This window comes from Rhipicephalus microplus, chromosome X (genome assembly GCF_043290135.1).
Source record: "Rhipicephalus microplus isolate Deutch F79 chromosome X, USDA_Rmic, whole genome shotgun sequence".
NCBI lineage: Eukaryota > Metazoa > Arthropoda > Arachnida > Ixodida > Ixodidae > Rhipicephalus > Rhipicephalus microplus.
The window spans coordinates 96,935,782-97,007,870 of NC_134710.1; positions in this window are offsets into that span (position 1 = coordinate 96,935,782).

A 72,089-nucleotide genomic window follows, 5' to 3' on the forward strand; every position below is an offset into this window, starting at 1 on the left:
AAAGCGTAACTGCTAGAGTTATTTGTCACTGCCTGTATACTTTATTAAAAAAAAAAAAACTAAAGGCACAAATCGGACAAAGAGAACACCTCGTGTTCTCTTACGGACAAAGAGAACAAATCTCGTGTTATCTTACGGACAAAGAGAACACGAGATTAAGATTTGAATGCGTGCTTAAGACCTAAGCAAGTTTTACTACTGCATGTGTAGCACTCACAGCGTCGTTGTGTACCAAGGCTGCGTTTCGCATAGTGTGCATGAGCAGGAGTTGCGCGCAGGCACTCTATGCGAAGCGCAGCGTGCTTGCGTACTCAACGCCGTTGTAGACGCTACGCAGTACTAAAACTCGCTACCGTCTTATGCAGAACAGGCCATGGACCACTATAGAGGATGCGTGCCTGAACCTCGGCCCGTCGACTGGTTGTGCCGCTGCTGGAGATACTCTGCCACGCCATAACGCCAAAGCACTTTGCTTCATCCGCGCTCGCAGGAGGTGAAGCGCGAGGTTCCCGGCGTCGACCTGGTGTACCAAAGGAACAGCTGCCAGAACGACAGGATCTTGACATCGACGCCGAACACCTCGGACGAGGAGGGTAGCCCGAGGAAGCGACCGGCCTGCCAACACAATTCAACAAACAACGGCTCACCCCTCGCGCTCAGGTCTGAATGCACAGCACTGTCTCGAGATCCCATCGTTTCACCGTTTGTGGATGGCTCTCTGGCAGCCTCCCTGCTTCCCTTGCCGACGAAAGGGCTGCGGCAGTCGACGGTTCCAGAGGTAGGTTAACAACGATTTAGCTGGTGGTCACGTGCATTAATCTGGTAACGGAGCTGATATTCGATTGCGAGTGTCGTGGCCTTGTTCCGATGTCTGTCATTAGTGATGACATTAGACTTGCTCACAGTACAAAGAACCAAGTAAAACGTATATTCAGGTGTATGAGGAGAACGAGGTAGTATGGAAAAGAGGAAGATAACAATGAAAATGTCTGAAGAGCCGACTAGGCTCCTTCTACGCCTGGAAGACGACCTTTCATCGCGACGTGGCCTTTACGTTCATCTCGTGCGTTTTAGTAGCGAGGGAGCAAGGCCTCGAGGAGGTTGTGTTGAACAGCAAAGTAAAAAAAAAGATTGCAAAGAGCGAAAAAAGCAGATTTCTGGAGCTGTACAAGCGTAGATTTATCCCCGTTGCGCAATTGCACGAACGAAGCAATGTTTTCAATTTTTTTCTTTTTCCTGAATATGTTAGGTGCTTTTGTAGAAGCACCAATTTTAACATGCACATGTCAATAATCAAAGAAAAAAAGCTTTACGTGTAAGTTGAAAAAGAAAACAAAACAAAATAATTTCACTTTACAATGCACAACTACATACAATAATACTACATTAGTGTGAGGGAATAACTTGTAGTATACTGAAAAGTTATCTCTGTTCGACAATATTCTTCAGTTGGTTTTGTAAGAATTTAGTGAGTAAGATAAATGACTGCATTTGGAAGATTATTCGAAAGAGTAAAAGCGCATCACTATTCCTATTAACTGAAACGTTTCATTCTCCCCTTCCGAATCTGCACGTCATTGCATTTCTGCTAAAAAATGTCGACGCCATCAAAATGTGCACACAACAGTGTGAAGCGAACAACCGCAAGATACAAGGCTTCCACAGAGACTCATATATGCACAGTTAAGTGAAACACTGGTATCACAGGTAGAATGCCCTAGCAAACCAACCAAATGAATTCAACAAACAGATGGGTCAAGAAAAAAATGGCAGCATATCCACGGAGTGAATGATGGAAAGTGGGGCGAAGAATTCGTCCGTCCATTCGTTCTTGCTTCCGTCCGTCCATGCATCCGTCAGCCCGTCCGTGCGTGTGTCTGTTCGTGCGTCCGTCCCTGTGTTCGTCCATGCAGCCGCCCCTGCGTCCGTTCATGCGTCCATCCATGCATCTGTCTATGTGTCCGTTCGTCCATCTATTCGACACTCCAAGTCCAGTTCCTACCTTTAACCACGTCGAGTTCATGGTATATACTAGTTCACTGTATTCATGGCACTGCGGCCGAACGCTCGCTAAACCTTTCGAAAACCAAGGAGGTTACGCCCAGCGAGTATGACGTAGGTATCTTTTTCAGTCAGATAGTGCTCAATGTACATGCCAATGACTGCTAATGAGAAATGAGAGGCGGAGAATTCGGCTTTTACTTTCTTACGGCTTGCGCTTCGTATCTACTTCCCATTTTTAACCACCTCAAGTTCATTCATGGTATATACAAGTTCATTGTATTCATGGCACTGCGGCTCAACGCTCGCTAAACCTTTCTAAAGCTAAGGAGGTTACACCCAGTGAGTATAACCTAGCGGCTCTTTCTTGTCAGATAGGGCTCAATGTACATGCCAATGGCTGCTAATGGTGATCGCAGCCTGCGCGTTAACTAAAAGCCGAATGCTCCTGTCTCTCATTCCCCATTAGCGGCCATTGACATGTACATTGAGCACTATTTTTTATTGTTCAACAACACACAGAAGAAGTCTCTCACCAGCACCACCTTGGAGGTCAAAATGTTATACTTGTTACATACTACAGGGGACGAACGGGTGCCGTTATAAGGAGTTTTGCCCCTAAAAAATAGGGGACATTATACGTTATTTTCAACTGCGGTGCAGTAAGTATGAAGTAAATTGAAAGGGGTTAAAACGGAAGTAATACCCTATCCACAGGCGGTATCTGAATCATCATCATCATCATCATCATAATCATCATCATCATCATCATCATCATCATCATCATCATCATCAGCCTGACTACGTCCAATGCAGGACAAAGGCCTCTCCCATGTTCCGCCAGTTAATCCGGTCCTGTGCTTGCTGCTGCCAATTTATACCCACAAACTACTTCATCTCATCTGCCCACCTAACCTTCTGCCGCCCCCTTACCCGCTTCCCTTCTCTGGGAATCCAGTTAGTTACCCTTAATGACCAGCGGTTATCCTGTCTACGCGCTACATGCCCGGCCCATATACATTTCCTCTTCTTTATTTCAACTACGATATCCTTAACCCCCGTTTGTCCTCTAATCCACTCTGCTCCCTTCTTGTCTCTTAAGGTTACACCTACCATTTTTCTTTCCATTGCTCGCTGCGTCGTCCTCAATTTAAGCTGAACCCTCTTTGTAAGTCTCCAGGTTTCTGCTCTGTACCAAAGTACCGGCAAGATGCAGCTGTTATATACCTTCCTCTTGAGGGATAGTGGCAATCTACCTGTCACAATTTGAGAGTGCTTGCCGAATGTGCTCCACCCCATTCTTATTCTTCTAGTTACTTCAATCTCGTGGTTAGGCTCAGTGGTTATTACCTGCCCTAAGTAGACATAGTCTTTTACAACTTCAAGTGCACTATTACCTATCTCGAAGCGCTGCTCCTTTCCGAAGTTGTTGTACATTACTTTTGTTTTCTGCAGAATAATTTTAAGACCCACCTTTCTGCTCTCCTTGTCTAACTCCATAATCATGAGTTGCAATTCGTCCCCTGAGTTACTCAGCAATGCAATGTCATCGGCGAAGCGCAGGTTACTAAGGTATACTCCATTAACTCTTATCCCTAACTGTTCCCATTCTAGGCTTCTGAAAACCTCCTGTAAGCATGCGGTAAATAGCATTGGGGAGATTGTGTCCCCCTGCCTTACACCCTTCTTGATTGGTATTCTGTTGCTTTCTTTATGAAGCACTATCGTAGCAGTTGATCCCCTGTAGATGTCTTCCAGAATGTTTATATATACTTCATCTACGCCCTGATTCCGCAGTGTCTGCATGACGGCTGATATTTCTACTGAATCAAACGCCTTATCGTAATATATGAAGGCTTTGTATAGTGGTTGGTTATACTCTGAGCATTTCTCTATTACCTGATTGATAGTATGAATATGGTCAATTGTTGAGTAGCCTGTTCGAAATCCTGCTTGTTTCTTTGGTTGACTGAATTCTAATGTTTTCTTTACTCTGTTAGCAATTACCTTTGTAAATAGCTTGTATACTACAGAGAGCAAGCTGATCGGCCTGTAATTCTTCAAGTCCTTGTCATCTCCTTTCTTATGTATTAAGATGATGTTAGCGTTCTTCCAAGACTCTGGTACCCTTCTTGTCAGGAGACACCTCGTAAACAGGGTGGCTAGTTTTTCTAACACAATCTGTCCTCCATCTTTCAGCAGATCTGATGTTACCTGATCCTCACCAGCAGCTTTGCCTCTTTGCATGCTCTCCAAAGCTTTTCTGACTTCTTCTATCATTACTGGTGGGGTGTCATCTGGATTACTGCTAGTTCTTATAGTATTAAGGTCGTGGTTGTCTCAGCTACTGTACAGATCTCTGTAAAACTTCTCCGCTATTTTAACTATCCTATCCATATTGGTAGTTATTTTGCCTTCTTTGTCCCTTAGTGCATACATCCAACTTTTGCCTATCCCAAGTTTCCTCTTGACTGCTTCGACGCTTCTTCCGTTTTTCAGAGCGTGTTCAATTCTCTCCATGTTATACCTTCTTACATCGCATACTTTACGTCTATTAATCAACTTCGAAAGCTCTGCCAGTTCTATTTTGTCTGTTGTACTTGGCACTTTCATGATTTGACGCTTCTTAATTAGGTTCTTTGATTCCTGGGAAAGCTTGCCAGTGTCCTGTCTAACTACCCTGCCTCCAACTTCCACTGCACACTCCGTAATGATACTCGTCAGATTATCATTCATTGTATCTACGCTACGGTTGGTTTCCTCACCCAGAGCCGAGTATCTGTTCTGCAGCGAGACTCTGGATTCCTGTACTTTCCCTCTCAGTGCTAACTCATTGATTGGCTTCTTGCGTATCAGTTTCTGTCGTTCCTTCTTCAAGTCTAGGCAAATTCGAGACCGCACCATTCTATGGTCACTGCATCGTACCTTGCAGACCACTTCCACATCCTGCACGATTCCTGGGTGTGCAGTCATTATAAAGTCTGTTTCGTTCTTATTTTCGCCATTAGGGCTCCTCCATGTCCACTTGCGGTTTTTCGTTTTCGGTAGAAGGTATTCAAAATCCGCAAATTATTGCGTTCTGCGAATTCTACTAGTAGCTCTCCTCTGGCTTTTCTAGTGCCGATGCCATAATCTCCTACTGCCTGGTCTCCAGCCTGCTTCTTCCCTACCTTTGCAATAAAGTCGCCCATCACTATAGTATTAATGTTATTGTATTCCTCTATGTTGCCAGCTATGTTTCTGTGAATTAGGAACCCCACTCCCAGTTCTCTTCTGTCTGCCAAGCCCCGATAGCAAAGGACGTGCCCATTCTGTAGCACAATATAGGCCTCATCTGTCCTCCTGACCTCACTGAGCCCTATTATATCCCATTTAACACCTTCTAGCTCCTCGAATAGTACGGCTAGACTTCCCTCACTAGATAAGGTTCTAGCGTTAAACGTTGCCAAGTTCAGGTTCCAATAGTGGCCTGTCCGGATCCAGAGATTCTTAGCCCCCTCTGCTGCGTTGCAGATCTGACCGCCGCCGTGGTCAGTTGCTTCGCAGCTGCTGGGGACTGAGGGCCGTGAGTTATTTGACGTATTCATGTGGGAGGTAGTGGCCAGATACTGCACCAGGGTGGCCAATCCTTCTCTGGTGAGGGAGTGCGTTCCCGGCGGTGGTTACCGGTGAGGCCGCACCCCAGGCCTCTTAATGCAGTTCCATCAACAGGCGGATTTTTTTCTTTTTTTTAAGTGCGGTTGGGAACTGCGCGGCACCGGGATTTGAACCACGGACGTCTTGCATGCGAGGCGGATGCTCTAACCACTACGCCATCGCCGCCGGTATCTGAATACCCAACCCCAGAATTGCGTCGCCGGTGCTCAACCGGTTGAGCTTTGACGGAAAGTGCTGCCTTGTTTACTTTGTGGCGTATTTGGGTGTTCGTAATCCTTTGGAGATGATGTCCTTCTTACATCGTTGCGTATTTGTTCATAATCCCTGAAACACATTGTCCCAAATACGCAACAAAGTAGTAGACAGTGGGAGACCTGTCCTGCTAGCAAGAATTAGAAAAGCCAGCTGGCTTTGCTCGACCAAGCTCAGAGAACCACAAAGGCCAGTAGTACCCTGGACTGAGGACCCCACCCACTCGCCAAGAAACCTATTATAGAATAAGAAGAAACCTTTTTATCAATTCCTGGGAGTGTTAGCGCCGCTCATGGCCAAGGTGGTGAGTGTGAAATACTCTTTTTGCATCACGTCGCAAGTGAGGTGGAAGCTGACCAAAACTCCCTGGGTTCCTTGTTTCACTCGCTTAAGACGACTCGAAGAGAAAGCCCGTCTTCTTTATATGCTTAGTTGGTGTGGGATCTTCCATTCTTCCTCGGTGCCTAACGCTGCTTTGCATGGCCTCCAAGAATGGTTGCATGGCATGACATGGTTTCTGCAGCTCACCCGACTTTGCACTACCTCCGTGATCGGCCCACATTTGACCAATCGAAGATGTCGTATGAGGATGTCTTCATTTGTCGTGTTATCTGATGTCTGAAAGAGTGACGCTATGATGACGTGACATTTTGGCGATATGTGATGTGACGGGGATGTCATACTGTGATGATGACTTTTTGCATCAGTCGAAATGACGCGGCCGATGCCGACATCGATGGTCAGATTTCACATTTGATTATTCCTTTAAAGCTGTCGCCTTAATAAACCATCGCAATATAAGGCATAACGTTGCTGGTTGTTTCTTTTCCAGCTGATATCCCCACGACAAAGCAACCATGTCGACGGGGGTAGCCACCCGTGCGAAACAACGAGCCTATCAACCACTGCGTCATCATCCAGAGTCACGGGCACTTCCAGTAACGCCGAGGCAGGAAACCGCAGCAGTTCGAGCTTCTGGTCCAGCGAGGTTGTCCATCTAATCGCGATTGACCTCACCGAAGGCGAGGCTCTCTTCTGCAAGCAGCTTACCTCCGAACTACGTGAGATGCCAAAGTACATGCAAGATCTGGCGAAGGTTCGCATTCAGAAGGTTGTTTTCGATGTCAAGTACATGGGCCAGGAGCACATTGCCGGCTCCCCCGAGGAGCTTCAGCGAACACAGCCGCCGGGTGTCGCCACAGTACCAAACCTCGGCCAGAGAGCAGCAAGCCTCCCGGCGGTCCACTCGCGAGGGTCCTCACTCTCATAACCCGGCACCCTGCGTTTGAAAGGGCAATTTCGAGCATCTAAAAGGACTAATAAAGTTAGTAGAGAATAGACGGTAATGAGCTCAAGCATATTTAGATATGTGGCATTGTTAATAATATGCGGCACCCCGTAAGGTAGAGGTGCTTGCACAAGGCAGCAGTGTCTGAAAAGAGAAAAGCTTCCTCGGTAACATAATACTCTTTCTGGTACAGGCATTCGAACAGACACCAAAGATCTTTCATATGTTGTCTCTCTGCCATTAAATCATTGGAGTGGGTCAATGGCAAGGACAAAAAAGGCAACGACACAGGCGTAAACTTACGACGCAGGCGTAGGTAAACGCCTGCGTCGTGAGTAAAAAGAAGCCAGTGGTCATGATATAAGTTCATATGTTCTCGCGGTTTCAAGAATGTTACTGGGAGGTATGTGGTGCAAGTGGCTTTTTTCTGCTCCGGACAAATTAGGTTGTAAATGCTCAGTTATCAAGAAGGGTGTTAGTAGAAATGAGCATGTAGCACCTGTGAGCAATGTTTAACGTGTTAAACAGATGTTAACTGTAAAAACAACGTTGTGTACTCTTATTTTATGTGGACTATTTTATATGGGGAAAACAGCTCTCTGCATTAACATGGGGTTTAGAGAGCGTGGGTTCTTTTTGAAGAAAAGTGTGCTTATATGCCTCTATGGTCACATGCAGTCAACACAAATTCTCCACTTTTTTAGGTCGAACTAGGAATTTCCATAATAATAACGGCTTGTGCGCAAGACTTTATGTTGATGCAGTGCTTATTGGTAGAAGAGATGTCAGGTGCATAGGCCAGCCAATTGAATCATGCTATCCCAGAAATAAACGCCATACGTTGGGAGTACACTTCACTAGCGTTTGCTTTGTAACACGTATTCGCTTCGTTCTTTCATAATAATTTCCTTGTTCTCGGGTACCTTTTACGAAAAAACCATGTTTTACCACGGTTAAAGAAAAATAACGTACGTTGGTACGTATATCAACAGTTGAAGCCTTTCGAAAAACAAGTATGTCAGGCAGCACAAGGCGGAGCCGAGTATATTATGGCAGGCACCTGCGAAAGAGCTCTGCCGCAATTTTCCTAAACACGGGCTAGCTCACGACTTGATTTGATTGATATGTGGGGTTTAACGTCCCAAAACAACCATATGATTATGAGAGACGCCGTAGTGGAGGACTCCGGAAATTTCGACCACCTGGGGTTCTCTTTAACGTGCACCCAAATATGAGCACACCGGCCTACAACATTTCCGCCTCTATCGGAAATGCAGCCGCCGCAGCCGGGATTCGATCCCGCGACCTGCGGATCAGCAGCCGAGTACTTTAGCCACTAGACCACCATGGCGGGGATAGCTCACGACTGGTTGCGCCGGTATTGCGTTGCCTTTAGCAGACATCTAACGTTCTCTTTCCCAGTCAAAATGCGAATCTCTTCAAAATGAAAAAAAAAAAAAATTGGCTGCATATCCACGGAGTGAATGATGGAGAGTGGGGCGAAGCATTCGTCCGTCCTTTCAATCTTGCTTCCGTCCGTCCATGCGTCCGTCTGTGTGACCGTCCATCTGTCCATCCGCCCGTCCGTGCGTGCGTCTGTTCGTGCGTCCGTCCCTGCGTTCGTCCCTGCATCCGCCCCTGCGTCCGTTCATGCGTCCATCCATGCATCTGTCTGTGTGTTCGTTCGTCCATTTATTCAACACTACAAGTACCACCATCTGCATCTTTTCATCCTATATTCTCCATATAGAAGCACCGCCATACAGCGGACATTCTAAGGACTAAACGAGAGGTGGCACACGCACACTTTCTTACGGCTTGCGCTTCGGGTCTACTTCCCCTTTTTAACCACCTCGTGTTCATGGTATATACTAGTTCATTGTATTCATGGCACTGCGGCCCAACGCTCGCAAAACCTTTCTAAAACCGAGGAGGTTACGCTCAGCGAGTGTAATGTAGCAACCTTTTCCTGCCAGATAGTGCTCAATGTACATGCCAATGGCTGCTAATGGGGATCGCAGCGTGCGCGTTATCTAAAAGCCGAATCCTTCTGTCTTTCATTCCCCATTAGCCGCCATTGGCAAGTATATTGAGCACTATTTTTTATTGTTTAACAACACACAGAAGAAATCTCTCACCGGCACCACCTTGGAGGACAAAATGTTATACTTATTACACACTACAACGGCTACGAGGGACGAACGTGTGCCGCTATAAAAAGCTTCGCCCTTAAAATGTGGCTGCATCAGAGCAGGGATGTTGACGTTCAAATAAGCTTTCGAAAACTAGCTCAGCCAAGTGATAAGGCGTCATTCAATCAACATTTTCTCCGCGCTGAATGCTCGCTACATCGCACGTTACCCCGCTTCGTCATCAAATTGTAGCGGTGGGTTGGTGCATTATATATAAAGCGTATGAATTCGTGGTACTGACGAGAAAAAGAGAATAAAAGTATAAAGAGAACGAAATTTTTGGTGTCATTTTCTTTTTTTTAAGTCTTGCGATTGTATTTATCGCACTGCAATTGCTTTTTGGCGACGCGGGCACTCGCATGCACTAATGCATGCTGTTGGCTCTGCAGTTTAAACAATTTCAGTTTGGTACTGCGCCTCCTTCGTCCTTTTCGTCATTACTTTAAAAAACTCAAGTCAGTTTCCTCAGGTGTCATCTACTCGTTTCTCAAAGTCCAATAACTTCCTTTTACTAAGATTAAGGACCAATAATGGCAAATTTACCGTAAAATTTTCGTCTGTATTCTTGTGCAATTCTTTACATTTGGAGATTAGAAGTAGATCTCTTGTAATGTTTCAAAAAGGCTTGCATTTTCACTCGCTAAATTCATGGTACTTTATATTATACAGGGTATGGTATTGTATTTTTAGGTTCTTTTTGTGCTTATCTGCATGTCTTGTATACATCGTGCTTATCTGTATTTTACATATCTCAATTCATTTTCCTTCCCGTCATAATACTTGGTATTATACAGAATGAATGTTATTGCATATTTGTATTAGTTTCTCGGTGCTAATCTACACATTTCGTATATCTTATATTCCCTATTTTGTACTTATTTGTACATTTATATATACCTATTTTTGTATCCCTACCACGGTTTACTATTGCACTGTATCTCTGATAAATAATTTTTTAGGAGGTCTCACTCACAGTCTTGCGACTTTGAGACCTCCTTCTGTATTTGTATTAAACACATGCAATTTGTTACTTGTATTTCAATTTCAATTAAATTTCAAATTTCATCATTGTAATAGTCTTTGTTGTAGTCTTCATCATCGTAATCGACATCATCATCCTCATGATCCCCCCGACTACACCCTCTGCAGGACAAATGCCTCTCCAAAGTTCCGCCAATCAACCCAGTCCTGGGCTTGCTGCCGTGACATTACACCCGCCAACGTCTCAATTTCATACACCCAAAACTCAGTGTCTGTTTCTTCCTCAGGCGTTCGCTTTTTATTGGAGTCCAGTCAGTTCCCTTAATGGCCAGCGGTTCTCTTGCTGTTCTCTTCCGAGGCTGTTGCACACTATTTTAGTTTTATGCTTATAATTTTCAGACCCATCATAATGCATCTCTTGTTCAGTTCAGTAATCATGAGCTGTGGTTCGTTCCCTGAGTTACACATGTTATTAAGGCACTCCACATTAACTAGTATCCTTAACTCTTCCCGATATATGACTTTGCAAACCGCCTGTAAGCACGCAGTGAATAGGATCGAGACTATCGTGTCTCCCGTCCTTACCAATATTGAGTAAACACCGCCTATTTTATTTTAATTTTTCCTCTGGCCACCCTACCAGGCCGAGACATGACGTCACCATTTCCATCACACCCACGCAATAATTGCTTTAGGTATTCATTCTTTCTTTGCATGGTAGTCGATTAGAATAAACTAATGCAGTTGTTTCAGCCCCTGACTAGTATTGTTTTGCATCGGAATTAGAAAGTACACACACCACTTTAATCATACTGCATACTACTGTACATGCTTATATAAACGTAGACCTCTAGTTTTGTTGTACCTTCTGGCAGCTGGATGTTTGTAACTGCCCTCTGCACATTGTATAACCTGTACATATAGTGTGCCCATGTACTTTCCATTCGTTCATGACTAACTTCGTGTACCACCTTGCTAAAATCACCGAATGGTGATTGTAGTACCTGCAAATCAAATAAAACAAGCCATTTTTTTATTGAGATTCTGTCATTGTCTTTGTGCAGGACTATGGTGGCTGTTAATCGGCTGTAGATTTCTGCCGGTATGTTTATATACACTTTGTCGATGTCCTGATTCTGTAGTACCTGCATATATGAGGACCCCTCGACCGAATCAAACGCTTTCTTGTAATCTATGAGGGCTTTGTATACTGATTAGTTGTATTCCGCGCATTTATCTATCATCTGATTGATAGTGTTCTTCTATTTTTTTCTTGAGTATTTCTTGTTTGCTGTTACGTGGACGGCTTACATGCGGGGCGTAGCCAGACAATTCATATCGAGGAAGGGGGGGGGGGGTATATGTTCGGGTGCATTTTTGTGCTGTGCGTGTAGTTCATGTACGTACAAAATTATAATTTTCATGAGTGAGAATTATGGTTTGACTCCTCCCCCATCCCTCACCACACTATTGGTTACATGGGTTTTGATGAACACCCTCTTCCATTGGGCGAGTCGCAAAGAAAACTAGCTGAAAAAAAAAATAAAACGGTGAATAGCTGCTCACAACGGCCTACTTTTTGTCATCGGCTCTCTGGTGTAATAAGGGCAAGTAAACAGTTCTCAGAATGCAACATTTGCACGTGGAAAATAAGCATAGTTTATTCTTTCGTATAACAAGTACCGCCCCCTTGAAGGAAAGGCGATTTTCTTGGCATGTTGGTCCTGCAATCACGTACCCTCTTTTTGTTCCAGATTAAATTTCTCATGACATTTTTGGACCGAGCGTTGTTCTTTGTGTTAAGTTTCATTCTCTGTTATTCTGTGCTTCCCTATAGATTAACTACTGATCTCTTAAGTTGCATTGATATACCTTTTCACGTTTTGTAGAATGCTGGCCACGAGGCTGTTCTTCACATGTTTGCGAAATTTGACGCTATTTGCTTTATTTCAAGTTTGCTTGTTTAAGATTTGCTTGTTTAAGATCGTCTCAACAGCTTAAGAACTTAATGTTAAGTTGTGTGAATTTATCAGATACTTCAGTCCAGCTGACATCGCTATTGCTCCCAGTATTGTCTTGTGTGGTCGGCAGCGGTCTGCAAAAGAAAAAAAAAAGGAAGCAATGAAAGATCGGTGCGCATGCGCTCACTTACACACACACACACACGCACACACACACTCACACACACACACACGCAGAGACGCACAAAAAAAATATGCGTGCGGACGCTCATTCCAGCGGCGTCTTTTTGCACCTCTATGCTCAAGACACCCAAGAGTGGGTAATTCGAGTGAAATACACCTTTAACGCACCTTCCAGCCGAATTTCCGCTCGCTTGGTCCTAGCCGGTTTCCTCTTGAAAGCTGTAAATGAACAGACAAATAACTATAGCCGCAAACTTTCCGCCAAAAAAGGTCGGAGCAATGAGTTCGGATGCTACAGATCTTGTAAACGTGTGAGTAGATCCATAATCTTTACATTCCGGCTATTCATAGCTGCATCTATACTGGTGAACTCGGTGCCCTATTTCTGCAAGAGCCAGATAAATGCCCTTACTTGTGAGCGGGTCGTCGACGATTTGCAAAGAGTCTGAAAAGCAACCGTCCTCTTTCTGCCAACTGCGAATGGCGCGAATCTACTCCGGCTTGTAGAACTCCGGAAAGCCGGTGAACCTGCAGAAGCCGACTGGAAGACAAAGACCGATATAGAAGAACAACGGCGCAACTGAGTAAGGCAAAAATGTGGTCCTACTTGTTTTTTTTTTCAACTTGTGCAACGCTAAGAAGAGAGACGCCAAGAGCTAAACACGAATATAGAACACGAAAAGACCCATTCGCCTGCAGAATGAATGTCACAATAATGAATTGCACACCTCGTGTGCACCTAATGTGTTCCTTTGTGTCGCACATTTGTACCCATCATTATTGGGGTCCCATTATATAAATTAGGTGATTGCGTGGGTCACATGCTTGATTCATTGCGTATTCTCCTGAAACGTATAATTTTAAATTAGGATAAAGTACATGAGCCGTCCATGTTTCAGTAGTTTTTGCGTTGAAATATACTGTGACTTAAGATTTCGGTACTATCCGATTATCAATTTCTTGGCCTAAAAAAAGAGGCATTCATTGAACAGAAAATCGAAGAATGTAATCTTTTAGAAAGCTGTTTAGTATTGAGATTAATTTTAATGAAAATGAACTTCAATGAAAATTGGCTGTGGTGCATGTGTGTCCCTGACATACCCTTCTCTGCTACAAGGAAATGGGAAGTTGCGATACCGAGAGTTCTGATTTCTTAAAAACAGATATGTTATTCGAGGAAAATGGCGGGGTTAAACATGCGTATGGTCGACTTCGCTGCTTTCGTTCTTTTCCACAGGAGTGAACATGTCAAGTCACATTTCGTTGCCCTTATGTTACCTAAGTCACATTTCGTGGCCCTTATGATTCCTAATTTTACGTTTTTTATACTTTATTTTTTTAGTCATTCACGCAGTGACGGGACAGTCTATCGTTTCATGTGTCTTCCCGACGTACAGTGCTGAACAACAATTACAGTTCTCACCCCACTATAGAGGGTGTTTCAATATACTTAAGAGTCCTGTTGCAGAAGTTCTGGTTGCCATCACATGCAGGATAGTCAAATGACCTGAGGAGCAACTTCACGCATGACGCAATTCACCGAGTGGCATGTTGCCGTCAACTCTTATTCTGGCAGTAGCGATGCTGGCAAAATAGTGTCAACCTCTCGGAGTAGGTTAATTGCTGGCCCTCCAGGGAAACGGGTCGTGGCTCCACTCTTATACGCTGAGGTCGAGATGACGAAGGACTACAGCTCGTAAGCAGACTCGAAATATTTCACCTTTGCATTTAGCCAGTGGAGTCTGACAAACATGAAAATATCTTTAACCGTACGCAGCTAAAACAGCTGTGTTCAATGCACTTGAGTTGCGTGTCTCATCGCAGCCGCATACAATTTGGAAAATCATAGCCGAAGTTGTGCTTTAGTTCACTGATGTATTTATGAACCAAGCCACACTTATAGTTCAGCGAAAGTTACAAAATCCGTCTGAACCCTAGGACCTCCACATTTTTGAATCCTGATGAATTCTGTGCATATTACAATGTTGTGTCCACACCATCTACGTGCTTTTGCTCAGAAGTAAACATGCTTCCAATGGCTCCAGATAAGAATTATGCGAAAAAAATGTTGTATGAGACTTTACAAGGACCCACTTTCGACAAAGCTATAATAATTTTTGTTAGACTAAACGAGCCACGCCAACATTTCCGCCTCCATCGGAAATGCAGCCGCCGCAGCCGGGATTCGATCCCACGACCTGCGGGTCAGCAGCCGAGTACCTTAGCTACTAGACCACCGTGGCGGGGCTACGTGCACAATGTTTGGCAATGAATGAAATTTAGCCAGCTTTGCGTTCTCTCGTGTGTCACACCACATTTTGGCTGATTGCTAACCACGATGTTGGATGGCGGATGCAAAAAGCCAAATATGACGGAGGAGCACTACACCATGGTGGCAGAAAACAGTCCCAACAAGTGCCTTCTAGGCAAGCCATCAGGGTACGGAGCGAAAGTGCAGGGTTTCTCAGTGGTGTATATTACCTACACTGCGATGCTAAAACCTTTCATGATTTGTTCGCAGCGGGGACTCAATATTATTTAAATTATAAACAGTTTAAACACAGCTCTCATTACCACTTTGTGGCCCACGCAATTGCAAAGGCGTACATTTTCTCCGGAAAGTAAGCGCTTACGTACGGGTATCTAGAACTTTGCTAAAGCATAAGCGTAAAAACTGTTGGGGTTATTACTAAAACAACGTTATGTTTTTGAGAGACGCCGTGTAGTTGAGAGCTCCGCAAATTTTATGCACTTGAGATTCTTTAACGTGCACGGGAATCTAATTAAGCACACGGGCCCCAAGAATATTCTCTTTCATCGGAAATGCGCCTATGACGGCCAGAATTCGGTACAGTGATTTGCGGGTCAGCAGCCGAGTGCATTAGCCCCTTGACCACCGTGCCGGGTTTTGCTAAAACACGCACTCCGGTACCACGGTAATGTTAAAAACTATACGGACAAGCTTAAATTCCCTGAATTATTGTTTAAAAAGAAAATGCCACGGACATCTAAAGTTTCGTCCAACTATATATACAGCAAGCGACGTGATTGCGTGTTAGTAGCTACTCGTAAACCCCACAATATAGTGTATACGCATAGCCTGTACGATAAAATAATGTTCCTATGCAGAGGTGCAACAAGCCCACCCATCGGCGTCGCAACAATTAGATTGCTTAAGAGAACCAGCTTACTACAGCTTTTATGATTTGAATATTGTGACGAAACCGCATGGAACGTATTAATCTGAGGAGCCCACAAACCGTGCTGTGCGTGTTTGCTGCCAAGGCGCGGATCTATGGAAAAATGTCCCGAGCCTTTTCAACTTATGACACAGCGTTGCGTTTATACTGAATGAACGCAATAATCACAGCCGGTCCGTTTTCCAACCCTTCAGTTTAACAGTGATTTCAAGTCATCACTTCAACGGAACTCTGCTTTCTGTACAAGCACCCTGGTTTCTGTACAAGCTGACGGTCGTTTTTCACCGGTGATAACCAACCCTGGAAGAAAAAGTGGCGTGGTGCCTGACTGCTTAGTCGCGCTGCTGCGTGCTTCGTTGTGCGCCTGCGTGCTGCCGTGACCTGCGCGGTGCAGCTTCATCGACGTCACCAGATTCGCCCTACAAAAAGAGCGCTCATCTCGCCGGCTGCATCACTAGGCAGTGTCAGCGGAGCTGTGGACGTCATAATAAGCACTCTGCTTTCTGTACAGGTCAGTGACCACGTATACTGAACTGCGTATAGCTTGCTTTTTTCCCCCTATAAAGTGTTCCGTCGTTTATGCTAAATTGTTTCGAAATTGCTGTAGTGCCTTTTCGCTTCTTTGTGCATTGTTGAGCTAGTGAAATATTAAATTGGTATGGCTAAATTGAAAGAGGAAGTGAAGACTGAATATCTGAAGTTAAGGGAAGAGATGCAGCTGGAACTTAAGATGTTCCGTGATTATGTGGTAAGTGATTTCAGGAATGAAAATCGAGACATGAAAACAGAATAAAGGAACATAACTAAAATCATTGACTACGCTCATGACAGTATTGAAGATTCGAAAAAAAAATTGAAAGAAGCGGTCGCTGAAAATGCTCGCTTTGAAAGTGAGAATGCTGCTCTACGCCTAGAAAACGCGTCCTTTAAAACTTCTGTGTTTGAGTTGGAACATCGATTAACCAGCTGTTAGAAGTACTTCAGGAATTTAAATATAGAAATACAAGGCGTTATGAAGAGGGAGACTGAATCGGTCCGCGACTTGCTTTGTAAACTATAGGCACGGTTATCGTAGAGCCGCTTAGCAAAGAAGACATAGAGGCGTGTCACTGCGAGCCGAGTAGAGCAGAGAGCAATAGCAACATCGTTGTTGTGTTCAAGTCTCGCGTCAAACGTGACACTGTGCTAAAGACAAAAAAAAACCAAAAATAAAAAGCGTCTCTTACAAATGCAGATTTGTGCATTGGAAACTCCACTTCTTTTTCACCGCCAGTGTATGTGAATGACCATCTCTGCCTGACGTTGGAAAAAAAAAACTGCTCGCGACGGCTGTAAAGAAGTACGAAAAGAAATGGAAATCTGTGTGTTCCTTCAACGGGAAGATATACTAAACAGATTGGAGTAACAACTGCTGTACACATACCTAGCGAGCGTGATATCGACAGGATTTTCGGAGGGCACAGTGGTTCTGCGTCTGCGTAATGTCAGTTGATGTGCTTGCTGAAGACTTTTGAATAGCATTTTCTCTCTATCCATGGATTACCTAGAGCTTACCTAGAGATTACCTCGTGGCATCTGCTTACGCAACCAAACAAATAACTCTGTTCTGCATATTTCTACGGCGTCAATTAACTATAAACGGGATGACGTCGCATTCTTTTCACAGCAATTTCAAATGAAATTTGACCTCGTTCTAATGGCTGAAACTTGGCGTACAAATGATGAACCAACTTTTACTCCGGATGGCTACAATACATTCTATCTTAATTGGACGCATAGGTGAGGAGGAGGAGGGTTGCCTTGCTCATTACGACAAAAAAGAATTGCCACGTCGTCCCTGGCCTAAGTAAGATAGCAGATGATTATGAAATAATTACAGCCCAGTTTAACGATGAACTTATCTCGGTAATTACCGACCGCCAAATGGAAGCATGCCAAGTTTTATGCAATTTTACCAGAACTTCTTGCAGTACGCTTGTTGTAATAATTTTCTCCTTATTTCTGCAGGAGATTTTAATATTGACCTACTGGAGGAAAATTGTGTCACCCGCGAGCTAAATGACCTGTTACCACCCAGTGGATTGAAAACATCAAAGTAACACGCCAGCACGAATCACATGCTTCACTGCATCAGCACTGGATCTTGTCATTACCAATATTGACTCAGTAATTTAGAGCGCAGGCGCAATAACATCAGATATTAGCGACCACTGTCCCGCGTTAATGAACTATTTTTGCAAACCTCTATAGATAGAGGGACGCGGCAGGTGCTGCCTACCATACAGCACATTTCATCTCGAAGTCTTGAAGCTTTTACTCTAGATATGTCCAATCAGTGTTCGTCATCTGTATATAAGGATCAAAATGCGGATAACGCATATGACACACTCATTCAAAATTTTCAACGCAATTAAGCAAAACATTTTTCTTCTAAAGTGTTAAAATTGGCAAGAAAGGCAAGGAAACCCTGGGTCACTCGCGAGCATTTGACAATGATAAAGTTTCAAAACATCTGCTATCACACTTTTTACGTACGCGCTCTGCTGAAACATTGAAAAAATTTAAAAAGCTTCGAAATAGATTAAACGCTGTACTTCAACGTGCCAGCAAAGCCTACTATCAGTGTATTTTTGAGCATGCCAATGGCAGCGTTCAAGTGCAACATAGAAACTAATTATTTTATTTTATTATTTACAGATACTGCAATCACCATTTGGTGATTTTAGCAGGGTGGTACATGAAGTTAGTCATGAATAAATGGCAAGTACAATGACATATAATATATACAGGTTATACAATGTGTATAGGGCAAATACAAACTCCAACTGGCAATAACATACAATAAAAAAATAGGAGACTACAATTATACAAGCATGTACAGTGGTATGTAATGCTATTTAACAATTCAACTGGTTAGTGCACTTTCTAATTCCGAGGAAAACAATGCCAATGAGGGTGCTGAAACAATTGCATTAGTTAGTTTGTTCCACTCGACTATGGTGCGAGGAAAAAATGAATACTTAAAGCAATTATTGCGTGTGGGAAAGGGGGTTATGGTGAGGTCATGTCTCTGCCTGGTAGAGTAGCCAGAAGAAAAAGAAAAAATATCGGCTATGTCTACTTGGTATTGGCCGTTAATTAGTTGGTACAGAAACTTAAGCCTTGAGTTACGGTATCTTAATGATAAAGGTGAAAGTTGAGCTCTGCTTAATAGGTCAGTAACAGAAGTCCTCGAAAAATTATTGTAGACAAAACGAAATGCTCTTTTTTGCACTTTTTCTAATTTGTTAATGTTAGTCTTAGTAAAAGGATCCCATATAATAGCGGCGTAATCTAATATTGGTAAAACAATTGATTTGTACGCTAAAAGGCGGACAGAAGGAGTGGATAGTTTGAGAGCACGACATAGAAAAAACAGTTTGTAAGTTGCATTGGCCGTTACATGTGTAATGTGTTTGTTCCAGCAGAGATCATTCAATATGTAAAGCCCCAAGTACTTATAATTAGTGACTTCAGTCAAAAAGGTGTTGTTAGCATTGTATCTGAAATGCAAAGGTTTTTTCATGTGTGTAATTCGCATAAAAACAGTTTTATCAAAGTTAATGACCATCTGCCATTCCTCGCACCAGGAGGCTACTTTTTGAAATGCCTGATTTCGCAGAAGTTGGTCGGATGTGCTATGAACCTCAGAGTACAAAACACAGTCATCTGCGTAAAGTTTCACTTTAACAGGAATTTGTTCTACAATATCATTAATGAACAAAAGAAACAGTAGAGGCCCTAGAATTGAGCCCTGGGGAACGCCAGATTCAATTAATAACATACTTAATAACATGCAGGTCAATTAATAACATACTCGGTCATAATAATTAAAATGCTTTGCCTGAGCCTAAAACCTTTAGAGGTAAATATTTAGGTGGCGCAGCACTTGGAAATTATTTTAATAACTACAGCATAATTGCGATTGCGTTATGGAATGATAACGCGCATTTTGTCGCCGGAAGCAGTAACGTGAGGCAAAGTATATTTCTTGACCGAACAAATCAAAGTGAAGTATGCATCATCTTCAAGCATCTAAATAATACGAAATCGCTTGATGCCAATGAGTAACAGATCACACCAATAAAACACGTTTTATATTTATTTGGTAATGTACAAACATATATACATATAACTTAGTCATGAACATAGTGTTTTTCCAGAAGACACGAAGAAAGCTCGAGTATCAGTCATTCTTAAGGATGGTGACCTCAACAGTGAAAGTAACTACAGGCCTATATTGGCCCTTCCTGTCCTCTCTAAGTGCTTAGGAAAAAATTTAATTTCCGCATAACGAAATTCTTTTATAAAGACAATGTGTTAACAGATGCGAAGTTTGGCTTTACAAGCGGCAAGTCCATTGAAACTGCATTGTTGACATTAAAGGAAGCTGTACTTCATAACATTGAACAAAATGAATTCCCACTCGGCATATTTTTAGATTTCAGTAAGGCATTTGACTCACTTCATCATAATATATTTTTAGACAAATTAGAGCCAAATGGTCTGTGTGAAGTTGGCAAATTTTTTATTCAATCTCATCTTAGTAATAGGTGCCAAAGTGTTTGTATTAATAAAAATAGCTCGCAATTTTTGCCCCTCCTTCGTTGTATGCTACAAGGCAGTATACTTGGTCCGCTAATGTTTAATGTTTACAATATTATTATTGTTCAGCTGCACACAACACTTAAATACGTTATATTCACGGACGATTCAGCAATAATCCCTGATGGCGATAACATAAATAATATTGTAAGCAAGACAAACAACTTACTTTCAAGAAATCCACCATGGAACAGAATGAACCAGCTTAAAATTAATCCAAATAAAATCAAAGCCATAACAGGAGTGATGTCTCATTGCCGTACGTAACATTTTGACGCAGGAGCTCAAACTTCACGTATATATATATATATATATATATATATATATATATATATATATATATATATATATATATATATATATATATATATATATATATATATATATATATATATTAAATTTTATTCACTTCTAACGTATGGCGGCTGCCTTGAAGGGGGGCCACGACAAGCATAGCAAACATAATATCATTACTCTGCAAAAAGAGATAGCCCGACATATTGGAAATATCTAGTCGTTTGGAACGACGCGTAGAGCTTTCCAGGAATTCGATACAATACGAGCTGACAACCTTTAGACATTTCGCTTATTTCACACACTTTGCTTCTCAAATTAGGAGCTCAGTAACTTCGTTAGATCCCTCTCACACCTAGAACGTCGTCTCATTACAATTCCCACAAGATATACCAATATTTGGTTCGTACCGCGTTTCTGAACTACATACAGATGCCAATCCTTGACCTACAATGTTCCCACAACACCTAACACGCGCAAAAGCTCAATAACCTACAACAAGAAACAACTTCAGTCACATTTCTGCTTTCTGTCTTCATAGTAACATGCGCAAGAACTATTCTCACTGTGTATGTAATTTTTTTCATAGTTTAGCTACTATCAACAAATTGTATCGTGTTGCATCTTCTCTTGTAATTTATTAGCGATATGAATGTACGTGTGTGTCACGGAAATGTATATATGTGTTTTTAAAGCCTACAAGCGTTAATGTATTCGATGGCCTATACATGGTGTATATTGCTGTTTGGAAAATCGTTTTTTTGAACATTTAAAGTAGGTGCAAAATTTATCAGTTGGGCAATTATTTTTGAATTAGTATGTATTGCTCATGTTTTATATTTTATTTGCATGTTATTAACTTGTCATGATTTCCGCACTACCACCACCTGTATGTACAGGTCACGAGGACCTTTTTCAAGCTTTTCTCACAGCTTTTATCCTTTGTGACCGTCTAGTTTTGTCTGCTAAATGAAAAAAAATTTGAACCTGAATTTGAATTTTTTTTCCAGAAGATTTTAATTGGCAAGCGGTAATATAAATAACCTAATTACCACGAGAGTAAAAGGTTGAAAAAAGTACCGATGCAAAATGGAAACGTGAAATTGGTTAAACACGAAAGAAAGGACGGACGAGGAGAAAAAAAAAAAAACACATTAGGGAAGATTTTCATTGTTCGTCGAGCCAAACTGCCGATATTATTACTAAACTGCCGATAGGATTTTATCGTGGGGGCTTCGTATAGCTGCGGAATATTTTTGACCGCATGAAAACAGTGTTTTCGCTAACATACTCACATTCTAATTAAAAGGTTTACAGTTTCACCGCGAGGGCAAAGCAATGAATGAGGTAGCAGCGAGTTACACTTGTTGCAAGAGTTAAAGCGTCGACCCCAAAAAACTTCCGGTAACCTAATATAACAGCTACTAATGTCGAAACTCAAAGCATATTTTCAAGTTTTTCTTCAAGGGTAAGCAAGATGTTTCTTTTGTTTTTCAAATAAAAGGAACACACATGAAGTTCAAAAAATTCCCTTCTAATTTTCACGTATCTAAAAAAAATTTTGGAATATTTTTTCCCAAAAAAAGGAAGGAAACTAGAAAATCAGTGGGCTATTTTCTAAATGTCTTCTTGCCCACTGATGCTATTAAGGCACATCGGAGGACGAAACCGGATGTCATGAAGGGGCTGTGTTAGTAAACAGTGAAAGAGTAAGCAAGGCTGGCAGCTAGCTCTTTTAGATCAGATCTCGCGTAACTGTACACAACTCTTGTGCAAGAAAATACGGCTGCTGCTAGGGAGAGAATGCTTTTTGCAGAGTCTCATCGCTTTAAGAGCAGAGCACGAAGACAGGTATATACGAGACTTTCACTATTGCCTCTCGAGACAACACACGCACCAGCGACCGCGACCACGCTCTTAGAATTAAAGTTCACAGTTGCTAGGGGAGCTGTTTGGGCTTGTTGTTTTGACAAGGTACAGGACAAAAACGCAAAATACGAAGACAGAGAAGAGGCTATACACGCACGAGCACTGCCTTGAAACTATTTCACTTGAAAACAAGCAACCTCATATATTGCCAAAAACGCTTTCTTGACATCAATCTCTTATTCTGCAACCAACGTTTATACTGGGACTTGAAGCCGCGTGCCAATAAACCTTTGCTTCAGTGTGCCTCGGCACTCTGGAAGCTGGTGAAAAGGTGTATGATGTGTGTGTGTGTTGGGGGAGGTGGTGATTATTTAAGAGAAATATTAAAAATAAACTTGAGCCCTGCAACTGTCTGCACCAGGGTGCGATACTTCAGCAGTATTGATTGATGAGGGGGTTGAACGTCCCAAAACCACCATATGATTATAAGAGACGCCACAACTCAGCAGTAGCTTCCAGGGAAGGGATAAGGAGGGATTAAAATATATAGGGAAGTGAAGTTGGAGAGAGAAGATACGGAGAAGGTGAGAGAAGTCCGTGGACAGTGGCCCGATCGGCGAGTGGTCGTCGAAGAGATGACATCGCGGACGGGACAGCTGCCAGACCCGAAATTTAGCGTGCGCCTAGGGGTACGGTATGCAAAGTTATGTCTATCCGCTGATTTGCGTATGTCTCGCGCTGAGCACATGCACGGCAGTTTCAACGATCAGGTACTTCCCCTAAGGGATTCCGGGCATCATTCGCACATACTCCTTAGCGTTGCTCAAGGCCTTTTGAGCCACATGGTACCAAAAACAACTATTTCGTCGCCTTCGAATAATGAAGTAGCAGTCATTCTATACATTCACTATTTTTAACATCATCTCGAAGGTATAGGTGAACGTCCAAGCGATAGTTTTTTTTTTGCTTTTTCAGATAAACTGCAATCTTTATGCAGATTGACTAGAACGTGTGACCACAAGAAAAGCGAGTACAATAAGAAGCATAAAAACATTTTCATTGACTGTGGATAAAATATAAATTTTTCAATCTGCCTTTTACTTATAGTAGCAAATATGTTGGACAAACTGGACGATAGCCTAATGATAGGTCCCAGGAGCATCGTTACAACGTGTCAGATATGAGATGGGAGTTTTCAGATGTATACGCTGGAGACCTTACACAGTTATGAGCAGTTGTGATCTTGTTTACAATTATTCTTCATTTGTGAGCAAAACGTAGAGATCAGTTAACCTGTGTCATCGTTGAGGTGGAGTTTACTGATAGATTACAGGACGCATGTGTTTCGAAACCGTCAATTGCTTTTTTCAAAAAATGAGCTAGGTTTCTTGCGTCTCGATAGGAATTTCGTTCAGAAAGCACGCACTTCATGTGTTGCGGGGTTTTAGGTGTATATGTGGTTGCTTGTTTCGAAATGAAATGCTGTAGTAAGTCGGCACTCGTGTGTTTCAAGACACTTGTCTGCCTTCGACTTTCGTGTATGATAGATGTTCCTCGAGCGACCCCCCCTCCGCCTTTCCCCAACGCTCCTCCATTTTTGTTCAAGTCGGGCAGGAGATCTCCTTTATGCTTGAGCAGCATTCGATGGTAGGTCTAATACGCGGTGCGATTTTATTGCATGCGCCCTCCGAGCGATAGAGGTGGGCCGGCCTGTCTGATTTCCTTTCCAGCCACGGCCGATGGCACCGCTCACGCACTTTTACCCGCGGGTGAACGCAGGATGCGTGGGGGGGATGGTATTATTTGAACTTTATAAGAGCAAGACGGTGACGGTAACACCGACGGCAAAAACTTGTCTAGAGTGTCCATATAATTGCTATTATAATAAGACAGAATAAAAAAAAAGAACATCAGGAAGTCAGAGACAATATTGTTGAATCAGCTCAGTAGCTTTCAAATTGGAACACAATAATTTAATTTTCAAGCTTGCGCTGTAGCCAACTACTCGCGTAATTTCATGTACAGCCGAGATGTATGAAGCTTTAATAGTATCCTCACAGAAAAATGCAGGCGAACAGTGCTCGAAAATAGACGCACGAGGACGAAAATGACCATCCACTGTGATAATCATCAGTTAATTATTAGCAGAAGTTATGCAGACGTACGTATTGCCGAATTTCAGATAAGTAAAAAATAAATGAAGCAAATGAAACTTGCCTTGTTCAATAAAAAGGTCTTGAAATCGTTCTGTAAAGCCCTGTTTGCTTTCTAATATCCCTGTAAATATTACTGCACGTCTGGTGGAGGAAGGTTATGATGTTCATTCCCCTATGGTCCCTGAGGAGTTCTTGTAGCCGCTGTCTACACGGGCTCTGTAAAAGAAAATAATTTTAAGGAAAACATAGAGATCTAGGAATTACCTTGTTCTTCTCTCCAAAGACAGTAGGTATCCTAAGCAATTCCTCTAACCGTCAAAGCTGGACGACTGCATCGGTCGTAACATGCTCCTACTTCGTGTGATGAACAAGTTGACTAAAGTCTGGTTTCATAAGCTAGCCAAAATCACAATATTATTATGAGACGGGCCGTGGAAAATTGCGGATTGACTCTCTGGTGACCTTTAACGGTAACGTATATACAAACACCCCGCATGTCGAAATAACTGTACAAGGTATTTTAGAAAGAAGACAGAAACTAATGAACAATTGAACAATTGTACTATTAAAACATATTGCACGCACATTAACAAAAAACCTGAGTTACCTCTTAAGATATACAGCATCACAGAAACTTATTGCAGGCTACAAAGTTAAAAGCGACGTCATAGCGTAAGAGGCGCAACAGCTCAAGCACTGTTTGACACGTTATTACAAGTTATTATTGAGCATGAGTAATCACGAGTTATAACGGTAGAGGGGCTGGCGATAGCAATCATATGATCAGCTGAGTAAGAAGACTTTCGGATCGCATAATTTGGCAGCTTATGAAGCAGAAATTTAGTTTGTTTGTAGCATGAAATTTGTAAAATATATTGACTGTCTTACGGTTAAGTTTAGGTGCTCCGCTGAGCAAGATTCATACTGCCATGCATAAAAAATGAAGTGCTACTGCATGAAGTGCACTTAATGGGCAAAAATAGCTCTCATATTTCTTGCAATTTGCTATCCTGAAATCGGTAAAGTAGCTGTATAACGTACCTTACTGAACGCACTTCGATAGTTTCAATGTAATTGCCTGCTCCTAATAATAGTTCTCTTGAAGTGCTCATGTGCGATTGCTGCACTGGAAAGTTTCGCCAAGACATATATTTGCAATACTTTTAAAGCTAGCGCACACGCACACGCACACACGCACACGCGCACACGCACACGGCGACACACACACACACACACACACACACACACAGAGGGGGGGGGGCAGACACAGAGAGAGACAAAGAGAGAGCACAGCTTGTATGCAAGGCTTGAATGACACCATCATTTCGTCATAACCTTTAAAAACCCCGATATTGATGTTTCGCCCCCTGGTCTTATGCATACACGCTTGCGCTTACGACGTAGGCGATGAGTGTGTAGAATACTTCGTGTGTTAACCAATATCCGTCTGTGTAAGGATCCGTCATGAGGTCGAAACATTGTGAGCCGATTTTGCAGTCTTCTGGCTTTCTGAAAAGAAGAGAGAGCAAAAAAAAAAAGAAATATGCATGTATTTGACATGAAGGTAAAGAAGAACTACAAACACAAACTAACTACAAAATAAACAGGAATCATTATTTCATCTGGTACAAAACTCAACTGCTCTACGATACGAAGGCAACTTGCATACGTGCTATCATCGAGCGGTGATAGCCATTATGGCCAACACCGCCTTTGCAGGGGGATCTGTATACGTAAACACCGTCATCGGTTTCCTATACCTTTCTTAGCCGAAAATATTTGTTTGGAGCCAGGCAAGGCAACGTTGATAGACGAATAGATTGAAGAGGAAGCGAATTACACACTGCTTTGTTTTTGCGCGTGATATGAGTCTCTTTGCACTTGGTAGTTTAAGCACCCACTATAGTTGTTTTTTTCTAACATTGTTGCTTTGTAGGAAACCGATATCGAGTTTCCGAAATCGTACATAGCCCCACACGTTTCGAGTACTTTTCGCAAGATTCCGTCTATAGTTTTGGCATGTTGGTAGTTTGTTTCTCTGCAGAAACCACAGCGTGCACACACGCACACGCACACACAAAACCCCGGGATGGCTTGAAATGGGACTGCTAAGAGAGAGAGAGAGAGAACAACTTTATTTAAAATAAAAAAAACCCCGGTCCGGGTCTACTAAAAAAAACCTATCCATCAGACAGGCCTAGAAGTTGCAAATGATGGAGCAGTGTCTTCATGATGTCTGGGGAGGAGTCCGCCAGCCACTCCTCCAGGGTCGCAGGTTTATAGGTATGTGCTTTAGGCTCTCGCCCAAGGCTAACTTGCAACTAATGCTTTTTTGCACATCCTGAGTACACATATTCCCACGCCTGACACAGCGAAAAAGTTGTAATAAAAAAGGGAGAAAAACGGCCAAATGTCGTTTATGCCAAAGAAGGAACTTGTACGCCAGTGGAATTGACTGCAGTAATATACTGAAACAACTTTACTGCAGTAATAAATGAGGTTTTGTCTTCACAGTAACAAGAAAGTGCTGCTACGAGTCCTATGGCTTTCAGTAGAGAACTTCGTTCCACTTCATTATGGTTTAATTAGCACAAAGTTGTCAAACATTACAAGCTCGCAGGTACATATGTCTCACCTGGAAAATCGCTTCGTTAATTCGTCAGCACTTGTACTATCTGTCCTGTATAGAGAAGGTGATGAATAGGAGGCTTGTTTGTTTGTTTGTTTGTTTGTTTGTTTACATATGCTGTGGCCATACCTTGAGCTTTAGAAGGAATGGAAACATTAAGTATTGCAAGTAGGACCAGGAACAAAATGCAACAAAATGCTACTAATGGTAAAACAAAAACACACTCAAGAGAAAAAGAATGAACATGTTGTAGTTTACAAGCTACTGAGATATTCTTCAATTGCAACCAAAAGTAAGAGAAAATGCCAAAGCTCTGGAGTACGTTGAAAAAAGTGGTGCTTAGATGTATCATAATGGGCCAAAAAAGACGTTATGTTTAAGGCATGGGAGCCAGCAAATGTGATGAGGCCACCACCAAAAAAGGTCGGAGGATGAGTTAATAACTGCACATAAAATTTTTAATGCTTCGATTGGACATCGCGAAAATTGTGATTGGATATTTACTTATTTTTGGACTAGTGAAAGCGACGTCAATGTGATGCCGATTGCGCTTACCGTGGCGTTGATACCTCCAAGATGCAAAGATCTGAGAAGTCCTCTAGAAATCCTTCGGAACCGAGCGGTATCTTCATGAAGTCCGCGTTGACACGAGATGGCGGGAAATCGAAAGCCCAGTTTCCGAGCCGAATAATGGGAAGCAGAGCTGCGATGAAAAATAGCCGCACGTAGCTGTGTCTGCAGTAAACGGAGGATTACACTTATAGCCGGTGTTGTCATCAAACTAGATTATTCAGAGCGATGGTATACTATTCACAACAGTGCAAGATATAATGAATGAGATAAACCAGGCAGACGCGCAGGCGTCTGTGTGTGTGTCTGGTTTATATTTTTGTAGCGCAGTTATCTCTTTTGTGTTAACATGTACCAACTCGTCCTGCAACAAGTCCTTTTAGACTGCTATATGGTCCCCTTCAGAAGTACTTACTTCAAGGAATGCTTGGTCAATCGCTTTCGCAGCATTCGTATACGGAAGACATTGAGTGGAGCGTATCTTATATCAGCTAAAAACGAAACATTCAGCAGATTTTCGTGAATGTTCCCGCTTCCGTATCACTGAAGCGCTGGTAGAGGGGTTGCCGTCTGGCCGTCTGGCCGTCTTGCCATTTTTGCAGTCACAGATTTTATCTTACAGCACACGCAAAGCTTCTGAAGAACATTTTGCTTTATTTTCTATTTTCCTGAAAAACCCGCGTGCTCCAGCACTGTTTATCACTGTGCCTCCCTTCCCCCTTCGTGACGAACGCCGTAACTTTCATAGTCTGCCGCCTGCACAAAACCCAGCTATAATTGCCGGTAGTGCAACTCCTAAATTATTAGCCAGCGTTCTCCAGTGACCACAAACACGTAAGACGAATGCAAAGGACACTTGTGACTTTCGTTTTGCGTACTTGTCGTCTAAAAATGTCGCGCCCGTTATATCAGGGTGGTTGCTATGCCAACTCAGTGCCTATCTTTAGTTTATGTTACCCTACGAGCTAACGTCAGCTCTAAGCGGCGTGTAATACTGCCGACTAATGTGATGTTTACCATTTGTTACCTCATCGGTTGTTTTGCACTACTGTTGACCAATGTCTTCGCAATCCCAGTGAGAGTATGGCTTCATGACAGTTTCCTCGGCCTGTGGATTGGCTGACGGGTACCAACAGAATGAACTGCACATGGCCCAGATCCCACCCCTGCTAATTCTTCCTTTGGGAATGAGCTAAGTAGCAAATGTATAAATGTTAAAGTTAAAACCAAGGTATCCCAAGAGTCTGGAAAACAATATTCATGGGGTGTTCACCAACGTTACGTAGATAGGATGCTACTCAGGTCCGTGCAGACTGTTCCTTAAAGCGAGCGGAAAATACGGGCGCATACGTAGTAACGTACCGCAATCAACATACGATTGGTAATTAACGCTTGCTTCGTTGTTTATATTTCTGAACTACTCATTCTTATAAATAGGGGTTGACTTTACAACCGTATACATATGAGATGTGAGATATCGAATAGTCCCGACTAGTGCTTTAATAAAGGTAACGTGGACCTTCACTGAGTAATATGGCAAACCACGGATTGTGAGTTGTTTGGGGCTTGGAGGAAGATCGAGTGCGTGCTCACTGTCTATTTAGTCGCTTACACATACACACGCGCATGCGACTCACCTGCGGCTGACTCCACGGTGAGGGTATCTAGGAACAAAGGCGCTCCCCGCTGGTAGATGTCTAGGGACACCTTGAACAGCTCCCGGGTGCGGTTGAGCGTGGTCGCAGCTTTCGTCAGGCTGTGCTGCGCTTCCTTCGACTGCGCTCGTGACTGGCGTGCTGCTGTGTAATACAACGACCGTTAAACGCTGGGCCCTTTGAATTGCTTCACAGCTGACGCAAATAACATTGAGAAGGTAGCAATCACATTGAAAACACCAAATCCAACATTAAAAACACCAAAATGGAAATATTGGACATGTCGGGTGCTGCCAACGATAACATTGTGGTGCAATTTTGTGTTCCTTTCACATAACATACTTCAGGGTACTTCAGCTTACTTCTTAAAAACACATGTAAACACACACACTCACACACAGATACATACACTCACACGCACACACACACGCAAGCACGCAAGCATGCACACATACATGCATGTATGCTTGAACACGCACACACACACACACACACGCGTACGCACAGATGCACGAACGAGTACGAATGCATCCAGGAGAATGATGGTACAAGCAGCCCCTGAAGTATGAAAACGGAGGACAATTAAATGCGCATTAATCATCATTCACAAAAAGTTATCGGTATTGATTACCACACATAGCGGAGCGTAGAACGTGGCTGCTACTATTCGCTACTAACTATTCCCTTTTATAAAAAACTGTGGGAATGACCGACAGAAAGCTTAAGCCAGTAGATTATTTTTGTCTTTAAAACTTGCCTCTTCAGCGTTCTTGGAAAGTTCGGCAAATAGAGAAATAGCAGACACTAATAGGGTTTTTTCATTTACCACATTGGAGCGCAAAATAGAAAACAACATAACTTCTGTCTCTTCTTGCGCTTACAAATACATGGAGGGCATGGTCAGACAAAACAATAAAATAAATGGCAGCATATCCACGGGGTTAATGATGGAGAGTGGGGCGAAGCATCCGTCCGTCCATTCGTTCTTGCTTCCGTCCGTCCATGCGTGCATCTGTTCGTGCGTCCACACGTCCATCTGTGCGCCCGTCCCTGCGTTCGTCCATGCATCCGCTCCTGCGTCCATCCATGCATCTTTCTGTGTGTCCATTCGTCCACCTATTCAACACTCCAAGTACCACCATCTCGCATCTTTTAATCATATGTTCTTCGTATAGAAGTACCGCCATCCAGCGGACATTCCAAGGACTGAACGAGAGGAGGCACACGCACACTTTCTTACGGCTTGCGCTTCGTGTCTACTTCCCACCTTTAACCACCTAGTGGTATAGACTAGTTCACTGTATTTATGGCACTGCGGCCCAACGCTCGCTAAACCTTTCTAAAACCAAGGAGGTTATGTCCAGCGAACATAACGTAGCAACCCTTTCTTGTCAGATAGTGCTCAATGTACATGGCAATGGCTGCTAAGGGGAATCATTCGGCGTTTAGATAACGCGCACGCTGCGAACTTTTTACTGTTCAACAACGCACAGAAGAAATCTCCTGCCGGCACCACCTTGGAGGTCAAAATGTAAGACTGGTTACACACTACTACTACGACTACAAGGGACGAACGGGTGCCGCTATAAGGAGCTTCGCCCCTAAAATAATCCAGAAGTAGACTCCGGTTGCGGAATCGAGCGTCCCAAATCTCGTTCGGGAGTGCCTAGCGGTGACCACTGAACCACAAAGTAACATCTCCTAGAACGCTAAAATATGGCAAGCTATTTGTATTTATCACGGGGGAATAGCGTGTTTTCAGCTTTACCACCGAGATCGCCGCGCGAAGAGCGAGCTCAGAAAGGTCGGCGCCCAGTTCGTCGCGATTCCCCGATGCGCGCTCGTCTCCAACTTGCGCTTTGCTCCCTGCCTGATCCGCGCACTTATCTTGTGGTGGGGGAGAATCGCACGCCTTCACCTTTGTGCGCCCGGCAACTAAACGCAATGGTTTCGATCAAAGATCATTTTTCTCGCTGGACAGGCCCCGTTTGCGAAAATAGCGCGCTTTTCAAATACAGCGAACTAACAACAGGAACACTTGGTAGTTCGCACTCATAACTGCACCTGTGATTACGTTTCTTGCGTTGTTTTTGTTTAAACAGCGCGTTAATTGTAGAGCTGTAAACTTTGTTAGTTGCCTGTCTTTTTGTGTATCCATCGTGGTAGGAAGCGCAGCAACTATTACACAGAACACACAACACAAGCGCTTAACTTACACTAAACGCTTATTGCAAACGTCAGAGTTTATAAAGGGGTGAAAGAGAAAAAGATAATAAAAAAGGCAGATCAACAAAAAGCACTCGTGCCAGTCCCATACATTACTTATCCGTTATTATCTATAACCCCACCCAAAAAACTAAGTTCTTTCCGCGCGAGCGAGATAGAGGGTTAGTCTGTCTTGTATTATTATTTTTTTCTTTTTCACACCCTTTGTAAACTCTGACATTCGCTATAAACGTTTTGTTGAAGTTAAGCGCTTGTGTTGTGTATTCTGTGCAATAGTTGCTGCACCTCCTACCAAGATGGATTGATGCCAACTGGTCCGATACAATTGTTTATTGTCTTGTGTATGTTGTTTTCGTGCATCATTTTTGCGTCACCAGTGCGCTGCACGTTTTAATCTGCTTGCCGTTCCCAGCGTTACATTCCAAGTTGTTGCTATCGCATTCATTGCTTCACCCTTGTGGCCCCGCCGCGGTAGTCTAGTGGTTAAGGTACTCGGCTGCTGACCCGCAGGTCCCTGGATTAAATCCCGGCTGCGGCGGCTGCGCCTCCGATGGAGGCGGAAACGTTGTAGGCCCGTGTGCTCCGATTTGGGCGCACGTTAAAGAACCCCAGGTGGTCAAAATTTCCGGAGCCCTCCACTACAACGTCTCTCATAATCATATGGGGGTTCCCGGACGTTAAACTCCACATATCAATTCACCCTTGTGGGGAAACTGTGACTTTTTTGAGTTCTGTTGATTAATACTTTACAACGTCATATCCGTGCCGTAATATGTCCCGAGCCAGGGTGGACCTTGGCATAAAACACTTTTGAAAAGTAAAAAAAGGTTTACGTTTGCCATGACCATTTTTTTAATATTGATAACTACTGTGAGAGACACGTTTTGAAAACCTTCGAACAACGGAGGTGTTGCTAGCCCTTTCACTAGGACTTTTCCCTCGTCTCTCCCGGCATCAGGTGGCCTGTTGCTCGGGAGTACAAGCAGCCGTTGCCATTCTCGTAGAGCAAATGGGGATCTTCTGAAGCAATCGCCTCTCTTTTGAACTCCACCGAGCCTTCTAATAAGGTCCTCTGGGAACTTACTTCTCGCCGACCAGCAATGGGCCGTCCAATAAACCCACGAAGCGGCTGCTAAATACTCCCTGTCGTTCCTTACGTGGGAGACGCCCGCAACGCACTAAGCGCGTTCTGCAGGACCGAAATAAAGTTTTTAAAGACGATAATGTTTGTTGGGGACCTTCGACGCAAAAATTTTAGTCTGTCTGTCTGTCTGCACATTTGTCTGTTTGTCAGCTCTTAACGGTACCATGTACTCTAAACGTCGTCATATGATACCCCAAACGGCCGACCCCATCCGCAGCGCCCACTAATATAGCTCAAGATTAAGCGTTCATACCTGTGCAATTTTCAATTAAAAAACAAAAATTCCGCATATATGAGGCACCATAACAACATGTATATATTCTCTATGTGCGTCTTTTACTATAAAAGCCATACATAAGTAAATCGAAGGACCGTAGCGCTTATCACGCTGCGCTTACCATGCAACGCTTGCACGAAAAGGCAAGTGTTTCCAACGCTTTGCTAAGACAATACAGTGGTGGCACCTACCCGTCGCCTATCGTTCTACAACTCGCCACCTCTGAGACGGGCGTCTCAGAGGCGCACGCTTTCTTTCCCAAGATAACTGCCAGATAGCGCTCCCGTGTGGCGTGACTTTGCCTCCGCTGCACGCTCGAGGCACTCTAACGCAGTTCCTCCAGAATACCATTCCCAGATTTTCTTGCGCAGAACATCAAATAAACGTTTTGTTCACTCTCTCTAGACGCAAGACTATCGTCTTTCGACGGAATTTGCAGTGTAACATGCAGATACGGGGCCAATTTTTTTCATTTCGTTTCATTCGGGCCTCCTCGATTCGCCCTTTTTCGCCGAGCCTCGCATGCACTCAATTCGGTGACGTACAGCTTCCCCCCGTTTCACTGGGCCTTTCCCTCTTTTCACAAGCCTTTCTCCTCTCAAAAGGAGAGGTGGGATAGCTTGTGGGAATTGACGTCAAAGCGCCTATCGCAAAAGTACAAACGACAAAAGCTCTGTCGTTGTTCCTTTGCGCTACCTGCTTTAGCATAAGCATCCCTCACGCCACTTTCGGCGAGACATAGTTTTCTCACCTACCCACTAGGTTCATTTCGGCACGGCGCGGCCCTTTTCCTTTTTCCGCCAAGCATTGTTCACATCCCTTTCAGTGAGAGAGAGTCTTCCCCTCTTCCACCGAGTCTCAATATCGGCTCTCTGAACGAGCCACTGCCTTTAAACTTTTCCGTCAGGCCTCCCTCGGTGCATCTGTTTCTAGCTTTCCGCGAAACCTCGTTCTTGACCCTTAGGACACGTGACCAGCATAACACTAACGACGTCAACGGCACAGGGTCGACAAAGACACTTTCACTATAAAAGCACAAATTGTGAAAATGAAGCACTCGTCAGAGGAACACACCAAAGCTATGCATGCAGTAACAAGCAAACAAGTGAGGACGCTTTTTTTTTATTGATTACCAGAACTTCCAGAAACGTGCAAGCACACTTGCAAAAACATGAGAAACACGTGCACAGAAATCTGCGTGAAAAGCCAGTGTTCGATTTATTTTCGTAAATAATACCCACTTCACTCTTTCTTTTCAGCCTGTTTCCGTTACGTTTAGATATTGGTCAATATTACAAAGTAATTTGTATTCTTCGAGCTTTTCTTACTTTGTCCTTTGGTAGTTTTTTTTTTGCGAATATGCATTTTTTTTCAGAGTCACTCACCTCTTAATGCTGATTCCAGTGCGGGTTGAAAGCGGCGGACCTCTAGTCGAAGCTGATCTGAAAACCAGAAAAATAGAATTAGTGTTATTAATTTTAAAGACACTCATACTGCCTCTGTCTCTATCAGTCATTTTCACTCGTTCTGATAAGATAACTTTATACAAAAATACACATAACGTGTTAGCTCCGCGCTTATACGCAGCAAAGGTTAATTGATTGATTTGTGGGGTTTAACGTCCCAAAACCACCATATGATTGTGAGAGACGCCGTAGTGGAGGGCTCCGGAAATTTCAACCACCTGGGGTTCTTTAACGTGCACCCAAATCTGAGCACACGGGCCTACAACATTTCCGCCTCCATCGGAAATGCAGCCGCCGCAGCCGGGATTCGAACCCGCGACCTGCGGGTCAGCAGCCGAGTACCTTAGCCACTAGACCACCACGGCGGGGCGCAGCAAAGGTTAAGCAGGCAAGATGAAAGGTGCATTAACCCGCTGGACATTGCCCACACGAACTGCTTTAGGTACAAGAATAAATGGTCGGTATCTCCCATATGCACAACGTATAACAAGGAGCACGATACCAGAATAAATGCTGGTGAAATCCTACCTCTTTGCCTAACGTAATCCTCTTGGAGCACCTTGCACCGGAGAATCTTTGATGTCGGAAAATAGGAGTCGGCTTCACCCTTGGTTTATCTTGTATTCCATGTGAAGCTCGTGAAAATTTGCCGTGTTTCTACTTGACTACTTGGCTCAATATCCGTACCTATATAACGGGGGTTTCCGATCTCTTCAGCTTGCGGGCTGCGGTCCCGAAATTCAGTCTCCGTAAGAACCGGGACAGGAAAGGAGACTAGAGGGGGGAGCGACCAGGGTGGGGTGTGGTTTGGACAATATGTCAGCTAATGTTTCCTTTTAAATAAAGGGTTCCTCCATATCTCGTATATGGGTCGTTTGTCAAGGTATTCTAGAAACATCGATAATGGTCTCCTGCATGAGATCGGAACGCCAATTCGGGAAAATATCATGTTCGACAGTAATGGTTTCGTACATGGCGACTGCATGGTGTGCATAACAAAAAAAAATATATAGTTGAGACCAGAGACGTCTTCATAGCTGATGAACGGGATTATAAAAAAAGACAAAAAATTTAGGACGAAGTTAAACGCAGACAGACTGGGCCGCATGCATGTTTCAGACCACTGCTACATGGTGTAGACATCACACTCACCAAACGGCCTCTTGTGGGGCGTATTCATCGTCTCTTTGCTTTCATTTCAGTACATCAACGTTCCACAAAAATTTTTACCTTCGTTTTTTTTCTTGTTATTGACGTGATGTAAGCCGCTGTTGACGCACAAATAAGATGCCGGCCACTCCTTATCCCTTAGAGGTGTCTTGTAACAAAGTCCACAAGCACACTTGCTTGATACCCACTTGGTCATTATTAAAAAATTATTTGTGTAGTAGGCCGGCATTCGCTATGCTATTTTTCATCATTCTTTTGAGAAGCTGAGAAGCGTGGTATCCGCTAAACCTTTGCAAGAAATTTTGTGCCAGTTGTTCATGCAGTGGCTGACGACGATGAGGAATTCTGGCTGAAGTGGGAATGCGCTACAGTTAATAGAGGAACAAGAACAAGCTTTTGTAAGGGGTTGGAGCATTGGACAGCCCACTCGTTACGCTATTCGCATTTGCGACGACTGGTTGTTTTTTCGCTGTTTTGAAACGCTTTTTAGGTCGTATTAACGTGACTGTTTTCACGACATCAAGCCTGCATAGGGCAAGTCTGACAACAAGTCTGAAGCACCGGTGTAGCTCAGTGGTTAAATGAAGAAAAAGAACCGGTGTAGCTCAGCGGTAGAATACTGGGATGGCACCAGGGTTCGAGCCCCACCGTGTCATCGGTACTAGGTTTTTTTTTCTAAATTCGCGCGATGTGGTTACGGACACCAGCGGTGGACAACTGCGCGTGACCCGAGTTGTGATCTCATAACAGCTTTCGCTGTAAAGGGTGGCCTGGTTCGAAACAACCCTCGTAGATCGGAGGTTAACTGTTTGCAGTGTCTGAGTGCGTGGCTCCAATATAGCCTTGCTGTTGTCTAAAATGAAAGAGCCTTTCAAGGTAAACATTCTCAGGCGTTGAGTGTTTCAGTGAAACTGACATAGTCGATAGGCGTTCTGGGGAAGCACAATTTCATTCTATATAGCACCGAAAGATTTTCTCGATAAAGAAGATGAGGAATGAATCTTAGTTTTAACGTAGAAAGTTTGCCAAGGGTCATCCTGATTTTCTTAAGCGGCCTGCAAAGTCCGGCAATTTTACTTGTTTTATGATGAAACGGTGCCACCATCATCAAGCAACTGAAAGAAACAACTGTGCCAAAATGAAGTGATTGCGGACATGTTAGAAGGGAGTGGTAAAACAGTCTCAGGGAACAGCATATTTGGAGATCTTTGGATACTCCATAATATTATCTTATTCCGCAGAGTTCTTTAAAAGATACTACGAAAATATATGCTTTGTTTCCTTTTTCTTATGGTCAGCCTAATGGCACGTTTTTCTTGCAATAGGACATTTGCCCTTGTAATGCGTGCAAGACTGATGCACCGAGACAACCTCTGGAAAGGAAAATCAAAGCTGTAATAAGCCTCCTGGTGATGCAGCTGATTTAGCAGCTGGTACCCCTCGAGGAAGGCAAAAAAAAGATAGCTTTGGGGGTGGCGTTTCCACGTGCCATTAGAAGTGTGGGCGTAGTACTTGATCTGCAAGCACAACTCATTCAAATAGTTTCCGACTTTCCTCGCGCGTTCAACACAGGGCCGTCTGCACACATTTTATTATCTGTTGCTGGTCTGAAAACGGCTGCTAAGTGTTGCTTGGGGGAATGGTTGCGTTCAATACGACGATTTCTCTTATAAAGTAGCGTTGCAACGAGCACGATGTGAATCACGTGAAAAGCCCGTGACAATAGAGCTGAATGTCCGCCATCCTGTGGTGAAGGTGTCGAACGCAGGAGCACACATCCCGAATAATTCTTAAATGCGGAGCATTTCCTAGTCGAACAATGTCGCGGCTCCGGCGTCGACGGCGCCGTCCAGACCCCCAATGCGCATGCTCGCGTCTCGTGCCGCATGCTCGCGTCTCCTGCCAACTGTCGCTCCCTTCACCCTCTCTCGTCTCGCAAGGCCAACACAGAAATTGCCTGCTAGTAAAAAGAAAAAAGACTTCTCGAGTTGCACAACTATTATCTGGCCAAGCCATATAAGCATTGATTGATTGATTGATATGTGGTGTTCAACGTTCAAAACCACCATGTGATTACGAGAGACGCCGTAGTGGAGGGCTCCGGAAAATTAGACCACCTGGGGTTCTTTAACGTGTGCCCAACTATGAGCACACGGGCCTACAGCATTTCGGCCTCCGTCGGAACTGCAGCCGCCACAGCCGGCATTTGATCCCGCGACCTGCGGGTCAGCAGGCAGGTCGCGGGATCAAATGCCGGATCAAATGCGACCTGCGGGTCAACACGCTGCGACGCATTTACTATAGAGTTCTCCCCGAGTGAAGACGTGGGAGGCTTTATATCTCTTTTTTCACCAATAAGCGTCTTATGCCTCCTCCACTGCGTTAACAATATAAATTGGCACTCGAACGGCACTTGAAGCAGGGCGCGGAAACTCCCTATAGCTCCCATGTTTTCGCTGTCGGCTGCGGCAGCACCGCTTTTACCACTGATGGTTGCCGGGCATCCGACTAGAAAGATATCGCGAAACGGAAAAAAATTTTCATGACGTCACTGGTGACGTCCCTGCATAGAGAAAAAAAAATGAAAAATCGCGAAGAGGAGGGCTGCCGCGGAAGCCCTTCTTTCCCACTTCGCATGCAAGCGGAATGCGCTCATGCCTTTTTGAGGTCCTGGCCGCTTGGCGATGCGGCCATTCATAAAATTCTGTTGTCCTTTTTTTATTTTGTTCGTGTTTTTCGAAGAGGCGAAACTTAAGCTTACTGATTTGTCAGCAAGAGGAAACTCGATCGGCACAAATAAATGATCTTTTTTATTGCGCAAAAACAGACATACACGTAGTGTGAAAGTGTCAAGTCTATAAAAGCGGCTTCAACTTACAAGCGACACTGCACTTCCGTGAGTCCAGTCAGGTTTGCAGAGAGCTGGGTTTAGTAATATGTACTCATGCAAAATAAATACTTGCTCAAATAATGGGTCAGAATTCTTGTGCTCACCCGTTGCATTCAGGAAGCGTTGAGCAACCTTTGCGAAACTAGAAATCCGTGGTTTAGCACTCAGCAGAGCCGCGGAAAACATGTGTTGTCCAGTTGAGCCTTCTGCGCTGGGACCGCTTGTATGGACTCACGCTGCGTGAAAATTGTATGCAGAACTTCGCGCTAACATTAATTTTCTCGCTTTTCTTTGCAGCCTATTTATTAATTACAATAAGGATCTTTTTTTTCAGACATTTCGCCAAATGCACCTTTGCGTGTGTGGTTTTGCGGTTTTTCGTGCTTGCGTTGTATTTATGCAAGGATTGTGTGACACCCATGCACATATGGTCAATTGGATGGGATGAATGGAAAGTTGTAGTTGATGATTGGAAAGTTACACTATAGCAGTGAATCCATTGTATCTGCTGCATTGACTGATTTTTGTGCAGTCATCTAACCGGGTTGGCATCCTGCTCTCCCATAGTAAAGTACCACGTACTCCTAATCGTTTAACACTTTCATAATACACAGCGCTAGCTGTGTTGATTAAGTACAAATAGCAATCGATTTGTGGGGTTTAACGTCCCAAAACAACCAAATGATTATGAGAGACGCTGGCTGTAGTGGAGGGCTCCTGAAATTTAGACCATGTCTGGTTGTTTAACGTGTGCCCAAATATGAGCACTCGGCCCTACATCATTTCCGCCTCCATCGGAAATGCAGCCGGCATTTGATCCCGCGACCTGCGGGTCAGCAGCCGAGTACCTTAGCCACTTGGCCACCGTCCCAGAAAGTGGTGGCACTGGCAAAAATGCCCGTGCGGTAGCACACTTCGAACCGGAAGTCGATGCAGACGGGCGCCGTTGTCCACAATACTTTGCGTGAGCCACGAGAGAGATAGAGAGAATAAAAGATTTATTTGCGACCAAGGAAGGAATGTCGGTGTGTGGGATCCTTAGTCCCGATCCCATATCGTATTGGCACAGGCCACTGTCCTGGCTCGTCTCACGAGGGCATCTTGAGTCTTCGGATCCGAGCTGGAATCGGCTTCCTCCCACCCTATACAGTGTTTTGTTGTGCTCTGGGTTGTAGAGGTGGATTGTGCGGACATTCCCATACCATATGGTACAGGGTGGCTGTTTTATTGACGCAGAATCTGCATTGTGGTGCCAATGTGTCGGGATCTATCTTGGACAGAATGTATGGTTTGGAAAAGACTAGGTCTGCAGGCGACGCCACGTTACTTGAGATTCGTTACTGAGCTTTTGCCCCGGAGGCGTAAGTTTCCGTCTTTCGAGTCTTTGATGTTCTAGAATATCTCTGTATGTTAGGAGCGGGTTCATACGCATAGCCGAGGGTGGAGGTCTGGAAGAGATATCTCGGGCCGAGCCATGGGCGAGTTCATTGCCTCTAACTCCGCAGTGGCCGGGTATCCATATCAGCTGTTTCTATTCGCCCTGTGAGCGTGAGGACGAGAATTGCGTAAGAAGTCGATGCGCAATAGGGCCAATGTAGACTTTACAACAATTTCGGTAGGCTGCTTTTGAATCTGTTAGAACGAAGGTGGACCTTGGGTTTTGTAGGGTGAGGGAAATTCCTGCTTCTTCCATACTAGTTGTGTCTGTGTCCTGGGCTGATATACAATCAACCTGCTTTCCACGATGAGTGACGCTTGCTGTATTTTTGCCATTCACTGGTTCAGCTGCATCGACAAAGAAGGCACCCTAAGTATCTGAGTAGTTGTCGTGAACATTTGCCCGTGATCGACGTCGATGTTCGTGGAACTGAGGATGCATGTTGCGGTAGTGGTTTGATGATGAAGTCCTGCCTCCATTCATGCGAGATACGTTGTTTTCCCTTTCTCTAAATGGGGGCTTCGATACCAAGTTCTGATAGTGTTTTCTGTCCCGTTTTAGTGATGGCCAGGCACATGGCTTCATTCGTGTAGCGTGCATGGAATAGTTCTGATACGCTATTGTGGAGCCTCATTTGAAGCCGACGTTCCATGAGTGTCCACGGGTTAAGGTTCAGAGCCTTCTTGAGAGTCACACGTATGACTCTGTCTATTTTGTGCTCGTCTGCTTTCAAGACCCTCAGGTAAGGAAAGCTACAGATTATGCGACTGAAAACAAATGCCTGAATGAATCGCATTATGTTGTGTTCTTTCATTCCTCGTCATTGGTTAGCCACCCGACCAATCATGCGAGAGATTTGTAGGCACGACGTTTTTAGTTTATGTAAAGAAAATGAGTTGTTGCCTCCTTTTGTGAAGTGGGACCCCAGAATTCGGATAGTTTCAACCTCTTTATATTTGCGTTGTATTGAGTTGTACCTTTAGGGATGCATTGTCAGATGCATTATTTCTATATACTAGAATTGCTGATTTCGTGGGGAAGAAGTCCAGACCACTCTTGCGTCCTATCTTTTGCACGATGGAGATGGCCTTTTGGAAGGCTTCTTATATATGACCCAGGTTGTGAGACCAGCTCCAGATCTAGACGTCATCAGCATATATGGCGTAGCGTGCCCCGCCGCGGTGGTCTAGTGGCTAAGGTACTCGGCTGCTGACCCGCAGGTCGCGGGTTCAAATCCCGGCTGCGGTGGCTGCATTTCCGATGGAGGCGGAAATGTCGTAGGCCCGTGTGCTCAGATTTGGGTGCACGTTAAAGAACCCCAGGCGGTCAAAATTTCCGGAGTCCTCCACTACGGCGTCTCTCATAATCATATGGTGGTTTTGGGACGTTAAACCCCACAAATCAATCAATCAATCAATGTGACGTGGCGTACTTGCGAACTTTCAGTTAGGGCCTCCGGGAGGCGCATGAGGGCGATATTAAAAGAGAGGGGGGAAAGGGCAGCCCCTTGGGGAGTACCGAAATCACCCATGGTGATGGGTTGAGATTTAAGGCCCCCTACGTGAATAGTGACTTTTCTGTCTGTAAGGAAGTCCTGCACATGTGCATATAATTATGGACCGCACTTGAGTTCCCGTAAGTTTTCCAAGATATTGAAGTTCCGAACATTGTCAAAGGCACCCTTGAAATCAATTGGAAGAATGGCCCTTTCCGTTTTAGCGGTACCGCTGGATAGGTTGACAATCTCGTGTTTTAGTTGGAGGAGGATGTCCTGCGCTGACAAACGGGGACGAAAGCCGTACATAGTGCCAGGCAAGAAGTTCTGTTTTTCTAGATATTCGGTTAGCTTTATTTGTAAGGCCTTCTCCATCACCTAACCAGCGCATGACGTGTGGGATATGGGACGGAGGTTATCAATATTGAGCGCTTTCCCGGCTTTCGGGATGAAAGTGAGCTCGGCCGATTTACACGCTATGGGAAGCGTATATCCGGCGTCCCAGTACTGGTTCACTTTATCTACTTGCAACTGAGTCATGTTATCGCTTAGGTTAGAGAGGAGCCCTATGGATACTTGATCGAGTCCCGGGCCGGTACCTTCTCACAACGACCTGCCTTTGGTCCCCGACTTTCCGTCGGTAAACATAGCCTTAACGAAAATTAATTACAAAATTTCATCTATGGCCTCTGGGTGGCGCAAGAGGGCGATATTGAAGAAGAGCGGGGAAAGGACATTCCCTTGGGGAGTACCGAAATCACCCATGGTGGTGGGTGCCTGCTTGACTCGTTTGATTATGTTCGGTTGCCGCGCATATAGCGGTTCTTCGAAACCTTCCCGTGCCTTTTATCCCGACACACACACACACACACACACACACACACACACACACACACACACACACACACACACACACACACACACACACACACACACACACACACACACACACACACACACACACACACACACACACACACACACACACACACACACACACACACACACACACACACACACATACATATATATATATATATATATATATATATATATATATATATATATATATATATATGTATATATAAGGAGAAAGAGAAAGAGAGAGAGAGGGGGAGAGATATATTGATTTCGCGGCCGGATTTTGTGTCCGTGTTTTCCTTATATTGCACTTCCGTTACCTCGTAATAAAACCACAATGCCGTGGTCTGTGTTGCTTTGCGTTGCAACAAATTAAAGTTTGCTTTGCAGCGGACTACTCAATATTATGAGACGTAACATTGTGCGTACTGCCGAAAACTCGTGCTTGATTGTGACGGGTTTAGCTCTGCAAAGAACAATTGGTACCAGTAGTGTTTTTAAACTGATGCGTTTGTTGCTTTTAAAATAACAAATCATATATTCAGTGTAGGTGGTGAGAGACGTATGCACCATGATATGCTGATCTAGTTCAGAGGAGTGAAAAAAAAAGAGATGAAAAAGCCGAACCTAGTTTGAAACAGCTTTCTTTTTGTTTGTGCATTTGTCATTAGAAAAAGCGGATATAAAATAAAGCTTAGAAACCAAGCATTTGTTGCTTGCAATGCTACGTAGCCCGAGTACGGTATACATACTAGCAGAGTCCTTCAGTGATACTATAGGACTAACTGTGCACTATGCAGGTAATGCACCATAGAAGTGTAGCACACGTTTAGCAGTCTCGTTGTCCAATGCACCCATAGTTCATATGGAATAACTGCTTCATACCTTTAAATGCTCCTGCTCCAGATATTCAACTGCCTTTTACTTTGCAACAGTGCACGAATGAAGGTTGAGGTAATAAGCGCCAGCTGCAAGCAAAACCGGTGCACTGCATGCCAGCACTGTCTACATTAGCATGTTAATACACTTGTGTGAAGGTCAGATAGTCTAGTTACCGTGTACTGCAGCATTATTCCTTAGTGGACTACAAGCTGGTTAGCATGTCACCCTTTCTTTCAAGCCCTGGTTTTCTCGTGACATTTTTTTCCCCTTGAAAATTAAGATCACTTCTGGAATTTAGTTAGTTTCAACACCATTACCAACACAACTTTTATCGATGATGGGGGGGGGGATTGTAGGGCTCCAGTAGATTGCCAGTACTCTGTTAAACAGTGCCCCACATTTACATTCAATAAATTTCTTTTTATACGTATTGCATGCACATCACCACAAAAACTTGAGCTAGTTGACTGAGATTCAACACGAAAGAAGGTGAGACATGCAGGCACAGACAACAGAAAAGAACAAGACAGTGAAAATGCGGCTGTCCACTGAAAAGGCACACTGTGCCCTTCTAGTGAGCAACCATTTCGAAAAAAAATGGAGGAGAGTTAACAATATCCTAAGGAAGGCCTCAGAGTTGTGCAAAACATTTTCTAGACATTGCCTCTGCCTTTCAGTATCTGAGCTGGCGCTAGTCCCCTATATAACCAAGACTGTTGCTATACCTTCGATCGAAGCATTTTAATGTTGTGGACTGCAGCATTGCCAAGTCGTGCCTTAGGTCCTCAGTCATCAAATAGTGTGTGCATGAAGTTAACGTCAGCCTTAATGCACAGATTATGCTTCTGTGCATTTATTCAAAAAATTTTATTTTGCCAAGCCAGATAAGCATTTTGAGTCCATCTATAAAGTTCATGTGCAAAAAATCAGTATATCTCTCAAGCATATAATTTAGCAAAAATGAATGAAATGTGCAAAGGAACAAATCCAGTGAATTTTATTGGTATCCATTGACCTCGAAAAAATGCCGGAGTTGCCCTTTAAAAGCACAGCACTTCTTTCAGTTTTCTGATCAGTTAAATGTCGAGTCACTCACTGTGCATTCATACTGTCAAACCGTACAAGATGATGGCAATTATGCTGAAGATTTTTACTCGTGTCAAAGCAGTAGTTGATTCTCCACAGGAAGGACCCAATTCCCTAATTGACTCGACTACCTGTTGCCACCAATTAAAGAGTTAATTTGATCTTTAAGTAGCCATAAATAATGTGTTCAGTATTCTACAATATTTTCTGCTACAGAAAGTGTAATCATAAAGGCAGCTAGTAAATATTAAATTTCACCAACTTTTAAGCACTTCCAGAAATGTTTCTTGAAGCACCTTGAATATCATTGTTGATTGGGTGGTGCCACCAAATTTGGAGGCCCTGAAAAACCTTTTGTAGGCTTCCTCTGTACATAAGAAAACTCAGCACAAAGTGTTGAACTTTGCAAATGTTTAGAATATATCTTAATTCACTTCCAAAGTGTGCCTAATGTTCATTATCGTGGTTGAAAACTCTCGCTAGTGTGGCTGTCATTGACGTCACTGTGTAGAAAGTGTGAAAAAGTTTAGTGAAGGGACACCACATTACAGTGACATGCAATGAACAGTGACTGACCAACAGCTCTCTTGCACCAGGCAACCAATAGGCTGGTGAATTGTGGCAACACAATTTTTCTCAGCCTGTTAGTGAAGTAGCCAAAGTTGCTAGACTTTTAGAAAGTGCTTCACATCTTCATGCGAACCTTTGAAAGAAAATTTAGTGAATTTCACTTTGTTTAAAAATCTTGGCTTAAGCATATTGGTTTACCATGGCTGTAAACATGAGACCAGATAGGTGGGGCCACATATAGGTGAGACCAGATATATCAGGGCAACACAGAACTGATGTTGCAGATATGTGGCACACTCTAACTCTCTGCTTGTGTCAATTCTGATCAGTGATGTAGTTATGAATGCAAAACTTTTTAAAACATTTTCACCACGATCACTCAGGAAAAACAAAGGAACGTTCCTATAATTGTGGTTGCATGAAGTGTCAGAAGATGTCGGTAATATCTTTTGGTAACTGCGTACTCCGCAAAATTTCTGCAAATACTGAAATTTTATACCTACTATTACTTTTTATTAGAAAATTTTCGTGCATTTTGCCTTTAGCCAGAAGTTGCTTTTGTGTGTGTGTGTGTGCGTGTGTGTGCATGCGTGCATGCATGTGTGTGTGTGTGCGTGTTTAAGAGCAGAGGATGCCCCACTTTATGTGTTCCAGCTTTCAGGGGCCACGTGCTCTAGCTTTCAACGCAGTAATGTTTTCTGTCCATCTTGGCACCCAGAAACCGAAGCTGGAAGTAGTAATTCGTGTAAATAAGGAGATATCAAATTATTTAGCAAGAAGACGTGAATCCTGAAACACGCATCATGCTGCCTAGAAAAATAAAAAAAAACATTTTGAATGAAAAACACACAAGTCACAAATTCTATGGCAACGCCTCATTAAGAAAACTACCAGAGCATCAAGACACAGGAAGCCAGATAGAGAATAAGATACATGTACATTACGAGATTGCCCTGTGGTCTGTAGTGAGATGCTTCACATCCAATAAATGCTTCAATGCAACTGTTAGAAATCGGCTATACTATTCATTTATTCAAGCATGGCCAACTTTTGTTCAGGTTGAAATGAAATGGAGATTTTATACGTCTATTTTCCCTACTTTTACCAGACGTACACAGGGATGACACGAGTATAACACGCCATGATACCTTATCAGATATGGTGTAACACTATTAAGTTCAAAGACATGGCTTTGTTCATTCTTCTAGGTGATGGCTGCATCTTAATGGAGGCAAAATGCAAAAAGGCCCATGCATTTAGATTTAGGCGCATGTTTAAAAACCTCATATTGTCGACGTTATTCTAAAAGTTATGGTTATGGTAAAATATACAATTATGCCACCTTTGGCAAAATAAATAAAGTAGAAATGCGGAGGACAAATAGCCTACCACAACACAACAGTTCAATTGAGCTCCGGACTTGATTCTGTAGCGCAGCACTGGTAGTGGCTAGCCAGCCAGAGAAAAAGACAAGCGTCGGTGGCGTGAAGCACCTAGAAGGTTCTGGGGCTTTTGAATAGCTGGCTGCCACAGCCTCTGCTCTGCTTTGGCATCTCGCTTCCTTTCGGAGCTATACTCCTTCGTCCTTGCATTAAACCAGCCACGAACACATGCCTGAATCGGATGCCGCACCGTTGCTGAAATGAAGAGACCCATAATTACACTAAATGTTTCATTTTAGAGGGACCAGCAACCAATTTTCAGGTACCTGTTTCTTTAGCCTAATAATGGAAAGCACTGATCTGACCTAAGCCGGTCATGGACTGGAAACGTTCAAAGTGGTAACGTGCCGCAGCTTGCGAGATTCCACTAGTTGCGGTGAATGCAGTGCGACTTCTCAGTGTAACTTCCTCTTATATTGTAAGCCCCGCCGCGGTGGTCTAGTGGCTAAGGTACTCGGCTGCTGACCCGCAGGTCGCGGGTTCAAATCCCGGCTGCGGCGGCTGCATTTCCGATGGAGGCGGAAATGTCGAGGCCCGTGTGCTCAGATTTGGGTGCACGTTAAAGAACCCCAGGTGGTCAAAATTTCCGGAGCCCTCCACTACGGCGTCTCTCATAATCATATGGTGGTTTTGGGACGTTAAACCCCACAAATCAATCAATCTTATATTGTAAGCACAAAACACAGCAGAAATAGGTAACTACGTACGTACTGCAATTTTCAGCTCTGATTATGGTACGCTTAAAAGTCTACGACTACGTACTGTGACTCCATAGTAGAGCATGAAAGCTTCTCTGCTATGTTGCACAACATACTGGTTAGGATAAGAGAAAGCTGGGCAGCTTGGTACGCATTCATTCCGACTAGGCATGTGAACACAGACGCAAAAAAGATGTCACAACACCATTTACACTAACAACTGCAACGGCGCACAGTGGCAAAAAAGAAAGAAGGCATGAATACTTATCTCTGCATGCACAAACAATAGGTCGACCAACCATTCCAGCACGCATGGGAGTCTATGTACATGTTAACTGTTAAGGCATTTGATTTCTTTTTGTGTAGGTTAATAGACTGTCGATTCATGCATGAGCAACCACTGTTATCGATATTTTATGCCTCAATAGTCAGGCAAATTCTTCATTTCTGTACCTGTAAAAACTGCACATTCATCGAATTGCAGCATGCACTTACACTCTTGACATTGTCAAGATAGATTAGAAGGTGAGCCTCTGGATAGTAATCTCTTGTATTCCTTTAAACTCTGATTAATACAGCAGCCCAGCCCCTCTACATAGAAACAGCTACAGCTAAAAGTGACCTTATAAACCATACCTGTGTGGCAATTAGTGAATTTGTTGGTGCGTTTTACAAAAAGATGTCAGTCTCCTTCGTATCTATCATCCTTTCTCTGCACAGCTGCACAAATTCTTACCTAGCTCATTGGCAGGCTCAAAAACAACATTAGCACCGTATCTACTTTTTACTTTCTTTAGCCTGTGATATACACAATAAATGCACGAAGTGCCTGTGACATGTTTCTTGTATCATTCAAGCTGCTTAAGCTGGCCTGAGTTTGTGCAGCCTAGCAAAAATGGGTATACATTGTTGTGAACTTTGTAGCAGCGTGTTGAGTATCGTAGCACAATACATTAAAGTAACGTTGTATTTTTGATGTGCATGTTGAAGAAATGTTTTATGTTTTCAAATAACATTGTCTGAACATTTTACATGAAACGTATAACGTTCTTTGTTGTATGTAAAACGTTAAATATATATTAGAAATACACTGTTAAAATAACGATGAATGTGGAACATTAGTGCAACATTCAAACAAAACATTGAACATTGAATGTTATTTTTCAAACATTAAAGAAATGTTAAAGTTGCACAAAAGTCAACATAACAGGTAAACATTCCAGCAATGTTCATGTAATAATTTACCATCATTATTTGCCGAAGATGCCCATTAACAAGAAATTTAGCTGCAGAGAAATTCTTCATGATTTACAGAGAAAACATTATTTCATTTAAGAAATGAATTTGGTTTTTGCTAAGTGACACCAGATAATGATAGTTACAATAACATAGTGCAGTCAATCTGTGGCTATTCTTCAATTGATATTGCAACTATTCTATGCATGCTTATGAACTGGTTTTACTGCTTGATATGTCATACACAGCTGTCTTTTTGTCATGTATTTGTAGTAGCTTTCAAGTTTCTCATACATTACTGCGGTATGTACTTTAATAGCCAAACTACCATGGACGTCGGCATGAAATAGTTGAGTCTTGGTGGGGGGGGGGGTCGCATTGCAATGGGGGAGTGCTGGTGTGGCTTGGGCAAATGATGCTTTAAATTTGCATGCCCCTGCTGATTCCCTACAACACTGGTGACTCAAAAAAGGTTGTGAAAAAAGTAATGCAATGTCTTTATTGAGGTCCCAATGCTTAACATGCGGGAGTAAGCCAAAAATTATTCTAAATAAAACAAAGATGCTAAGGCTTTGCTAAAGCTATCCAAGTTTGAATGATGGTGATGCTCTTGGAAAGACTGTTCCAGTCCTGGGTTGTCTAGCAAAGGAGCGACAGTGGGTCATGGTGCAAACAAGAGGTAGGTCGACAGCCTTCTGGTAATGTGTGTGGGCTGAAGTATGATGAGCACTTTGGAAATTATATTGAAATGTATGCATTCGGTAATACAAGTACATTCTAGTGATTGTGCATTGCAGGTTTACATTATGTATGCCTGGGTTAGTCCTTATCCAAGTAACACTAGCTGGTACAGTACGAGAAACAGTAGAGTAATTGGAACAGATTAATATAACTTCAGACGCGGCGATGGCATAGTGGTTAGAACATCCGCCTCGCATGCAAAAGGTCCGTGGTTCAAATCCCGGTGCCACGCAGTTCCCAACCAGATAAAAAAAATTCGCGTGGTGATGGAACTGCATTAAGAAGCCTGGGGTGCGGCCTTACCGGTAACCACCACCGGGAACGCACTCCCTCACCAGAGAAAGATTGGCCACCCTGGTGCAGTATCTGGCCACTATCTCCCACCGGCATACACCGAATAACTCACGGCCCTCAGTCTCCAGCAGCTGCGAAGCAACTGACCACGACGGTGGTCAGATCTGCAACGCAGCAGAGGGTGCTAAGAATCTCTGGATCCAGACAGGCCGCCATTGGAACCTGAACTTGGCAACGTTTAACGCTAGAACCTTATCTAGTGAGGGAAGTCTCGCTGTACTATTCGAGGAGCTAGACGGTGTTAAATGGCATATAATATGGCTCAGTGAGGTTAGGAGGACATATGAGGCCTATACGGTGCTACAGAAGGGGCACCTCCTTTGCTATCGGGGCTTGGCAGGCAGAAGAGAACTGGGAGTGGGGTTCCTAATTCCCAACAATATAGCTGGCAACATAGAGGAATACTATAGCATTAATGAAAGGGTGGTAGGTATCATATTTAAACTGAATAAAAGATACAAGATGAAGGTGGTACAGGCTTACGCACCTACATCCAGCCATGATGACGCTTCAGTTGAAAGCTTCTATGAGCACGTGGAATCGGCAATGAGTAACGTAAAAACACAGTTAACTATAGTGATCGGCGACCTTAATGCAAAGGTAGCGAATAAGCAGGCTGGAGACCAGGCAGTAGATTATGGAATCAATACTAGAAACGCCAGAGGAGAGCTTCTAGTAGAATTGGCAGAACGCAATAATTTATGAATTTTGAATACCTTCTACCGAAAACGAGAAAATCGCAAGTGGACATGGAGGAGCCCTAATGGCGAAAATAAAAACAAATTAGACTTTATATTGAGTGCAACACCGGGAATCGTGCAGGATGTGGAAGTGGTTGGCAAGGTACGATGCAGTGACCATAAAATGGTACGGTCTCGAATTAGCCCAGACTTGAAGAAGGAACGACAGAAACTGATACGCAAGAAGCCAATCAAAGAGCTAGCACTGAGAGGGAAAGTACAGGAATTCAGAGTGTCGCTTCAGAACTGGTACTTGGCTCTTAGTGAGGAAACCAACCTTAGCGTAGATACAATGAACGATAATCTGACGAGTATCATTACGGAGTGTGCAGTGGAACTTGGAGGCAGGGTAGTTAGACAGGACACTGGCAAGCTTTCCCAGGAAACGAAGAATCTAATTAAGAAGCGTCAAATCATGAAAGTCACAAGTACAACAGACAAAATTGAACTGGCAGAGCTTTCGAAGTTGATTAATAGGCGTAAGGTATGCGATGTAAGAAGGTATAACATGGAGAAAATTGAACACGCTCTGAAAATTGGAGGAAGCGTCAAAGCAGTGAAGAGGAAACTTGGGATAGACAAAAATCGGATGTATGCACTAAGGGACAAAGAAGGCAAAATAACTAAAAATATAGATAGGATAGTTAAAATAGCGGACGATTTTTCCAGAGATCTGTACAGTAGCCGAGACAACCACGACCTTAATACTATAAGAACTAGCAGTGACCCAGATGACACCCCACCAGTAATGAGAGAAGAAGTCAGAAAAGCTTTGGAGAGCATGCAAAGAGGTAAAGCTGCTGGTGAGGATCAAGTAACATCAGATCTGCTGAAAGATGGAGGACAGATTGTGTTAGAAAAACTAGCCACCCTGTTTACGAAGTGTCTCTTACGGGAAGAGTACCAGAGTCTTGGAAGAACGCTAACATCATCCTAATACATAAGAAACAAGATGACAAGGACTTGAAGAATTACAGGCCGATTAGGTTGCTCTCTGTAGTATACAAGCTATTTACAAAGGTGATTGCTAACAGAGTAAAGAAAACATTAGAATTCAATCAACCAAAGGAACAAGGAGGATTTCGAACAGACTACTCAACAATTGACCCCATTCATACTATCAATCAGGTAATAGAGAAATGCTCAGATTATAACCAAACACTATACATAGCCTTCATAGATTACGAGAAGGCGTTGGATTCAGTAGAAATATCAGCCGTCATGCAGACACTGCGGAATCAGGGCGTAGATGAAGTATATACAAACATTCTGGAAGAAATCTACAGGGGATCAACTGCTACCATAGTGCTTCATAAAGAAAGCAACACAATAGCAATCGAGAAGGGTGTAAGGCAGGGGGACACAATCTCCCCAATTCTATTTACTGCGAGCTTACCGGTGGTGTTCAGAAGCCTAGAATGGGAACAGTTAGGGATAAGAGTTAATGGAGAGTACCTTAGTAACCTGCGCTTCGCCGATGATATTGCATTGCTGAGTAACTCAGGGGACGAATTGCAACTCATGATTACGGAGTTAGACAAGGAGAGCAGAAAGGTGGGTCTTAAAATTAATCTGCAGAAAACGAAAGTAATGCACAACAACCTCGGAAAAGAGCAGCGCTTCGAGATAGGTAATCGTGCACTTCAAGTTGTAAAAGACTATGTCTACTTAGGGCAGGTAATAACCGCAGAGCCGAACCACGAGATTGAAGTGACTAGAAGAATAAGAATGGTGTGGAGCACATTCGGCAAGCACTTTCACATTATGGCAGGTAGATTGCCATTATCCCTCAAGAGGAAGGTATATAACAGCTGTATCTTGCCGGTACTTAGCTACGGAGCAGAAACCTGGAGACTTGCAAAAAGGATTCAGCTTAAATTGAGGACGATGTAGAAAGCAATGGAAAGAAATATGGTAGGTGTAACCTTAAGAGACAAGAAGAGAGCAGAGTGGATTAGAGGACAAACAGGGGTTAAGGATATCATAGTTGAAATAAAGAAGACGAAATGGACATGGGCCGGGCATGTAGCGCGTAGACACAATAACCGCTGGTCATTAAGGGTAACTAACTGGATTCCCAGAGAAGGGAAGCGGGTTAGGGGGAGACAGAAGGTTAGGTGGGCAGATGAGATTAAGAAGTTTGCGGGTATAAATTGGCAGCAGCAAGCACAGGACCGGGTTAACTGGCGGAACATGGGAGAGGCCTTTGTCCTGCAGTGGACGTAGTCAGGCTGATGATGATGATGAATATAACTTCACGGTTTAGGTCAAGCTCCATAGACTTCATTTGGGCTGTGCTCAAACTACAGATGATTACTTTAATTTTGGGCTAATTTTCATGTCTTGTAAGTGCAAACATTTGACTCATGGAGGGGCAAAATGCAAGTTATAATTAAAATAGCCAGAAGCTTTGTAAGTATTGTTAACTATCTCACTTCAGAAGACGTTTAGATTCTGGTAATCCTTAAAAAAACAAGACACTTAACATAATTGAGAGACCACATCGTAGCATGACCTCACCAGGCTTTCGTGATCCTTTGGACTTCTATCAGCGAAGCTATTTAGGAAATCACGAGTCGGTGGCATAAAACTAATATTGTAACAGGTATGTGCCTCTGTGCAGCCTACCAGAAAACTATCATCATCATAAATGGGTATGTGCGACAGAAATTGGGAAAATCTCACTACTCACCCCTGGTCCACTAATAATGATGAAGGCAACAGTTAGTCCAACAAATCACTTAAAAGCAACAGCAAACAGAAGACCCCTGAGCCCCTATGAGAAAATACTAGGAAACGAGAAAGGCAACAGCAGCGGCGAGAAGACCCCCGAAGCAACAGGCCTGTGCTAAGGACATGCCTGTCGATCTATAAGAGGTGTGGACGCTCAGTTCCAGGGCGAGTTTCTGTTCTGGAATTTGAATAACCGTGTCGTGCCTGTCTATGGGCTTTTCTGATCTAAGAATCAACGTAAAAACAACCAAGCATCACCTGGCTAAAGCCTAGAAGCAACCAGATAAGTCTTCACAATTGTCCAGTTTTGCTGTTTCAAGCCTTGAGCGGCTTAGTACAAGCTTTGCCAATTCTTGTATGTCACTGCATTAGATGCAATATAATTATTGTGTATAGTTTTTGCAGCCACCAGAATCTGAGATAACTTATGGGGTTTTTATAACTAACATGTCAAAACATTTCTCATCTCAGTAAGAATTACTGTTCTTAACAAGTATGGTAGTGTGAGCATGTAAAGAATGCTCCTCATTCTGGCTTGTTTTCATTCACCGTCTCAACATCAGAAGCCAAGCCTAGAGCTCATTTCGACAGAGGCCAAATGCCAGAGGCCCATGTACAGTCGTCAGTAAGCTTAGCTCGAATGCTCCACAACATGTCCTGAAGCAGTTTGGTTGACACCAGCGCCACGCAGCTTTGAGTTTTGTTGCCGAGGTGTTACGCATGCATGCCAACATACAATCCAAGCTTACCGAGCTATAATCTTGGCAACAGTGCCCAGTGTTTCGCGGCTGGCCTCAGTCAAACCAGTCCAAGACACGCTGGGGAGCGTTCGAGTTAAGCTTTCCGACAATTGTTTGGTGCAATGTCGTTTAAGAACACCAGATAGCTGCAATTCCTAAAGCTCTCTGCTACAGTGCGCTCATATTCATGTTGTGGTTTTGGCATGTCAATGCCCCGATAATATTATTAATAAAGCTATACAAATCCAAACATAAGGACATCACAGTGAAAGTAGTCTGGCTGTTTAAATTTCAATGCATAAAAAAAAACAGAGCAGTAAGAACATTCAACATGAGCAGTCATGATGTACGTTCCCTGCGTGTAGTCTGCTCTTGTGCAACAATATTTCAACAAGAGCCATTACCAGATTTCACACAGTTTTTGTCATGTGCACCTTGAAATTGTGTTAAATTATTGGAGATATAGCAACTCGGTCAGGATTGTAGGCACTGCGTTAATACGATGAGGTTAGTTTCTACATTTCATCTGGAGCACAGCGCGAATAAATTTGGCCAAAAATGAGACGTCCCATGTGAAGCATTATGCTAACGTAACTCCTTAGCAAGAACAGCAACAAGGACGCTACATATATGAGACGTAACGCAAGTGTGCGAGTAACACATCTCGTAGGCGACTGCATGCAGTCGGCCACTCGGTCAAAATAGCTGAACACTAGTCAGGAAATGTCCTGCCGAAAGTCAATCCGTGCACAGACATGACATTGAAACCAACAAAATATGGTCAACGGGCACATTCTCGTCTTCGCCGCTTCGGTGAATCATGAATGCAAGGCGTGAAAACAGCGCGCAAAGACAGTGTGCAGCTGGGCTAGCTACCCTTGCTGGGCCGCACCACGAACTGAACCTAATTTGGTAACACGCTGAACACGGCTAGCACATTACAGCCCGGCAACATGCCCTAAGGTGGGACAGGTCGGCATCGATCAACGCACCAACCACCTTCCGCGATCAAATAAAAAGCACAGTAGGCGAGCGCTGAGAGTCTCAAGAACTGCGAAGGCCAACCCACAGAACACTCGGCCAAACTGTGCGTCGAATGTCAGCGTCCGGTGTATATACATGCCGCAACACGAACCCTACAGTTTTGCAGATAATGCACACTCACTCCATACGTTTCGAGACGATGCCCCACATCAAAATTTGTGACCATTACGACCTTTACGACGCCAATTTCGCCAATGGGTCATCGCAGCTCTAGCGCAGCTTGCTTTACGGCTCTACCTACCGTAAACAAGGCGTTGACAGTAACCTAGTTTTTACAATTTAAGCCCCTTCACGGGTGCAGCCCCGTTTTTACCTCTGTTTTTGCTCAATTGAGAAAGTGGCGCTAGTGAAAATTCACTGTTGTGTTAAAAAATAAACATAATTTATTTAGATAACAAAAACTTCCTAACTTGAACAACAATCTGTTTTGTTTTGCAATTGTTTTTTTTGCTGCAGCACTAGCAGTCTTAATCAGATGCAGCACTTAGTTTTTTTGTGTGTTGGCTCAAGTTGGCAAACATAAAAGCGTCTTTCTTTTTGGCTCGTGTTTCCTCCGGTTTCCATGGCGAGCGTAGACGATCGGGACGACGGGACCGGCGCGCTTTTTGTTCACGCTTGTGATGATAGTGAAGGTAAGCATAAATGAGTTCATTGCACTTTAAAGCTGCTACTCTCGATGAAGTGAAACTACTGCGTGCATGTAATAACAATGTCACGCAGTACCCCGCCATGGCTGACACAAAAGTACAGGAGGGGTCAACAGTTCCCAGGCCACGCTGCGATGGAAATACATGGGATAGTGGCCTAAGAACTTTTGACCAACCCTGTACGTCGAAACCACGATGATACAAAAACCGATCCTCGGATCGAGTTTGGCGTAGCGCAATCTGAAAGTTGGATCGCGTTGCGATAGGGGCTGATCGCAATTGGAGGTGTCAAAGTAGCAGCACCTGATCCGGCTTAAGCCTCATCCAGATAGGCCCTTTTTGTGATCGTAACTGCTCGTTCGAAACCGGTGCAGTCCGTTTTAATTTCGATCAGGTCCAATCGCTATTTGTGCGATGTTTGCGCCAAACTCGATTCGGATCAGGCTGTAACGCAATGCATTGGCCAATTGTTTGCGATCAAAAGCGCTCTTGTGTCACCGGTTTTGAGATCGAGAAATGATCGGGCTTGGTTGTGACCAGAAGTACTCTTGTAGCATTTGCATAACCTTTAAGTTATGAAGAGCAGGAATGATTGCACACGGGGTGTTGTTGGAGCCAAGATTTTGAAAGGTTTTGCCAGGCTGAAGAAACAAATCCGCTTCTCGAAACGTTCGCCCCAACGACACCCCGTGTTCGCAAATTTTTCATGTCTTCAAGCTTCCATTTTCCCCTGAACTTCTCCCTTCACCCTTCGTGACTGTATATCAGATGTCATGCTGCTAAAGTCGAGGCCACGGCCGCCGAATCGCGAAGAGGCTAAGTACAAGCAAAGCTATACGTTTGAATCCACATAAAAGATTCCCAGCTGGCCAAAATTAATCCTGAGTACTCTCTTCTCTATGGCATGCCATATTATCACCATTTTAGCTCGTGTTACTGCAGTAGCTATTAGCTTTCTATGTGTGTCAACTTAAATATAAAACATTCGCTATATCATATGCAGATATGAAACGGTACCAGAGACGTTTACAACATGTCGGCGACCGGCAGAGAAAAAGAAGAGTTGCTGAATGTGTGCAAGAACACTTCACAGACATTGCAACTTCATCTTTTTGCGAACAGGATAAGAATTTCGCAAATGATGAAGACAACAAAAGCAGTGATGTCACGAAGGCTTCAAATCAAAAGCATGTCAACCCTACAAATGCTTTTGCAAGCACGTCAGCTGTATAACAGCCAAGATTGGCCAGCAATGTGGCAGAAGTTGAGTTTGAAACAACTTATGAAGAACAGTCGAGCTTGGCCAGCGAGCTGGCAGCTTGGGCCTGTGAAACTAAACTTGTGCATCTCATCTAACGCTGCTGCTGAAAATATTGAAGAAGCACCACTTGGAGTTACCCAGTGACTCACGAACCCTAAATGGGACACCGAGGTCTTCCGCTTTAAGAAAAATGGGGACATCTGGTTTATACCACTACTTTGGTATTAAATCAACTCTAGTATAAATGAGACAAGCAGGAAGCATAACAAGTGATACCATCGCACTTCTCACAAATATTGATGGGCTTCCCATTGCAAAGAGTTCAAGCAAACAGTTCTGGTCAATATTGGCATCTGTTGAGGAGTCCACTGATATGAAGCCTTTTGTCATTGCCTTGTTGGTTGAAAACACAAAACCTGAGAGCCTCCAGCACTACATGAGTGATTTTATTGCAGAAGTGAGCATGCTGGAAATAGAAGGTTTCACTCAAGGTGACAAAAAGTTTGCAGTTCAAGTACGTGCATTTATCTGTGATGCACCTGTAAGGGCATTTTTGAAGTGCGTCGAGTGCCATGGGGGCTATTACTGTGTCGAGAGATGCACTCAAGAAGGAGTATATTCTGAAAGCTCTCGAAAAGTAATTCTCGAAAAGTCAAAGTGCTGCTGCTTACCTGGTAGACAAGGTTTTGTTGTACTGGGTTTTTTGTACTGGGTTCTTTAACCCAGTGTTGTACTGGGGTTCCTTAACGTGCACCCAAATCTGAGCACACGGGCCTGCAACATTTCTGCCTCCATCAAAAATTCAGCCGCCGCAGCCGGGATCCCGCGACTGAAGCTAACATGGTCTTTCAAGTTGTGGTTTCAGAGCGCATCTGTGTTGCGACTTGTAGGGGTTACCAGAAACCATCCTTGCCCTCACCCACACTAGCGGCCATATAAAGCAGCCACCAGGGCCCCTTCGGTATTTCCCTGGATGTGCAAGCACAGCGAGCGACAGATGGGAGAAGTTGGCAAAAGTATACGATGAGTTTTCATGTGCGTGGAGAGTCCGTCGGGCCCTAAGATAGTGGAGACCAGCGTGGAGGTTATTCTTCTGATTTGTGCCACTGTCATGATACAGGTGCGAAAAACAATTAAATGGTTGCCATGCGGGGGCCATGAACAACAACGAAGGGGTCAAAAGCTTTAAATTTTGAAGTGCGGTCATCTGCAAGCAGGCATCAAGTGACAACACATACCATCGTGGGACTATAATGGCACTATGTGATGTGGACCAGGAAGGTAGCACTATTGCAAGGCAGTGCTGACAGTGATCATTATTGGTGGTTGGACGAAATTCGAGTTTTTAAAAACAGCTGCTGCGAACAAGTACTTTACAGACCACTTACAAGGCTATGTGCATTAATTTTGTCCCGCCGTGGTTGTCTAGTGACTAAGGTACTCGGCTTATGACCCGCAGGTCGTGGGTTCGCATCCCTGCTGCGGCGGCTGCATTTCCGATGGAGGCGGAAATGTTGTAGGCCCGTGTGCTCAGATTTGGGAGCACGTTGAAGAACCCCAGGTGGTCGAAATTTCCGGAGCCCTCCACAACGGCGTCTCTCATAATCATATGGCGATAACAGCGAAAGTTGGGCTAGTTGGTGGTTCATACTTGGGAAGTAAAAACAGCGCAACAATATAGAGAAGGACAGAGGAAGAGACGACACTGCACTGACTCGCGACTAAACTTTATTGAAAGATACACGCACATATATTAAGCATTTGTCAAGGTTGTCCACGTGAACGGGTCAAATGCTTGATATATGTGCATGGATCTTTCAATGAAGTTTAGTTGCGAGATAGCGCAGTGTCGTCTCTTCCTCTGTCCTTGTCTATATTGTTGCGCTGTTTTTACTTCCCAATAATCATATGGTGGTTTTGGGACGTTAAACCCCACATATCTATCTGTTTCTCGACGTGCATTAATTGTGCAATGGTGGTGAATGGTTTTCATTGTCTTATCAAGAGCATCTGCAATGTTTATGCTGCTACTAAAGCTATTTTGTTTGTTTATCATCTGCAGTAATTCCTGAATATTTCTTGTTTTTGCAGAACAAAGTGCCGTGGCCTGCTTATTGATCACAGCCAAGCCTTGGATGAGCATCGAGGAATAAAGTATATACGGGCATCATGCAATAAAGTATATTTGCAATCAAGACATGCAGTTAAGCTGAGTTAATGCTGCCAAACAGCTGCAAAATGTAGAAAGTCTTTAAAACTGCTGATTAGAGTGCTTCGAATCAGTCTGGTTCAGTCCTTGCATATATATACAAGCCGCTAACACACATGCGTTCCATCAATAATTTAATGTACTTTATAATACCCTATTGCAAGTTGAAGACATGCATCAGCTATGATTCGCAAGTTTGTCTTTTCAGTTAAAAAGACTTCTGACATTGGGCCTGTTTTTAGCATTGCATGAGCATAATTCACAATAATTCTTAATATTTCATAAATGTTACGGAAGTGTAACTTGTAACGTCACTTTTGTGTTTTGCTTAACGTTATGCAAACATCATCATAACGTTTTATTATGTTTACATATTGTTCAAGATAACATTATCGCTACGTTTATTCAGAATGTTAGCAGAACATTTAGTTTCGATGACATTAACAATATTGTTTCACCATTGAAGCTGAACGTAAAAGTAACATTATTATAACATATTTGTGCTACTTGTGATAGTTGCTATTGACACAGTGTATGAATGAGATCAGTAACTACCTGAACTATGTCATAGCTGAGCTTGACGGTAATAACGCTAATGTTCTGCTGGATGCTAGATTGTTGCAGGCAACGTTGTTAACAACATTTATTAACTTTTTTTTCAATCATAAATGACATCTGCGCTTGAAAATTTTTCAAATTGTCAGAATATATAAAGATGTGAATGCTGTAGTGCAATTCATCGCATAAGAATCAATGCTCAAGAAAACATTAGATAAAGTCAGTTTTGACGCTTGGTTTAACTAGAATGTGTATAACAGCACTATGAAGGTCAGGCGTTTTCGAAAAAAAAACCCTTCATTACACTATAGTGTAACGAAGTTATATATGGTTGATTGTGTGTGCGTGCGTGTGTGTGTGTGTTTAAGAAAAGAGAATGCACCACTCTATGTGTTCCAGCTTTCTGGGGCCACGTGCTATAGCTTTCAACACAGTAATGTTTCCTGTCCATTTTGCTTCCTAGAAACCGAAGCTGGAAGTAGTAATTCGTGTAAATAAGAAGATATCAAATTATTCAGCAAGAATATGTGAATCCTGAAACACGCATCGTGCTTCCTAGAAGAATAAAAAAAACATTTTAAATGAAAAACACGCAAGCCATAAATTCTATAGCAACACCTCATTAAGAAAACTACCAGAGCATAAAGACACAGGAAGCCAGATAGAGAATAAGATACATGTACATGCATTGCAAGATTGCCCTGTGGTGTGTAGTGAAATGCTTTGCATCCAATAAATGCTTCAATGCAACTGTTAAAAATCGGCTATACTATTCATTTATTCAATCATGGCCAACTTTTGTTCAGGTTACCTAAACCAAGTTTTTTTTCGTTATGTACACTTACTTTGTGCCATCTCCTGTCTCATTCATGGTTAGGTAGAGACGAGAAAGAAAAACAAAGAAAAGGCAATTTGGTTCTCGGAACGAACACTTGGCTAAAAATAACATTTGCTATTGAACAAAAATAAATGGTGCAGTTTTGACATATAAAAATATAAAGCAATGTATTAATGCAGCGAAATGCCGTGACAACTATGGCTTGAAGTTAAGATAATCTTTGTTCAAGAATTAAATCATTGTCTGCTCGTAGCTTTTTACCAGGTCTGCGTTGTTTCTTTGTGCCATCATGACAAACGGTTCATAAAGCTATAATGAACTTAAGCATGAACGGATAACATTACTAGTGAGCAATTTTCGACCTCTACCACTCATAATCTGGTCCCACTAAAAGTGTTCATTATCACCTGGAAACCAGGCATTTTTGTCTGGTTTCTTGTATATAGCCAGCATTTAACCAGGACTTGATTAATTTACCGCCCACTTGTCTTCATCCCGGAAGTCTCTGCAGAGAGTCAAGTCTATTTTATTAGACGTACCACCGCAGCGGGAAGCTTGTGTCCCGCTGCGTGGGCGTAACACTATAGTGCTATATATTTTCACTGCCTGTTCTTCAGATCTATTCATAGGCGCGTCAATAAAATTAGTTTCATTTTTACAAAATGCACTGGGGGATGGAGATTGCCCAAAATGAAGGAAACTGTCCAAGCGTACAAACCCGACATCGCGATGTGTTTCTATTCACTCACTCGACAGTAGCAAACTACACAGACTTGATTGTCTATTTCTCTTCATGCAGCGTAGTTTTCCTTTCGTGCAGCTTGTATTCAAAGTGTCCCATTCAGGATACATGTTCCAGTGACGTAGTCTTCTTTAGATCTTTGCATTTTTAGGAAATTGAATGTGTTTTCCTCGCTTTCTTTCACCAGACGGAGCCGAAATCGTCTCACCGTTCAAGTAACTGTGGACATACACGCATGATTAGCCTTCCTGAATGTTAAAGATGCTTATGAAAGCGCAAGCAGAGAATTTTTACGTATTATGAAGTCATACGTGGTGATGTTTAAAGCTGTATAAAAATAGAAACTCGAGCGAGTTGGTATAGGCGTTTATCTTTGGTTGAAGCAGTGCGCATTGGACGAGGACGAAGAAACGCAGCACCGAACAGCCACTTTTCTGCGCAGGTGTTTTGATCAGTGCCCGTTCTGTGCTCTCTGTGATGCTTAGAGCTGCTCGTGAAAATTCGTAGGACGTCTGAGCACACAAAACTATCAACACAAAGAACCACGGTGGCAGATTAGCGATTGCCCCATGTTTGTGGTTTCTCTATTTTGTCCTTCACACTTTATTCTAAGCACAAAGAAGGACAACTTAGCTGAAATTTAAAAAAAGATTGGCAGATCCCACGTACCTGCGAATCAACGTTCTGCGAATAATGCGGAGGGAAGGTGACCATGTTGCAATTTTTTTTTATTGAGCGACACGCATCATGAAATGACGCTAAATATGTGTACAAATGTTGCACGCACAGACATATGTTGAAGCGTTACAGATGTTTATATAACCAGTTGTTTGCACTTGCCCAACGATGCCAACTGGAATATGGGTATTAGCAACAACAGAAGCTAATATGAAGTGCTTATGCTCGCGAGGATAGTAGCACTGGACGCTGCTACATAAATCAAATTCAGCGTGTGACACCTAACTACAATTGACGTTAACCCGGCGTGGCGGCTGTATCAGAATAGTATACATTTGTAATGTTTACAAAAATTGGGTAGGCATCACTGCAACCACTATAAGCGTAGTTCCGAAACCTGGCGTAGCTCTGTGGTAAAATGCTTCAATGCTCGCAGAATGCTTGGTGTCGCTGCCAGCTGGGACTCTGACATTCAATTTTTGCATTCGTCGGGTCGACGCTAATGATGTCGGGTTTTTCTTAACGCTCGCGCTTTAAAATTACCCATGTGTGTTCTCGTCGTTCCTGGGTAGATACCAAGGGTTAATCACCTGTGGCACATGCCCGTATCAGCGGCACATAACCAGCCGGGGGTATGTGCCACTGTTTGGCTGGAACTTTTTGACGACATACGTGACGGGATTGTGACATTATTCCTGTCTTGACCAGCGTGTCGTATTCGTCAAACCATCTTATTTTGGTTCATGCCCAGTTAAGGAGGTGACCACGAGAGCACCCAAACGTAAGCGGCTAGAGAGATAGATGCGCTAAATGTCACCGAAGTTCACTAAAAAATGCTTCACATTTAATATATCTTGCATCGGGGATAGGCAGGAAGTTCCACAGATGGCTCCTGTACTATAGTTAATGAAACAAGATGACATAGTAGTTTCAGTGGATAATCTCGGCGATTTAGAGACACTGCGAATGCGTATGCCGATAAGGCAGCACGTCTAGGCCGTACTTTAGCACAGAAAAAATATGAAATTACCATAACTGATGAGGTACCTCACGCTAATTATTATTATTATTATTATTATTATTATTATTATTATTATTATTATTATTACTATTGCTGTTCTTGTTGTAGTATCGTACGAGAACCACAATATAATTGTGATACAGTCTGTAGTGGTGGGCTGTGGAAATTTCGTCCATCTTGTGTTCTTTAACGCGTACCAACATCGCTCAGGACACGTGCCTTCAGGCGGAAACGAACCCGCAACCTTTTGGTTCAGCAACCGAGTACCATAATATCTCTACCACCAAGTCGGACAACCCCAAAAGCAAAGCGTGAACATTGAATGGAGGAAGAACCATTAAATAAAGAAACGAAGAACAGGGTTAGTAAGAGTGCACAAACATATCGCCGTCCTGAGAAAGACATTGGAAAAAACAGGATTGGTTAACTGTAGATAGTGAAACGAAATGTTCAAAGATGAGGCAAATGAAGAACTACAAATTTAGCAAGAAATCAATTAGAAGGGGCAATATTTGCGCACATTAACACGAGAATAAATGTACCTTGAACTTTTTAAGGCACGAGCTGGCCGCCTGATGACAAGAGCATTCCAAAGCAGCAAATGTCCTGAGACAACAAGGCTGTTTCCACTTTCCGGAAGCTAAGAAATTCAAAGGAATTGGAAGCATTAACTGATTAGCGATGCACATAAGTGAGAGACAGTCAAAGCATTCGAGAAAAAAAAAACAGGGGAGTAGACAGACAGAGACACGGTCACTGCCAGCACAGATAACTCTGCAACATAGAGGTAGGTTTTAATGAAAGAAAAGGTTAGTCAGGGATAGGCGAAATACGGCGGTAAAAAAGTTGGAGCAAATGTTTTTGCTCGCGTGAGCTATAGGTGGTTATTTGCCACCGTCTCATTTCTGTCGAACAAATAATTTATCATCACAGCATCAAAAACATAGCCAACATGAGGAAAAAACAAACATGCTTCTTGGTAGCACCTTAGCATGGTGTTTGCCCATCGATATGGATGACGACCGAAAGCGTCATGACGTCTGCTCTCATTTGTATACACCTCAACGACATAAAACTAGCTGTAAGAGCGTAAGGCACGTAGGATTCCCGCTCCCACTCATCTGCGCGAATGTGCCCCAGATCATTGAAAAAGCGAACCTGTGAAAGCGCTTGCGAGGAGGGAAAGGTAAAAAAAAACAGGGGGGATAGCCGGTGCTTAGATATGCTGGCTACTGTGTCAAAGAAAAAGAGTTGAAAATAAAAAACAATAGAAGGAAATACAAAGAACAACGAAGAGAGAAAAAAGTGTGCATGCTACAAATGATGTTTAGTGCACAATACTCCTCAAGGCCTGTCCGACAACAGATACCCTACCGTTAACAGATACCACTTCATCCGTCAATGTTCGTCAGTAGAAAACCACTTTTCACACATAAATCGTTGTTAGCTTTTTAGAGAGAAGTTCGTACTTTTCATATCATATACCCGGGCATTCCGTAGCACGACCTCTCCAGAGAGGTCTCCGCTGCGGTGGCTACACTCAACAAATCACTTGCCTCACAGCCCTCTGACGCAAGGGTGTGAACTATCGAGGCACTTGTGCTAATGCTATACATCTCCACCATGGTTTTTATTATTACAAATTTTAATCATCAATTAACACCTCACAATTTTCATGGGATGGTTATGATTTTATTACTTTTATGTTTTTACCCGCCTTAGGGCGAAGAATTTTAAGGCCCTTATACAGCCGCTAATCACAATCATTATCCACATCTCTTGTCCCATGAACTGACGCTCTTGGCCCTCAAATGGCCCTTGCGCCACAAAGCACCAAACATCATCATCACCAAGGCCTGTCTCTAAGGCCCTATCTATTCTCAAGCCGCACTACCTCCCGGTACCTGGCAGAAGGTCTTGGTCGTTCGCCCTTCTCACTGAAACAGCCAGTGCGAGAGAAGTGGGAAGCCATCAGCCATGTTCGGTGTGCTCATGCGGCTCGAGGGTACACATGGCCCAACACTTGTGGGGTCTCGAAATGGAGAGCGCCACGCTCTTGGAGTGAACGGACAGAGTAGACGCGGTCGGAACGAACCAAACAACACACATTTATTTTACTATATACATTTTGAATGATAATATTGTCAGCTCAAATAATATGCATCAATTGTGACCAACACGCTAGAACAAGTTTACACAATATTACAAAACACTCAGCAACAGACAAACACACAAGGCGGCTTCGCTAACGCCTGACTCAAAACACGGCCAACTGCAGACGGCCCCGCTCATCCCCCACATGGTTGTCTGCGCAAGCAGGCGTTTGGTGTGTAGCGACACCACGGACCCCCACGCTTAGCCGAGCGTGGCTGAGCCGTTTCCGGGGAAAAGGGGATCTAAGGATTGAGCAGACGCCGGGTGATGGGACCTTTAGGGCCTCCCACCGCCCCCCCCCCCCCAGAGGCAACACAACTCTTTGGCCCTGGCTTTACGTAGACGGCACCCCTGGGCTGACCCACTCAGGAAAAACCGGCAGTCGCCTTTTTCTATTTCTTTCTCTCCCCACAGCTTCGTCTTTCTCTCAATTTTAATCTTTCCTGTCCTCTCTTCTCTTCAATTACGTCTAACTTTTCTGGCGGCAAAGGTTAACCTGGTGTACAGTGTCCAACCTTGGGTATGCTATATCGGGTTATAGTGGCTTCGTACAACTGGCGTCTGTGATGCCTGTGGGTCTCCGCAGCGTCCCCGTGTTGGGCTCGATGGTGAGAGGCTGGCCTCGCTACCGAAAGAAATAGTTTTTATTGTTTCAACCTCTTTTCCACATCTTCCCTATTGCCCTATTTTTAAAAGAGAGCGCATCAATGTAAACTTACAGTTTCGTGCAAAGAACACTGAAAATTTGCCGCATTTCCACATCATGCGCACCGAATGTCCCGACATAACAGCAAGATCAGTGTCACCTTTTTTAGTCTCAAAGTGTTTTACAGACACCTTTGGACCTGATTACAAAGGCACAACAATGGCCAGTGAAGACATTCTTCTAAAAGTTAAGCAGAAGGCCCAATATGTCAAGTTAAACTTTCTAACACCTTCTGGCACTACTCCTATATTTATAACAGCCCACCATTCCTTGAAAACAGTCCGTGGTGTGATATCCGACAGTGGCCTCCTAAATCTCAGAGAGGCTGAACTTCTTGATGGATTAAAATATCAGAATGTCATCCAAGTGCGAAAAATCGAAATTAGGCGCAATGACCATGAAGTACCAACAAAGCACTTAATCCTCACTTTTAATACTGCCACACTCCCAGAACATATCCAGGCAGGCTACATAAAGATGCGCGTCCGACCATATATACGTAACCCTCGCAGGTGCTTCAAGTGTCAGAAGTTTGGCCACAGCTCACAGAGCTGCTGTGGCCGCGTGTCTTGTGCAAAATGTGGGTCTCAAAAAAATATGAAGTCGAGAAGTGCACCTCTGATCCACACTGTTCTAACTGTGATGGACATCACCTGGTTGCTCTCGCTCTTGCCCTGCGTGTAACAGAGAGAAGGAGATTACAACACTAAAGGTCTACGAAAACATCTCATACAAAGAAGCACGAAACAGACTTTCATTGGTCATTGGCACAGCGGTACACGAGCAACCTGTACCCCCCGCAGCATCATCCACTCCTACTGCGGAAGCAGTCCGCGCTGCTCCGCCGCCAACAAGCATGCAGGCCTCTGGGTCTTCAGTTTCCGGGCCATCTGCCAAGGCAGAGAGCCCTAAGTCTCTCACACCCACACGCTGACACCACGAGCGGGCGTCCAGCGTCTCTGCCGAGACGATGGACAACGAAAAGCCTATCGGCGTCTCAGACGTCGAAAGATCGGCGTGACTCTAAGAAGCTTGCCAAAAAGGAAAAAAAAACACGTATTAGGGGGCCTAAAACAGCCTTCTAAAGTAAGGTTGTCTACTTCGACGCACAGCACAAAAACTCACTCAAACTGATGGCTACACAAATAATGCACTGAAACGCTAGGGGTCTTCTCCACAATCTCGATGACGATACAGAACTTTTACATGAGCACAATCCCAAGGTGCTGTGCATCCAAGAGACACATCTGAAGCCATCACGCACAAACTCTCTGTGACAATATGCTATGTCTCGCAAGGTCCGGGATGAGGCAACTGTTTCGTCCGGTGGTGTAGGTATAATAGCAGAACAATTTGTGCCTTGCCAACCTCTTAAAGCTGGTGCACACCGGCGACTAGCAGCGGTCACGCGTCCATTCGCGACTGGCGACCGAAAAGCGACTGATTTTCACATCGGCAGCAGCTGCATGCGAGCGACGGGAAGTCGCAAAACTGGAGAGTCACGTCAGGATCTCGTTATCAGCGAGAACTCTGGAGAACGGTGCCGATCAGCTGATCGCCGACAGCTGAGTTAGCGGAGCAAACGAGCGCGTTGCATTTATTGTTTTCGTCTGTTCTCGCACAGCATTCCCAACAGCGTCAAAGAGTTCTATTCAGGCGAAGAACAAGAGAATGTCATCGGGCTGGTGCGCTGTTCCATGGTGTCAGCGGGGGCAGCACAGATGCTTCCAAAAAAAAAAAAAAGCCGGTGGTGAGTGTGACCGTCCCTTCGATCGCGAGAGTTGGCCGGCCATGCAAGAGGCCTACCTCCCGAGCTGAGCTGAAACAACGAGTGGTATTTCCGAGAGTCATACGTATTCAAAAACGCTTTTGAATTTATCTTGACTTGCCACAGCCTCCATTGCAGCACACATGCGTGTTGAACGCGGCGTCTTAAGTTGTTGCCAAGGCATGAAGCACAAACGCGTTCCAAACGCGCTGCATCGAAGGCGGTGACCAGTCAAGCTCAAGACAAAAAAAAAAAAAGATTCTGAATACGGGGGAAAGTTAGTGCACAATTTATTTTCTCTTTACTTTGATGGTGGTAAGCTTCTTACGAATGCCGCCACGTAAATTCGACACTTTGCTCGAGCTGCTGCGCCACGCCACCTCCAAGCCAAGTATTCCGTGGTTACCATGATGCCACAGACCTAGATGAACGCACTCGTTTGTATCTGGTGGCAAGAGGCTAGCACAATAAAAAAAAAACGGAAATTTAGCATCGCTGCTTGGTTCCAGCAGCCTCGCGACTGCAGTCGCACGACTGAAAAATCGGTCAGGAAGCGACTACTAAAGCAGTCGCTTTGCGACCGTGTGCGACCGTTCGCGACTATTTGCGACCAGTCGCAAATGGTCGCGTGACCACTGCTAGTCGCCGATGTGCACCAGCCTTTATTCTTCAGGCGGCACTCGAAGCAGTGTCAGTCGGCGTCATTCTAATTGACAAATGAGTCAACGTGTGCTCACTATACATACCACCAAACTACAAACTTGATCGCACAGATTTCTCTCACCTCATTGATCAGCTGCTGGCACCCTACATTGTTGTTGGTGATTTCAATGCTCACAGCACTCTATGGGAGGGACGCTCACTGCGATGCGAGAGGCCGACTGATTCCTCCTGTGTTCCTGAGCATGCCTCTTCCATAAAAAAGTATGCTTATCACAACATTCACCACAAGTGATATTCGTCGATAGACTTGACATCTCTCTCTTCATGGAGTAAGAATGGAATGTAGTCAAGAATCCGTACGGCAGTGACCACTTTCCTGCTATGTTGACAACATCACATGACTTTCCTCCTCATATTCCCAAATGGAAGATAGCATCCGCTGTCTGGGAGAAGTTTAAGAAATCAACCCTTATACTTCATGACTTTATCGCAAATCGTGACATCGATTGCGCAGTAGCATTCTTCAGTGCATTTATTCTTGATGCTGCTGAAAAATGTATCCCGCAAACAAATGGTCACCCGTGTCAACGATGTGTTCCCTGGTGGAACGAGGACTGTAGGGATGCGCGTAAGAAAAAAAAAGCCTGGGGCATCCTGCACGCCTATATACGAATGCAGAAAACCTTGTTGAATTTTACAAAGTGAAATCACTGGGTAGGTTCCTTTCTAGCATTAACTCCCACATCCATGAAAAGAAAGTCTGGAGTGGCCTCAGAAGTTTTAAGGGGCAGCAAGCACACCGCCTGCCCTTGGTGAGTCAAGGAAACACACTAGAGCACTAGGCCAACAGCCATGGCAAGCACTTTGAGCGCATTTCCAGTTCTGTGCATTACTCAAGATTTTTCTTAAAATATAAAGAAATGACAGAACGCAGAACATTTGAGTCGAAGTGTAAAACAAACGAACAATATAAAACTCTATTTAATATTGCCGAACTTAGGGCGGCCTTGAATGCATGCCACAGCACAGCACCGGAACCCGACAAAACTATGTATGACATGCTCAAACAGCTTCAGGATGACACAGAGATCACTTTACTTGCCCTGTATAACACTATCTGGGCTGCCGGGTACCTTCCATTCACGTGGATTGAGGCCATTGTTGTTCCCATTTTAAAGGAAGGTAAGGACCCTTCTTCAGTTACAAGTTACAGTCCAATAGCCCTTACGAGCTGCTTGTGCAACGTGTCCAAGAAAATGATAAACATGTAGTGAATAAGAAAGACGTTGATACCATCAGGTCAGCTATCATCAGCACAAGACAAAGGCACGAGATCGGCGATCAAGCACCGTCATCTGGGTTCGCCTGCCTTCCTTTAGAGCTACCACCCACTTGCTGAGTCCTTCAATAAACCCCCTTTACATTTGGTGGATCGTGCTGGGTAACTGCATCACCTACACCCTGGAACTCCGATCCCGCACCCTGCCGTCGACCATGCAAGTTGACGCTGCCCAACAGACAGCACCTCTCGCGGCTCCTACTTGCCCCGGCCCGGTTCACCAGCGAGACCCCGCAATCTTTTCGGGCGCCGAAGACCAGGACGTCGAGGACTGGCTGTCGTCCTACGAAAAAGTCAGTGGACCAAACAGGTGGGATGACGCTGCTAAGTTGAGCACCGTCAACTTTTACTTGGCTAATGTGGCGAAACTGTGGTACACAAACCACAAATCCGAGTTCGAGAACTGGGCCACTTTCAAGCAGGCAATATCCTAGGTTTTCGGTCGCCCTGCCGTGCGGAAGTTGCGCGCCGAACAACGCCTGCGCTCACGGGCACAAGAACCTGGCGAAACGTTTACCGCCTACATCGAAGATATACTCGATCTCTGCAAGCGTGTCGATGCCGCAGTGAGCGAAAGTGCCAAGATCCAGCACATTATAAAAGGTGTTGATGACGACGTCTTTCAAATGCTCCTGGCGAAGTCTCCTGGCACGGTGTCTGAAGTGGTAACTCTGTGCCAGAACTACGACGAATTGCGACGGCAACGAGCCCTCACCCGTCGTCCATTTCAGCCTAACCAACCACTCACGGCACTGGACGTCGTACCTGACCACTCCCGCCTTCTAGCACAAATGAAAAACTTTGTGCGTGAGGAGGTCGCACGTCAGCTTTCCCTCCTGCCGTTTTGTCAGCGCCAAGAGCTCCCGCAGCAGCAGCAAGAGCAACCACCGACACCGTTAGCTCCCATGCTCCGACATGCACTTCAGGACCAGATTGCCGAGGCTATGCCAGTGCCCTTTCAGCAGCAAGTTGTCGCCGCGCCTCTAACTTATGCTGACGCAGTAAAGAGGCAGCAGCCACACCAGCCCTCGCCGTTCAATGGACTGCCGCATGTCACCGCTCCTACTCAGTCTTCCGTCGCATGGGCTCCTCCCCTCGCTACCACAGCCTCGACTCAGCCGTATGCCGCGTGGGCGGCGCCCCTTACTGCAAATGCCTGGCGAACGCGCGATAACCGGCCGATCTGTTTTGCGTGCGGCGGACCTGGCCATATCTCCCGATACTGCCGTCGTCGCGTGCCCGCCTACACAGACGTCCGACCACGAAGCAACTACATGGACCGACCACCTTTTGGTTATGAAAGTTCGGATCGTCAGTCAAACACGTCTTCCCGTGACTATTCAGCAACTTTGTCTCGTCGCTCACCTTCACCCAATCGACGCTCCTTGTCACCCATGCGTCCACGACCAGCCCCTCAAAATGAGGGAAACTAGCCGTCGCAGTTCAAGGGGCAAGAACTGCGCTATCGAAATCTTCAAGTCCTCGCATCTTGCCGTCAAATATCGTCGAAGTTTTTGTAGACGGCGCCCATGCATACGCTCTTGTGGATACTGGTGCCGCTGTGTCTGTTATAGACGCCAACTTTGCCGTAAGCTCCGAAAGGTGACCACGCCGCTTGATATGTTCTTACGTGCAGCAAATGGAGAACCTGTTCGACCTATAGCCGCCTGCACTGCCCGACTCAAAATTGCGGAGGACCACTACATTGTTGAGTTTATCGTCCTTTCCTCGTGCTCTCATGACATCATACTTGGCTGGGATTTCCTATCCCGTAATCGTGCCGTTATAGATTGTGCCCGTTCCGAACTTGAACTGCTTCCGTTCTTCGACCAGCCCTACGACCATACTAATCAAGCCGCGCACAAGCTAGTTGTCAAAGAAGACACCGACATTCCACCGACAACAGCTGTTTTGCTCCCTGTGGTCTCCGACGGCATGCGTGATGAAGTTGCATTTTTCGAGCCATCAAGCCTCTTTCTAAGTGCTCCCTTATTCAGCCCTCTCAATTGCCCTCTCAATTTCTAATGGAGCCATGCTCTCTGCCTTACCAATCCCTTTCCGCATATTATCAAACTGTTTAAAGGCGAGTCTCTTGGATGCGTACAGCCCATTGATAACGGACAAATTTTTACCGTGCCACAAGAATCATCCCAAAGTGACCTCGCCGCCATCAGTGCTCTTAACCACTCTCATCTACAGGCTTCAAAAGTGTTTGATTCGGCGATCGCAGACGGACTGTCACCATCTGAACGATCTGAACTCCTCCAACTGCTGTACCAGTACCGCGAATCTTTCGATGTTGTTCAACCTTCACTTGGCCGCACTTCTACCACTCTACATTACATCGATACCGGCTCCCATGCGCCACTACGACAGCGACCATATCGTGTTTCTGCTGCAGAATGCCAAGTTATTACCGAACAGGTGAACGATATGCTGCAACGTGGCGTCATTCAACCTTCACAAAGTCCATGGGCCTCACCTGTAGTGCTCGTTAAAAAAAAGGATGGTTCCGTTCGCTTCTGCGTGGATTACCGGCGCCTAAATAAGATCACTCGAAGAGACGTGTATCCTTTACCCAGGATTGACGATGCCCTTGATACTTTACAAGGTGCCGAGTTTGTTTTCATCATTAGATTTGCGCTCAGGGTACTGGCAGGTCCCCCTTGCAGATGCCGATCGACCAAAAACAGCCTTCGTGACACCGGATGGTCTGTATGAGTTTAATGTCATGCCCTTC